The 56266-nt window shown below is 41.1% G+C and overlaps 2 protein-coding genes and 4 long non-coding RNA genes across 12 annotated transcripts; 4 read left to right on the top strand and 2 right to left on the bottom strand.

The window, feature by feature from the left end:
* The first annotated feature begins 4951 nt into the window (after positions 1–4951).
* LOC121602067 lies at positions 4952–5565 on the top strand. The gene is made up of 3 exons (XM_041930836.1): positions 4952–4991; positions 5087–5386; positions 5462–5565. Exons 1-3 carry the CDS (start codon positions 4984–4986, stop codon positions 5523–5525), a joined length of 372 nt encoding a protein of 123 aa, XP_041786770.1. The 5' UTR covers positions 4952–4983; the 3' UTR covers positions 5526–5565.
* Positions 5566–18711: 13146 nt separating this feature from the next.
* Positions 18712–19593, top strand: LOC121602065. Of its 2 annotated transcripts, none has more exons than XR_006006274.1 (3): positions 18712–18830; positions 18943–19349; positions 19415–19593. It is a non-coding gene; the product is annotated as an uncharacterized LOC121602065 (long non-coding RNA). The 2 variants fall into 2 exon arrangements; XR_006006275.1 differs by lacking the exon at positions 18712–18830 and adding an exon at positions 18867–18879.
* Positions 19594–21155: 1562 nt separating this feature from the next.
* On the top strand, positions 21156–22269 carry LOC121602064. The gene is made up of 2 exons (XR_006006273.1): positions 21156–21618; positions 21682–22269. It is a non-coding gene; the product is annotated as an uncharacterized LOC121602064 (long non-coding RNA).
* LOC121602063 lies at positions 22237–23172 on the bottom strand. The gene is made up of 2 exons (XR_006006272.1): positions 22482–23172; positions 22237–22416 (listed from the first exon to the last, which is right to left on the bottom strand). It is a non-coding gene; the product is annotated as an uncharacterized LOC121602063 (long non-coding RNA).
* Positions 23173–28231: 5059 nt separating this feature from the next.
* Positions 28232–41223, top strand: LOC121602062 (eukaryotic peptide chain release factor subunit 1). 4 transcript variants are annotated; one of them, XR_006006271.1, is made up of 9 exons: positions 28232–28396; positions 29264–29388; positions 29460–29859; positions 29940–30185; positions 30254–30409; positions 30470–30667; positions 30738–30885; positions 31162–31499; positions 40932–41223. XR_006006271.1 is itself a non-coding variant. In XM_041930835.1 (8 exons), the coding sequence occupies exons 2-8, from the start codon at positions 29303–29305 to the stop codon at positions 41012–41014; spliced, it is 1317 nt and encodes a 438-aa protein (XP_041786769.1). In that variant the 5' UTR covers positions 28234–28396; positions 29274–29302; the 3' UTR covers positions 41015–41223. The 4 variants fall into 4 exon arrangements, 3 of the variants coding, with proteins under 3 accessions (XP_041786769.1, XP_041786767.1, XP_041786768.1); XM_041930835.1 differs by lacking the exon at positions 31162–31499 and having other exon boundaries at positions 28234–28396; positions 29274–29388; XM_041930833.1 differs by lacking the exon at positions 31162–31499 and having other exon boundaries at positions 28234–28396.
* A 2117-nt stretch (positions 41224–43340) lies between these two features.
* LOC121602061 lies at positions 43341–45151 on the bottom strand. Of its 3 annotated transcripts, none has more exons than XR_006006269.1 (3): positions 44596–45151; positions 43457–43618; positions 43341–43380 (listed from the first exon to the last, which is right to left on the bottom strand). It is a non-coding gene; the product is annotated as an uncharacterized LOC121602061 (long non-coding RNA). The 3 variants fall into 3 exon arrangements; XR_006006270.1 differs by having other exon boundaries at positions 44992–45151; XR_006006268.1 differs by having other exon boundaries at positions 44869–45150.
* Between the last annotated feature and the right edge of the window lie 11115 nt (positions 45152–56266).

Here is a 56266-nt window from a genome sequence, read left to right as displayed (position 1 = left end):
AAGTGGTGTGGTGAACAACACAGACACAAAGACCAGCGGTAAGTGTATCCAGCGATTATCATGATAAAGAAACATTATTTTAATAGACTATGGCTCTTTTCACTGGCAGACAGTGCTGCAAAATGTCATGAGTATCACGAGATTTTCACCAACGAAAACAATGAACATATCCGTGGTAGCTTGATGCTCATTGTTGATAGTCAATAAAAGTGCGTCATGACATGCTCAACACGACATGTGAATTCTTGAGTCCAACGCGATACTCTGACTGACAAGCTTAGCATAATGCCCGCATAAGCATCATAATGACTATTGCTGGCTGTGTACAGTGCTACCAAATATCACTGTTTCAGTCACCAACGCTCATGACTGAAACGAAGCTCAAGTCGACTCACGTACACAAGTGCGATGATCAGCGCAAGATGAACATAGTCGTTGTGACGTGTGACCAGATTGGTGACATTGCAGCAAGCACCTCTTGGTCGGTCACTTTGACGTGACTTTGTTTGTCTGTGATCTATTTCGAAATGTCACTGATGCTATCACCAGCACTCGTGATTGAAATGAAATTCATTTCCGTTTACGTACACATGTGCGATGATCAGAGGTAAGACGCACATGATCGTTGTGGCGTCTGATCTGATTGGTGATATTTGGTAACCAACTCCTGGTCAATCAGTTTGTCGTGATTTTTTGGTATTTTATTATCGCGATAGACTTAGAACATACGTGGCGCGGGCGAGTGGTGTTTTATTAACCATGTGCATATGATTAGAAGCAGTAATCGGTTCTGCTAGCTGGTCAAATGATCCCGCATCCTACATATATTGCCAGACTCAGTTTGCTGATCCAAACGTTTATGTATGAACTCTCGTAAGCAGTGCACATGCAAGGATTACCGCTTCATAATGTATTTATTAATTACTCTAGAAAAACACTTTAGACCCACAAACAGCCGGCACCGGAATTTGAGGCAATTTGGAAGAAGGGAGGAAGAGTCAGTACGACTTTTAGCGGACATTGCCTAAGTTTCTTGTCCAGATGACCAATTTTACGCTGTTCGATGGTAAGGGGAATCCTATGTTAATGGTGATCTCCGGAGGCGGATACACAGGCTGTTGTTGGTGGCAGTGGATAGACGCTAAGTGTCAGCATGCCGTGCCCGTTAGAAAATCCGTACCCGTGCGCGGTGTCAATTGCGCCAAAGGTGGATTATGAAAGGTGCTGGAATTTGGTGACTTTGTCTAGAATTAGTGCTTTCGGATATGAAAATAGTAAAACCAGGATATAAAACAAAAACTATCTACCTTTTCATCCATCTATAAACATCTTTTTATATTTGCACTATGGAGAAACTAACAAATTACACGCCTCGTATGCTAAGAATATCACCGATTCGATTAAAATTATTACACTAACAACACAGTGAATGAGGAGGTGCCGCTGAAGTGAGTTCACATCCGAGGAGCTCTGCTTGATCGTTTTCTAGCCGAAATCGAACGCCGACGCAAGTACTGGAAAACTGCCTACTTTATCTTTTTGAGTCGACCGGATTCTTAGGCCGGTTCCTTGGCCAGACACTTTACTTCGTTTTGCCAAAATTCTCGATCGGGCCGACCATGTAAAAGGCAATCTCTGTCAGTTGGTCGAGTTTGCCGTTCATGAGCATGGTGTAAACCTTGATAATGTTCTCTTTGTTCACCAGCTTGCCGGCATAGCCCGTGAACAATTCTGTGACCTGAAACGCCTGCAATTCGAAACGCTAGAAACGGCGCATCATGCGCACAGCACATCATATTATGCGCGCATTACAACACAGCGCTTAAAGTACGCGACTGTGCGGAAAGTTTTACGTGGACGTGGAAAAATGGAGACCAAACCCAAGTGCTCAAAGAGCGGACAGGGCTCAAAAACTCAAAGCGCATAGCACGTTAAGAGCACAAAAAGCGCACCGTTCTCGTAGACCAAACTGTGCGAAAAGTGCTAGCACAATGCAATATGTGCAACACTACGAACAGCTCATTCATTGCCAGGATGGGAATTATTTCCTGGAGCGTCCTGTAGTTCTACAGGATCCGCTGCACGCCACGGTAAATGTTATAATGCTCAGTGTCGGTAATGTTTTGGGTCCATTTTACGCGATATCGAATCCAGTGGATTCACAGCCAAGTAGATGCTTATTTCGATGATAGCATGCAACAGCATGGTGACATCAAAGCGAGCAAATGTGGTAGTCAAAACTGGATCGGTCAGAGAATCAGCCGGCACGTCAAATGGCCTGCACCGTCGTAATCGTGGCAATGCACTCCTGTATACATCCAGCGTTGGTTAGTATCCGACAGCGAGCGGGTATCCTTTGAAACCGGCAACACTCGGAGAAACAGCTACATCACACGGTAGAAGCTGTTGAGACGCAATCGAACTAAGCTGGAAAAACTTCGCTCGAGCTTATTACATTCCGGGAGAATGTAGTGTATGCGTGAGGTTTTATTTTAAGAGTAATATGTATTAGTATATGTGAGTTAAAGTGTAACTTGTATTTGTAATAAAGTGGGGCAGTCTAGTCCAGTCCGTCGATACGTATAGATGTCACAATAAACCGTTCCTAAAAATAGCAAATAATAATATTTATCAATCAATCGAGTGAAAGAAAGAAGCAAAACTTACCATGAATTAAGTATGAGTGCTAAGTATGACACTAGCATCCAACGCTGGTGCATGGTTCCAAAATATGAAGCCGTTACTTCGATACCATTCTACGTGTGCTTCGACATGCTGATATGTTAAATGGTATGAAACACGAACCGTTTGCAATTTTATCTCCTAGCTTCGAATAACAAACCAAATCGTTTTCCGCTTGATATGCCTCTTGAAATGTTAATATTACAGGGTTTCACACTTTATCTCAAGACCGCGGGACCCCTTCCCGAATCTGTTTTAGCCAATGCCAAGAATGCGGTACAATGCTTGAAAACGTTGATGATACCTGAATTCATCGGATGCAATGCTGAATCTGCGGCACATTTCTCGAACACACTGTTCCGCGCCGAGGACATGCGGTCGAATATTTTTTTACACGTATAACCTTTGAGTACATCAGTGTATTACAAACACCCAATTATCCTTTTCGCGTTTTTACCAAAAAAAGACAATTTAATAAATTTAGTGAATGCATATTTGTTTAATTAAAATATTTACAAGTGTTAAGAAAGTAGTTTCAACTGTTTTAAATAATCTTTTTTGATAAAAACACGAAAAAAATAATTAGCTGTTTTCAGTACACTGATGTACACAAAGGTTATACGAGTAAAAAAATATTATATGCTATGCTGGCAAGCTGGTGAACAAAGAGAACATTATCAAGGTTTACACCATGCTCATGAACGGCAAACTCGACCAACTGACAGAGATTGCCTTTTACATGGTCGACCCGATCGAGAATTTTGGCAAAACGAAGTAAAGTGTCTGGCCAAGGAACCGGCCTAAGAATCCGGTCGACTCAAAAAGATAAAGTAGGCAGTTTTCCAGTACTTGCGTCGGCGTTCGATTTCGGCTAGAAAACGATCAAGCAGAGCTCCTCGGATGTGAACTCACTTCAGCGGCACCTCCTCATTCACTGTGTTGTTAGTGTAATAATTTTAATCGAATCGGTGATATTCTTAGCATACGAGGCGTGTAATTTGTTAGTTTCTCCATAGTGCAAATATAAAAAGATGTTTTATAGATGGATGAAAAGGTAGATAGTTTTTGTTTTATATCCTGGTTTTACTATTTTCATATCCGAAAGCACTAATTCTAGACAAAGTCACCAAACTCCAGCACCTTTCATAATCCACCTTTGGCGCAATTGACACCGCGCACGGGTACGGATTTTCTAACGGGCACGGCATGCTGACACTTAGCGTCTATCCACTGCCACCAACAACAGCCTGTGTATCCGCCTCCGGAGATCACCATTAACATAGGATTCCCCTTACCATCGAACAGCGTAAAATTGGTCATCTGGACAAGAAACTTAGGCAATGTCCGCTAAAAGTCGTACTGACTCTTCCTTCCCTTCTTCCAAATTGCCTCAAATTCCGGTGCCGGCTGTTTGTGGGTCTAAAGTGTTTTTCTAGAGTAATTAATAAATACATTATGAAGCGGTAATCCTAGCATGTGCACTGCTTACGAGAGTTCATACATAAACGTTTGGATCAGCAAACTGAGTCTGGCAATATATGTAGGATGCGGGATCATTTGACCAGCTAGCAGAACCGATTACTGCTTATAATCATATGCACATGGTTAATAAAACACCACTCGCCCGCGCCACGTATGTTCTAAGTCTATCGCGATAATAAAATACCAAAAAATCACGACAAACTGATTGACCAGGAGTTGGTTACCAAAATATCACCAATCAGATCAGACGCCACAACGACCATGTGCGTCTTACCTCTGATCATCGCACATGTGTACGTAAACGGAAATGAATTTCATTTCAATCATGAGTGCTGGTGATAGCATCAGTGACATTTCGAAATTGATCACAGACAAACAAGTCACGTCAAAGTGACCGACCAAGAGGTGCTTGCTGCAATGTCACCAATCTGGTCACACGTCACAACGACTATGTTCATCTTGCGCCTGATCATCGCACTTGTGTACGTGAGTCGACTTGAGCTTCGTTTCAGTCATGAGCGTTGGTGACTGAAACAGTGATATTTTACAGTGCTGCTCCTGGTCCAGAAAATTTCATTAAAAAGCGATTGATTAAAGTTAATTCCCAAATTGTCACCAATCATATTACTCGTTAGAACCACTTGAGAATTTCACTTGTGATAATCGCATTTGAGTACGTGACGCTGACAAGGTTTTTGTTTCACTCAGTTTTTTTTTGTGATATTGATGGTGACATTTTGCAGCACTGCTTGCAGATATAACGCAGAAACGATATGGGCCTGCCGCAGGTGTTTGCGACTGTGCGTTGCGTTGTGGTGTATGATTCGGTAAGTTGTAAGTGGAGCACGTAAGAAGAAGAAGATTGTTTGGCGAAGCTAGGGATTAGCATGCTAATCGTGGTGTTAATTCCTTTTTTTTGTAGCCAATTTTCCTCTATCCGGGAACGTGGGCTTACGAGGAACCGTTCAAGAAGATCCCCCGAAAGCTGTACGGCGACGAGGCGAGCTCTACCAACACAACACGCTAGAAGCCCAGCCGGCACCGGGTGCCCCGATTGCGCCGCCGGACGGTGTCGAGCGCGCTCGTTCACAACTTTCGGGGCAGGAATTCAACCCTTCGGATCATTATCCTCTGCCTCACAATACCTGCAGCAGCAACAGGACCGAACAGACCGCACTACTGATTGTGGTCAAATTTCCTGGCAGGAGAAAAAATCCCACAAGTGAGTTCCTTCTAGATTCACTATTGCTACATCTAAATCTGTTGTCTCTAAACCAAATGTGTTATCTTTCATCAGGTGTATCGAACAGGCTGCTGATGAATCTCGAAAAGGCGACAAACATTCATCCCCAGCGGCCTAAGATGTTCTTAGTGTTCAGTGGTGTGCGCGACCGTCAAAGTGTTAACATTAAAAATTTAAATAACAAGATAACACTATTATGGTGATGTCGTGTAGATGTGCGCAAGTGGGTTAAGATAACACTTAAGTACGCTTTAAGGCATAAAAAAAAGCGAAATGCGCGTGTGTGTGAAGGGGCGGGATAACCGCTAACCAAACTAAGCGGCCGCGTGGGGCCCCGTGGTCTTAAGGGGCTTCAAAAAATGGAACCCACCCCCCGCTCGTAAGTAAAATTGCTACCCAATCCTTCTCTAGTTTAAAACATTGCCCTGCTAGACGCTTCAACCAAACCTACATTTGTGTGACTACTTAGGGCCTCCAATTGTATGTGCAGGTTTAAGAAAAATAAATCTAGTTTATATTCTCATAAATCACTACGCATTTTTAAAGGGGGAATAACCATGATGACATATATTTAGTTTGTTAGAAGGTTCGTATGCACGTTCACTAGTTGATTTTGTCTGGATTTCGATTGCGCATGTCGCTTTGCCTCGTCTTGTGTTTTACAAACCCCAACAGCAAGGATGCTACTAGTCTATTGGACTACATTGGATTAACCTAGTGGATCTGTTAGCTTGTAGCGTACCATACCCGCCTGTCCGCGATGGGTAGGCCATGTCATACCCCTGGTACTGAACAATCCAGCCCATAGTCGTTCGCAACGACAGACAATAGGAAGCTGTTCATGGTGTATCAAAGAATGTGTAACAGATGCAGTGGCGGATGTAGGGTGTTGGGAGCCCTAAGCGTTAAAAGGAGTGGAGGCCCCCCGATTGGTGTCAAGCAAGGGGGGGGGGGAGGGGGGGGGGTTCATATTGTATGTTGTTGCATTAGGTTTTGAAGCAACCACACTTCAATGGTTTACTGACAGGGGTGGGGGGTGGGGGGTGCTCAGGATCCCTCTACTGGATCTTTATAGTTTATGAGTCCCTTCATCCGTGGGGCCCCTATCTAACACAGAAGTTCTTGTTGAGACTACTGTACACACTGTTCTATATGCTGGAATTACCATATACGGGGCCCCTACATTGACGGGGCCCCCCGCGGCCGCTCAGTCCGCGTACCGTTAAATCCGCCACTGAACAGATGTTAGATTATGGGTACCTGCGAGTGAGAGAGTCCGTTTCGAACGTTTTATTATCAGTTGCTAACACGTTCAAACTGATGTGCATCACGGTCTTGAGGGCTCACCGTTGAAAGAGGCGCTGTTAGCACGTGATGTCCTCAGTGAGGATCTTGATACGGAACCGAGAGTGGCCGTTCTCTCCCCCCTCCCACGTGTGTTTTTGTATGTGGCTTTCTTTTTCTTCTTCCCTAGGTATGTGGCTTAATAATCGTGTTTTAAAAGAAATAAACCAAAGAACTGTTGAACGACGTTTATGTGTCGTTTTGTCGCATATTTTGTATTATTGTTGTGGGGAGACGGCAGGTAAGGTATCTGGATGCATTTCAGATTTAAGGGTTGTAATAAAGGATACACAAAGTGTTGGGAAAAACTGAGCGCAGCACCGCTACTCAACCCTGTCGCCACGTGACAAGGGCTTGACGTACGCGTTCGGCTAAGCTCGGCGCTGCTCGACTAAGTTCGGGAATGAAGGGCTCGGGATCGGCCTCTTCATCTTTTATCCGCCGACCCGGACGGACGTAGCGCGTGCTCGTCCCGTTTTATCTTGTACAGTGCGTGTCTTGTAAACGCGTCTATTTTATGTAATATTTAATTGGTAAAATAAATAAGTAATAAGTTGCAAACCATAAAACAAAGGATGATAATATCATGCCCGTCATGGGATCAAGCCTCATATAGACCGTCCCCTCGTAGTAAGGACTGACCAGCCGGGTGTGTGGTACTAAAAAAACGCTAAAGCTTGCATTGGCTGGCATGACCTGGTAGATGGGTACGACAAATAGAAGAAGAAGAAAAAGGAAAATGGAAAGAAGCAGTTAGTAGAAGCATCGGGTGAAACCTTTGCTATTAAGAAGAGGGAAATGTCGTTGCATGTGGATGGAATGATGAGATTATGGGTGGTTCGGGTGATGAATGGTTGGGAGCGGAGATAAATGAATTGGCGAAGCCAGTTTACCTCTTTCCATGCGTTGTATGAGGAATCAATTAAAATAGTCAAATCGTATAGAATTGTGGGTAAATTTTCGAGAAAACCCGGAATGAAAAAAATTGCGACATTTTTTAACACATGAATACATTATCTCATACGGCCGATAAAACCAGCTTACATCGGGTCGAGATAAGTATTGGAGTATCACACATGATAAAAAAAATCCGGTACGGAACTATTCCTTAACTTTCGCTCGTTTGAAATTGGCTTCATAACCGTTGATCGCCATGGCGATGAAATGGTCACATGAGAAACGGCACGGAACGGCAACCACCAGCAAAGCGCAAATAATGCTTCAACACCAGAATTGATCGGCTCTCGCATCGTCAAGGTAACAGGTAAAACCAAATACACTACATATATATGAACCAATCGCCAATTCAGAGATACAACTACAACCCTACCATATACCAGTATCAGCTGATGATCTATAGCACACAAGCGAGCGGCGCGTGCAAATAAGAGGAAGGTGCCTGAAGGAGGAGAGGACAGGGGAAGGCACCGGGAGAGAGAGTGTGTGTGGTCAAATTTTTTGGCCATTTAAATTTTGTCCATCAACACCGTTGCATTTCGGAGCTTTTTTCTTGCCCGAAAGAGATAGCCATACACTTGACATACAGCTGTCTCGCTCATATGACACTTCCAAGGCTCGCAAGCTCTTTATTGCGAGGGCTCTGGAGCAGTGAACTTGTATGGCGTGCGAGCCCTCGCGCGCCCTCGCAAATCGCTGTCACTTGCACTGCGAGCATACTCCTCGCCTTGATGTACCATCAACACTAACACTAAGGGCGGTGGCAACGCTAATCGGATGCGATTTTATCGGACGAGATTTATATGGGATTTGACAGATAACGTCGGACGACGAAATCGCACGTCCGACGTTATCTGTCAAATCCCATATAAATCACGTCCGATAAAATCGCATCCGATGAGCGTTGCCACCGCCCTAACACTAACTCAGACCTGACACAAACCGCGTGGTTTTCTTTAAACAACGACGAAGTGCGGTACACAAACATTAAATCGACAAATACAGACATTTTGGTTACGAAGCTGCTTGCAAAGTGTTATCTCCTCGCCTGAGCGCGCTGTCAAAGGTTTGGATGGGTTGGTGCGTCAGACGGCCAATCGCTGTCAGCCGTCGTCCGTGCTTTTTCCCTCCATAGTGCTATCTCTTTCTCGCATGTGGACAACGCTCATGGGTTGCTGTGGCGCTTAAAAAAGCCGTTAACAAACATCGCGGCGATGAAGTTTGATTTTCACAAATCAAACCAAAAGAGCGCAATGAGTTCAAACACTGCAATGTAAAAATTGACAGAGAGAGATTGACTGTCAAACTGAGTGGATGTGCCTTCCTCGTGCTATTTCTGGAATTTCAACATTTGCAACAGTGGTGCTGCTGAGTTGTTCGTACTGGCTAGTGCGTGCCTTCGATTAATATAAAGTTGCACTGGAGTTCTTCTGTTAATTCAACATATTTGCCGAGAAAGTGTTTGGCTTCGTTTCTGCTCCTGTCACTCATCAGTTTGTGCTGTGTCATCGTTATGCAGTGCTCAACCTGCAATGCACCCACCGATAGTGCTAATTCGGTGTCCTGTGCCGGTGTTTGTGGTTCCAAGCATCACACCCATTGCACGGGGTTGTCTCGTGATTCTACTCGTGAGCTTGGGCGTAATAATCAGTTATTGTGGTTGTGCAAAACATGTCACGAGTTTCGCAATGGCACAAATTCACTTCTCACAAGTGAGATAGCAGCCCTACTCGAATTGGTGAAAGCAGATATTCTCACCACAATTGACTCATCTCTCTCTTCTCTTAGATCGGCTATCAAGAGCGATTTGCTTCCTGAGATCATCGCTCTCGTTGATAAGCGAGCGCTAGCACCCATATTAGCTAAGCCGTCTGTTAGCAACGCATCGCTTACGCACACATCCACTAATGTATCGTCGCTCAATGCCACAAATACATCCAGAACGACTAAAACAGCTTCCGCTCGCCGTACATTTACTAACTCAACGGAGCTCACTGCTGATATCCAAGCTGCGAACGATACCAACACTGTAGAAGATTCTGACAACTGTAACCACTACAATCATCGTACTAAGCCGACTAGTGATGTTAGTGCTGGAAACTACCGAACAAATACACAAGCATCTTCTGATCCTGTTTTGAACCAAAACACCACCAACACGGGCATAGCCGAGAAAGTATGGTTATACTTCACGAACATCAAATCGCATGTCTCCGCTGATGATATGCGTGTGTGGCTTAAAGCTGTGCTACCAACGGACGATATTAATGTTTACCGTCTCACGAAAAAGGGTGTGAACCTGGACTCGATGTCCTTCATATCGTTCAAAGTGAGTGTTCCTAAATCTCTTAAGGAGCTTGCGCTGCAGTCTACTATTTGGCCAGTTTCACTTACTGTTCGGGAGTTTGTTGCTCGTGGCCTACCAAAGCAACGTGTACATGAAAGGGCTCGATTTGACCCTTCTGAGCTTATTTCGCATCGTAAAAATAGTGAAAATTGCTCTTCAGCTGTGCCAAAAACTACCGCTCATCCGGATCATTTTTTGGAACATCGATCGCCACCCCCACAGCGCGGGATTCTATCACCATCCCAGTTGACCGAGATCCTAGAGGCTATTCAACTGGAGTTTCCTCCCACACCGCCACAGTTATCACCGGGGGTGGGGCTTCAATCACAATTCAATCTCAGCAACAGAACAGCTCACAATTAATAGACCCATTCGTGATATATTACCAAAATGTTCGAGGCCTTCGCACCAAATACAATGAATTGCGCCTTTCTGCGAATGAATCAGGGTTTGAAATGCTTGCCCTTACTGAAACCTGGTTAAATGAATCGATTCCATCCAACATGGTCCTTGATAGTGATGCCTACAACATATACCGCTGCGATCAAAGCAGGTTAAACAATGAACGTTCGCGTGGGGGTGGTGTGCTACTTGCATGTTCCGTTCGATATCCTTCTGTGGCACTTAACATTAATCAACCCACGCTTGAAGCTTTATGTATACGTGTTTCTTTTTCTAAGTTTCGTCTTTATGTGGGGATTGTTTATGTGCCACCGTATTTGAGCAGCGACCGCAACTATTTGGAATCCCTTTCTGCTTTCATCAGTGATGCATACATGCAAATGAAACCGAATGATCATCTTATCCTTCTGGGCGACTTCAACCAACCTGCGTTAGAGTGGTCGCTTTCTACCGTAGTAAGGCCAGATTCATCTTCAGCTATAAGACATTATGTGCCACATATTTCTTCGAATACATCCAGTTCCTGCTTTTTGGATATGTTAAACTTGCATGAACTCTATCAGCTGAACGGGGTGCATAACCATTTAAATCATTATTTGGACCTGGTGCTCTCCAACTCTGCTGCAGCAGCTTGTTGTTCTGTGTATCCTGCTTCGTCATTGCTCCTGCCCCAGGATGCCCATCATCCTGCCCTAGAAATTGCGTTACCGTCTTCTTTATTTAGGGCTAGTAGGGTTAGGAATGTATTACCTTCTGCTCCTAATTCATTGAGTGTTCGTTATAATTTTCGGCTCACAGACTATCGTAAACTTAATTCAATTCTATCTCGTTCCGACTGGTCTTTTTTTATCAATGTACATCGGTCGACGAGGCTGTCCAATCGTTTAATGCTTTGTTAACCTCTGCACTCCTTTCATGTACACCTATTTTTCGTTCCCCTCCTAATCCTCCCTGGTCAAATCGTACTCTTCGCAACCTGAAAAAGGATAGAATGAAATATCTTAGCAGGTATCGTCTGAACCGATCTGCATTCAACTTTCGTTTATTTAAGTACGCTGCCTCTGCGCATCGACTATACAACAGGGCTCGTTTTGAGGCATATTCGAGTAGACTGCAATCGCGTTTCCGTTCTGATCCAGCATCCTTCTGGCAATTTGTTAGGATACGAAGAGGGTGCAATTCGTTACCTAATGAAATGGTACTTGATTCTCGAACTGCCTCTATGCCTGTTGAGATCTGTGAGCTATTCTCTGCACATTTTTCCCAAATGTTTGAGCCACCGGTTAGTGACCCTAGCCTTATTGAGGGTGGGCTTCTCTACACGCCAGAGAACTTAATTAATCTCTCCGATATTTCGGTTAGCTCTGAAACAGTTGTACAGGTGTTATTTGGGTTGAAACGTTCTTTTACTCCTGGTCCAGATGGCATTCCTGCCTCTGTTTTAATAAACTGTAAGGACGTGCTTGCTCCACACCTTGCTAAAATTTTCAACCTTTCACTTTCTCTTGGGGTTTTTCCTGCTCTTTGGAAATCCTGTTGGCTTTTTCCGGTACACAAAAAGGGCTGCCGTAGCATTGTTTCTAATTATCGTGGGATAACCCAAACATGCGCCACAGCCAAAACTTTTGAGCTATGTATCCTTCCAACCATACTTCATAGTTGTAGTTCAGCTATTAGCCCTAAACAGCATGGGTTTATGCCTGGTAGGTCTACTTCAACTAATCTCATGTCTTTTGTTTCCAATATTTTTAGATCTTTTGAGGCCGGTACCCAACTTGATGCAATATACACCGACTTTCATGCTGCTTTTGATAGTTTACCACACTCTTTATTATTAGCTAAATTGTCTAAACTTGGTTTTGGTGATGGCATTATTAGCTGGCTGTCCTCATATTTAAGTAATCGATCATGCAGGGTTAAAACCGGGTCGTACTTATCTGAGGAGTTTTTTGTACGTCAGGTGTCCCTCAGGGTTGTGTGCTAAGTCCACTTCTGTTTTCTTTGTTCATCAATGATGTTTGTAATGTTTTACCTCCTGATAGTCATCTCCTTTATGCGGATGATATCAAAATCTTTTTACCTGTGTCTTCTTTTTCTGATTGTCTGAGACTTCAGCATTACCTCAATGCATTTCTTTCTTTCTGTTATTTCTTTCTCTCACTCTCTTTCTCCTATTTTATTTAACTATACTCTCTCTAGCGCTTCCCTCTCTCGTGTTATGTCCATCCGTGACCTTGGTATTATACTTGACTGTCGTCTTAACTTTAAACTGCAGCTTGATGAGGTGCTACTAAAAGCAAACCGAACCCTTGGGTTTATCTTACGTTTTACCTCTATTTTTAGAGATCAAAGCATCCTAGGAATCCTTTATTGTGCTTTGGTAAGGCCTATTCTTGAATATGCTAGTATCATCTGGAATCCTCCCACTATTGATGGCTGTTCGAGAATTGAAAGCATTCAGCGCCTCTTTACCAGGATTGCTTTTCGTCGTTTGTTCGGTGCTGCCTCACTACCTCCCTATGAAACGCGATTGCAGTTATTCAATCTTCACTCTTTAAGCTTCCGCCGCCAAGTGTTTCAGGCTTGTTTTATTGGTGGCTTATTACTTTCTGCTACTGATGCTCCTGATTTACTCTCGTCCATCTCGCTGTATGTTCCCTCTCGTTCTCTTCGTCCACGTGATCCTCTGTCAATTGAAACACGTCATACTCTTTATACTTTCAATGACCCTCTTCTGTCCTGTTTCAGATTGTTTAACCACTTTTACTATCTCTTTGATTTCGACTCCTCTCTTAACTCTTTCCGTAACCGTATTTTTTCTTCTAATTCCCTTTAATTATTCTCCTTAGTTTTCTATTACTCTCTTTTTTTTGTTAAGTTTATGATAGTCTCTACGCTACCCTTGTTTTTTTTCTTTTCTTTTTTGCTAGGTCAAGACTAGGTTAGTTAGGCTTAGTTTTTCATGAATTATTTTGTTTTTTTGTTAGTATTTAATTAGTTTTAAGTCTATTATATTTAGCCTTCATGGCAGATATAATTTTTTTGACCGTTTTTTTTGCTCCGCCGCTATAAATAGTTCGTCCATTTCGCCAACAGATGGCGCTAAACTTGCACGACCCAGCGCAGGAATCGCTGAAGTCCAGCGCGGGAGACCAGACCAAATCTGCGCTGGCCAGCGCAGATTTTGGTACATTTCCTGCGCTGGAAACTGCTCGAATTTGCGCAGCGGATACATTTCCTGCGCAGGAAACTGCTCGAATTTGCGCAGCGGAATATTTACAAGACCGTTTCAAACTGTTTCGTCGCTTCTCAGACCAAGTAAGCACGGAGGGCCTGAGGCGGAATCGATACTCGTTGCGCAAATTCGAGCAGTTTCCTGCGCAGGAAATGTACCAAATTCTACGCTGGCCAGCGCAGATTTTGACTGGTCTCCTGCGCGGGACTTCAGCGATTCCTGCGCAGGCCTGCGCAGGGTTAGCGCCATCTGTTGGTGAAATGGACGAACTATTTTTGACGGTGTAGTAAAAAAACGGTCAAAAAATTAAAAATATTGGCGCTCATCTTCTCGTCCGCTTCTTCTCCCTCCCTCACCCTGCCTTGCCTTACTTTCTCTTCAGCCCGTGCCTTCCGCTGCCAGCTGATTGGCTGTTGCGGTGGTGTATGCGTTGATACTCATATGCGCATTGCGGTTGTGTATTGTTATTGGTGGGTGTTAGCATTTATTAATTTGTGTGTGACCTTGAGACGATGCAGGAGAAGCTGGATTGGGCTTCAAAGTGTTATCGGTGTATTGATGGTTTATTTTATTTCGTGCCGTTGCTTATGAGACCATTCGATGCCCCTGTCAATTGAGGGTGAAGAAGCCTATTTAAAACAAGCGTAGGAGAACGTCTAACACAAATCTAATATTTTTTTTATTTGAACATGTTAGATCCTTCAACGACCTTCTAAGCATCATGTAGCACAGTGTATAGTGGAAATAAAATAACTTTTTTTAAATGTGCCGAAATCTGTCTCGAGTTTTCGGGTCGCGACACACACACAAACAGCGCGGGGAAAGTGGCCGTTCACTCTATCATGTCGCGATCCCCCACCCCGTCCGGCGCTTTGGATGAGGATGCGCTACAAGAAAGCTGAACCAGCCGTTCTATCGATAAGGTAGCCGTACTCGCTCGTGCGGGGAGGGGGGTGGTGGTCTGGTGGGGGAGGGGGGGAGTGTGTGTTTGCGTTCGCACTTTCGTGGGTGCGTGCTTGCGTTCGCGCTTTAATACATGCATGTGTGCGTGTGTGTGTGTGCTCGCGTGCGTCTGTGCTCGCGTGCGTGTGTGCTCGCGTGCGTGTGTGTGTGTGTGTGGTGTGTGTGTGTGTGTGTGTGTGTGTGTGTGTGTGTGTGTGTGTGTGTGTGTGTGTGTGTGTGTGTGTGTGTGTGTGTGTGTGTGTGTGTGTGGAAACCCCAAAACTATTTGATTCTGATGCGTAAATTTTCATCCGCTGCGGCTACAAAGTCCATGCATTTTTGATTTCGCTACCTGAGAGACAACACAACTATCGGATTGGCACCACGATCTTTGCGATCGGTTCTGCTGTTGGGGTGTTAAAAAGAAACACGATCGAAGCAAACGTGCATGTGATATGTTGCAAATTTCTTTCCAAATCTGCTAGCGGATGCAAGTGGAAACAACATTTTGAATTGAATCCATACAAAAGAGGATTCTGGATTTGTTTTTTACGGTGCGCGTATGGTGCTGGACCTGTTCGTCCAGAATCTGGCGGCTTTTTGGCTTAGAGTCGGTATCATGACGCCGATTGACCCGCAATGCCTTGGAATGGGTTCAGATTGGTAGGTTCATGTTTTGGTCGATTGCATTCCATTGATATGTCGCGCCACAGCGGGACACCCGGCAGCAACAAAGTCATGACAAACTCTTCCCCGGGTATGGACTGTTATGCTAAGTTCTTCTTATTATTATTAGTATTATTAATATTATTGTCATTATGGCCTACACGATCATGTCGGCCTTTTCAGGACTTGAGTACCACGTAGCCGAATAGTCAGCTCTTGCTACGGCGGACGGTTCATACGCGGTTAGAACCCACGATGCAGATGTGAGGAATGAGGTGCCGCGGGCCCGCTCCTATCCAGCGTGCAACTTGCATACTGCTACACTGGCTCCTGTCCGGTGCATACGCAGCAGACAGGAGGAAGGATGCACCTCCTCAACAAAAAAACACCGTCATGAACCAGCGGCGGATCTAACGGTAGACGGACTAGGTGGTCGCCGAAGATCTCTAGTCTGTAGTATGCAGTATGTTTACAAGTGGACAGAGTATTAGCGACAAGGGCCCCCAAAAAGATCCCAACTAATAAAATCGACATGCTTTCTCATTCTACCCAATAGATCAGTAAACCTGAGAGAGCAAGAAAGCATGTCAATTTTGTTGCTTGGGATGGTGGTTGGGTCCCCGTGGGGGAAGAACCATTGCCCCCCCCCCCCACCACCATCATGCCGGCAATAATTTTAGGGCCTGTGACCGATGATCGTAAAGGTTCCATGGCCTAAGCCCCCTCCTCTCTCCCTCCCTCCGCAGGCAATTTAGATATTATTATTATTATTATTATTATTATTATTATTATTATTAAATCTTTAACGGGCCGTATGGCCTAATTAAGATGTAACAGTTGAATTAAAAAAAACATAGCAAAAACAAGATTTGCATCGCAATTCACTGCGGCCACGGCAAAAGCCGGAGACGTTCCTTGAAGCACTGAGTTGAGATGTCGAAGTCGAAGCAATCCGAGACAGTGTTGAACACAGCCGACATGCGGAACATAGGGTCAGACCGACCAGCACTGGAACGGGGTTGAGCGAGCCGTAGAGTTTCTCTAGACCTAAGTGTTCGGGATGGTGCATAGATATCGACTCGATGCAACAAAGGCGATGAGTCGATTGAGCCATTTAGCAATCCAGCGATGAAAGAGCACTGTGCATTGCGTCTTCTAACCGAAAGAGGTTCAAGGCCTAGAAGACGGCACCGCGCAGCATACGGAGGAAGATTATTGCGATCCTGCAAGGGAAGTAGGCGTAGGGCATATCTCATGAGCTTACGTTGAATCGCCTCAAGTCGAGCAATTGAAGAAGCGGTAGTTGGGCTCCAGACTACGCACGAATATTCCAGAACCGAACGAACGATACAGTTGTACACAGCTTTGATGCACATGGGGTTGCGGAATTCATTAGTTGTCCGGATAACCACGCCAAGTAATTGATTTCCTTTGGCTACAACGTCATCGATATGCTGTTTAAAGTTCAAACTAGAGTCAAGCAGAACGCCCAGGTCTTTGGCATGTATACTGTTAAATCTCCCAACAGCTGTGTGCCAGTACCCCCTCCCCCCGGTCATCAGTTCCCATTTACAGGGGCCTCAACTCGTCTTTCAGCCTTTCATGAACACCTTTCTTCGATCGATCATAACATTCCGGAAGAAAACACATTTGGCAACAGTTTTGGCACACATACGCACACTCACACCCTTGCGCAGACGGCTCAGCATATCTGTGTAATCTACACCATACGAAAGCAAAGCTTATGGTAACAAAGTTATGCTTAATGCTTAACACGTTCAGTTCGATGGCAGGCCCCAGGGACTGCCAGTTAACTTTCCAGTATACCGGTTTCACAATCAGCTTGCGTTCTTGAAGCCGGCGGAACAGAATGTTGATGAAAATCAGCGCCGGGTTGAATGTGTTAATGCGGATTAGGGTTCTGCGCATTGCACAGCAAACCCTCCAGCGTGAGCTAGCGATACCGTAGTCAATTTTACATTGCAGCGTTTGAACTCATTGCGCTCTTTTGGTTTGATTTGTGAAAATTAAACTTCTTCGCCGCAATGTTTTTAACGGCTTTTTTAAGCGCCACAGCAACTCATAAGCATTGTTCACACGCGAGAAAGAGATAGCGCTATGGAGGGAAAACCCAAGTGCCACAAATCCACTAAACGACCACTAAACGGCTTCTAAACGACTCAAGTTCTCTACCTAAACGGAATATAGAAAGACTTCGTTTAGCAGACGCCAAACGACTCATGCATTCTAAAAATAGCAAAAAAGCTGGTGGCGCTATCTGTTGGTGGGATACCCCAACCAGTTGAGCTTCATCGCTTGGAGGAGAGCTTTCTCATTTCCTCTGTACTGTTGTATGGTTTCGCATTGAAGTTATGCATCGCTAGAACTAGAACGGCGATACGATTGTTTAAATACTAAACTCCAACGGAAACCACCAGCACTGAAGCAAGTGAGATTTGAGTAATGGTCGTTGGTGTTGATACCCACGTATCTAACCACACGACCATTTATATAGATTTTTGCTCAGAAAGTTAGAAGGCTATATAGGTCATAATAAAATGCAACTTGTCGAAACACATTGCAAGAAAAGGATAGCAATATGATGATGAGTTGTAATACGCCATCTATTGATCAAACCAATGAAGCTGTGGAGCTTTCATTTTTTTTCTATGGATATTCAATTTTCCAGTCGTTTAAGCTTAATCTGTGGCGCTTGGGAAAGCACGGACGACGGCTGACAGCGATTGGCCGTCTGACGCACCAACCCATCCAAACCTTCGACAGCGCGCTCAGTCGAGGGTATGAGGCGGAGCCAGGGACGGGTAGCTCGACTGGCTGCTTGACAAATTTTCCGTTGGAGAAAAAAAGGAAAGCATGATAAAATTCTCCGAACGCGTTGATTTCTTCCGTTGCTTTGCACAGCGGGGCATTGGAATTTGCGAAAGAAAACAAAAAGGGGATTTAGCAGTTTCTTCTCTGTATCAGTGTAGTAAGCGAATCATTATAGAGATGGCGCTAGTGTTTAATGAACAGTCTGCTCCCGAGTTACGCGGTTTCTGCATTCCCGACGAATCCGCGTAACTCGAATATCCGCGTGAGCCGAATTCCACGTTTTTTGACTAAAATACTATTGACTACTCGGAGTTTTTTTTAATCTAATTTAGTACTTTTATACACTTTATCATTTATTTGATATGATTCCTGCAGGAAGATTCTAATATTTTTGACTTTCAGTATGTATTCAGCGGTTTCCCAAATAACCAACATACCGAAAACGTCACCAATTTCCTGTACTAAAAATCCAGTTGCATCGAAAAAAGCCAAAAAACTGTCAGTTTGGTGGGTTAAACCCAAGGTTATTAGACTCTATACAGGTTACGACAGAGCGTTTGAGAGGGTCACCATTATGGATACCTTGTTTACAACTTTTCTGTCAAAATAGATGCCGACCAGCTGTTGCTTGGCACGAGCAACATAAATAAGTTTACAGAAGACGAAATTACTGCTACAATTATTCTTCATGCTAACTAGTTATATCATTTATAGAATATGACTTCTATGTTGGATGGTTAATGCTAAGTCAATTTTGCTTACATGCCCTGGATATCGTCGGATTGTCTCATCAGTTTCAATGTTCTACAGGTTTGGTATTGCTGTCCTAGCTTCAGTGGACGAGAGTTCATGCCGTCCAGCAGCAACAGTGTCCAAACTGGGTTATTGTGCTGTCCCAGATGCTGCCCCTCGTATGAGAAGTGGCCAGATCCCATGTCGCTTCGCGCATAACAGCTCGTCCTTTATTCGGATTGGAACGGACACGGAACAATTCAGTGAAAGAGTATCGATGTGATGACACCCTTTTGACGATGTTGGTCAGGGAACCTGTGATGATGTGGTGCAAAAAATGCTACCGGCATCACTTTCGTTCCGCTATTGCACTTGACCCGAACTAGGACCGCGACGGCACTGACGAACTTGCGGCAGCGGTGATGATGCGTATCCCTCCTTCGAAATTGCGGTGCTGAGATGATGATAAGGTAGAAGCTTGTGTGGTATGTCCTTACTAAAACACTGCTTAAGCTACACCCAAGGTGACATGCATTATCGTCCCCCACAGGAATAAGGCTGCAGCCAAAACGGAATGAATATTTGTTTTCTTTGAACTGGAACGGCAACAGTGGCAGCATGACGATCGTCTCGAACATGACGACTGCAACGAACCGACATGGAACCGCGGACAATAACTTAAATAACAACTATGCATAAGCACAAATATACTTATAGTTTATTTCCTAATTATAATTGTTACAACAGGACCGTTCAACATTTACTCCCGGCTCAGCCACTACTCTTCCTTCACAAGTGCTCTTCTCGGTGACCCTCATATTCATCTCTTTCTCCTTCTCTTTGTCATATAATTTGTATGAAAAGTGAAATAATGTGGATAGGGTTTATCTGCCTCTATCAAACATGAAAAATATTATGACGTCATACATGTCAATACTGCAATCACATCGTGTGTTAGCTTCCACGAGAAGATATATTCGTTTTTTGATTAGGCTAGCATGCAATGCTGTCTCTATTGAACCGTTAGTTCGGAGCCGTTGATTCGTCGACGGCTCTGGAACAGTGGACTCGCAGCCGGCTCCGCAGTTGTTGGAATGGAGCCGTGAGTGCAGAGCTGTTAGTCCGAACCGGTTGCGGAGCCCTTGGAGCGGAGCCGGCTACGGAGCCGTCGGAGCGTAGCTGGCTCCGGACCCGTTAGTCCGGAGCCGTTGGTGCGCTCCGAAACGCCCATCACTAGATCACAGGACTGTTCTTGGACGGAAAGAATCTCGTGTGATGAAATTCTACGAGAAATTAAAAATAAAATTATTTCTTTTTCATTTCACTAAATATGAATCAAATTACCACGTGCTGTTAGAGACTGGTTTGATGTTAATCTACGGTTAGAAACGTGTCGTTCGATATGATTTTTTTTATGTCCAGCCGCTGCATACATTTTCCGTCCAGCATATGCTCACTATCTGGCTACTTCATCCGCTTCTTTATCGGCTCTCCCTTATTGCTTATACACACATGATTTTGCAGCAAACTTAAGTTAATGTCCTGAGATCGTTTTCCGACGTAACGATTTTTCAACTCGTACATGTGGGTCTTAATACGATAACACACGAATATTCATAGCGGAATCCCTTCTCCACTTTCTACACAAGTCCAGTAGAAAGTACATAATTAAAATTAGATTTACAATAATTGAACAATTCAACCTAAAACATCGTACTATTGCACGATTGCAATCCAGTTGCAATCAGTCGAATTGTAAACAAACCAGTCCAATTGTAAACAAACCATTCCAATTTGTCTGTCAAAATTTTTTCATTCATTTTTTTATTGGAAATCGGCCAAAACAGGCTTTTGTCATAACCTGTATAGAGTCTAATAACCTTGGTCAATATGCTGAACATGATTTTAACACATCGATTACTTTACCTCATTCACTTACATCACAGTATAACTTCGGTAATATTATTAATAAATAAACGGTGCACTGACCAGCGAAATGAAAGAGTCCATTCGCTAGTAAACAAACACACACATCCACATCTTACACAAATATTTTTAACGACAAATGAACTTAAACACACAAGTTTTATGCTTCCTTTGCACAATTAAACACATTTTGGGTGATACATGTTGAGTAAATGAATTACCCGTGCATAAAAAAACTGACTTTAACAAACATTGAAGTGGCCGCTTCTGTAGATGTGTGGTTTAACCCAAGGTTATTAGACTCTATACAGGTTATGACAAAAGCCTGTTTTGGCCGATTTCCAATAAAAAAATGAATGAAAAATTTTGACAGACAAATTGGAATGGTTTGTTTACAATTGGACTGGTTTGTTTACAATTCGACTGATTGCAACTGGATTGCAATCGTGCAATAGTACGATGTTTTAGGTTGAATTGTTCAATTATTGTAAATCTAATTTTAATTATGTACTTTCTACTGGACTTGTGTAGAAAGTGGAGAAGGGATTCCGCTATGAATATTCGTGTGTTATCGTATTAAGACCCAACATGTACGAGTTGAAAAATCGTTACGTCGGAAAACGATCTCAGGACATTAACTTAAGTTTGCTGCAAAATCATGTGTGTATAAGCAATAAGGGAGAGCCGATAAAGAAGCGGATGAAGTAGCCAGATAGTGAGCATATGCTGGACGGAAAATGTATGCAGCGGCTGGACATAAAAAAAATCATATCGAACGACACGTTTCTAACCGTAGATTAACATCAAACCAGTCTCTAACAGCACGTGGTAATTTGATTCATATTTTAGTGAAATGAAAAAGAAATAATTTTATTTTTTAATTTCTCGTAGAATTTCATCACACGAGATTCTTTCCGTCCAAGAACAGTCCTGTGATCTAGTGATGGGCGTTTCGGAGCGCACCAACGGCTCCGGACTAACGGGTCCGGAGCCAGCTACGCTCCGACGGCTCCGTAGCCGGCTCCGCTCCAAGGGCTCCGCAACCGGTTCCGGACTAACAGCTCTGCACTCACGGCTCCATTCCAACAACTGCGGAGCCGGCTGCGAGTCCACTGTTCCAGAGCCGTCGACGAATCAACGGCTCCGAACTAACGGTTCAATAGAGACAGCATTGCATGCTAGCCTAATCAAAAACGAATATATCTTCTCGTGGAAGCTAACACACGATGTGATTGCAGTATTGACATGTATGACGTCATAATATTTTTCATGTTTGATAGAGGCAGATAAACCCTATCCACATTATTTCACTTTTCATACAAATTATATGACAAAGAGAAGGAGAAAGAGATGAATATGAGGGTCACCGAGAAGAGCACTTGTGAAGGAAGAGTAGTGGCTGAGCCGGGGAGTAAATGTTGAACGGTCCTGTTGTAACAATTATAATTAGGAAATAAACTATAAGTATATTTGTGCTTATGCATAGTTGTTATTTAAGTTATTGTCCGCGGTTCCATGTCGGTTCGTTGCAGTCGTCATGTTCGAGACGATCGTCTATGCTGCCACTGTTGCCGTTCCAGTTCAAAGAAAACAAATATTCATTCCGTTTTGGCTGCAGCCTTATTCCTGTGGGGGACGATAATGCATGTCACCTTGGGTGTAGCTTAAGCAGTGTTTTAGTAAGGACATACCACACAAGCTTCTACCTTATCATCATCTCAGCACCGCAATTTCGAAGGAGGGATACGCATCATCACCGCTGCCGCAAGTTCGTCAGTGCCGTCGCGGTCCTAGTTCGGGTCAAGTGCAATAGCGGAACGAAAGTGATGCCGGTAGCATTTTTTGCACCACATCATCACAGGTTCCCTGACCAACATCGTCAAAAGGGTGTCATCACATCGATACTCTTTCACTGAATTGTTCCGTGTCCGTTCCAATCCGAATAAAGGACGAGCTGTTATGCGCGAAGCGACATGGGATCTGGCCACTTCTCATACGAGGGGCAGCATCTGGGACAGCACAATAACCCAGTTTGGACACTGTTGCTGCTGGACGGCATGAACTCTCGTCCACTGAAGCTAGGACAGCAATACCAAACCTGTAGAACAATTGAAACTGATGAGACAATCCGACGATATCCAGGGCATGTAAGCAAAATTGACTTAGCATTAACCAATCCAACATAGAAGTCATATTCTATAAATGATATAACTAGTTAGCATGAAGAATAATTGTAGCAGTAATTTCGTCTTCTGTAAACTTATTTATGTTGCTCGTGCCAAGCAACAGCTGGTCGGCATCTATTTTGACAGAAAAGTTGTAAACAAGGTATCCATAATGGTGACCCTCTCAAACGCTCTGTCGTAACCTGTATAGAGTCTAATAACCTTGATATTGACCTTAGCCCGCACTTGATCCATCTTTTTCTCGTCAACATGTTTGGAAAAGGTGGGCCAAGCGTGGGCAAGGTCAATACACCTTATTAGAACTGACAGCTTCAGTTGTTCTAAAATTTGGTGGGTTAACGACTGAATGGACCACCGCTAACCCACGTGGGTTTGAAGTGGCTTTACAGTGGGTTAAGGCCGATTTGATTATTTCGGTTCAGTATGTTAGCAAAAATGCAATTTATACCGAACTTGAAGCAAATTGTACTGATTTTCCATTTAATATGTCGAATTTAGAAAACCGCGTATCTCCGAATCCGCGTAAGTCGAGAACCGTGTAACGGGAACTCAAACTCAGGACGGGAACTCAAATCACGGGAACAGACCCATATAACCAAGATACCGAAAACGCCACCAATTTCTTGTACTAAAAATCCAGTTCCATCAAACAAAGCTAAAAAACTATCAGTTTGGTGGGTTAAGCCACACGGCCACAGAAGCAGCCACCACTTCAATTTTGTTGAAGTCAGATTTTTATGCACGGGCAATTTATTTGCTCAACATGTTTCACCTGTGTTAAAAATGTTATTTATTTGTGCAAAGAAAGCAATTAAACGTGTGTGTTTAAGTTGGTTTGTTGTAAAACATTCATGTGTAATATGTGTATATGTGTGTTTGTTTACTTGCGAATGAACTCTTCCATTTCGCTGGTCAGTGCATAGTTTATAGACTAATAATATTGCTTAAGTTGAAGTGCAGTGATGTAAGTGAATAAATTTAATCAACCGAGGAGTTCAAATCCTGTCCAGCATATTGACCTAAACCAAACCTTGACCAAACTTTTCCTCAAAGCATTTTTGGAAAAGGTGGGTTAAGGGTGGACAAGATAAATACATCGGATCGGAACTGGAAGCTCCGATTGTTCTAAAATTTGGTGGGTTAACGACTGAATCGACCACCACAAACCCACGTGGGTTTGGAGTGGTTTTACAGTGGGTTAAGGACGATTTGGTTATTTGGGGACTGTATTTTCATTTGAAATAAGGAGACAACTTTTGAATCTCATTTTGTTCGAAGTGTCACGTCGGTTTGTTGGTGGTTCTACTGTACTTTGTTGTTGATAATATTACCCAAATAACCAAATCGGCCTTAACCCACTGTAAAGCCACTTCAAACCCACGTGGGTTAGCGGTGGTCCATTCAGTCGTTAACCCACCAAATTTTAGAACAACTGAAGCTGTCAGTTCTAATAAGGTGTATTGACCTTGCCCACGCTTGGCCCACCTTTTCCAAACATGTTGACGAGAAAAAGATGGATCAAGTGCGGGCTAAGGTCAATATGCTGAACATGATTTTAACACATCGATTACTTTACCTCATTCACTTACATCACAGTATAACTTCGGTAATATTATTAATAAATAAACGGTGCACTGACCAGCGAAATGAAAGAGTCCATTCGCTAGTAAACAAACACACACATCCACATCTTACACAAATATTTTTAACGACAAATGAACTTAAACACACAAGTTTTATGCTTCCTTTGCACAATTAAACACATTTTTGGGTGATACATGTTGAGTAAATGAATTACCCGTGCATAAAAAAAAACTGACTTTAACAAACATTGAAGTGGCCGCTTCTGTAGATGTGTGGTTTAACCCACCAAACTGACAGTTTTTTGGCTTTTTTCGATGCAACTGGATTTTTAGTACAGGAAATTGGTGACGTTTTCGGTATGTTGGTTATTTGGGTATTTAGTAGTCCAATTACACGCAAAACTGCGATCGAAACAATTTAACTTGAAAAATATCAATTTTCACCCGATATGGTTAAACCATTTTGACAGACGCATCACGACGTGCGTCGAAATAGAATTTTTTCTACATTAACGTTGCGTCGTGCGTCGTCAACGTATGCGTCTGTCAAAGTCCATACATTTTGGCCAAAACGCAATGCATTGCGTTGGAACAAGTACCGCTCTGATATGAAGTTTGTATGCAGGGATTTACAGATCTCCCACAATGCGCAAAAGCAGCAATAATCAACCTTCTAAATACATACCCCTTGCGCACGCCTGCAGTAGCAATTATCGCCAGAGTGACCAGAAATACCGATTTATCTGTATTCCTACCGATTTTTGATATGCCTACCGATTCACAGATGAGCCCCCTAAAACTACCGATTTTTCATTTATCCTACCGAAAATCACAGATTTTTTCGTAATACTGACCAAAAAGTCATATAACCATTTCCAAAATCACTTAATGTATTTAACTTTATATGGAAATCACTAGCAACCAGAACCAGAAGTTCGACAGAGACAACTAACAGGTTGGCTGATAAGTACCCGGTCTGACACATAGATGGCGCCGCTAGTATTAAATGCATATTATTTTTATATAGTACAGGCGGTCCCCGAGATACACGGTTGATGGGGACCGAAAAACGCCGCAAAATACCGCGTATCTCGAATTACCGCGTAAGTCGAATCTCGTGATTTCCCGCCAAAATATCACTAATTTTCGTGCAATTTTGCAAGTAGGGGGTCGTTTAAGCCACCAAATTAATTATTTGATATGTTTCTACTGAATTGAACAGTTTTAAACCTTATGAAATGGTATTTCACAATCGATCAATACGGTAATTATTTGGTATTTCACAGTGGATGTGTCAAATCAGTACAATTTGCTCAAAGAACTGTCAAATTTGGAAAACAGCGTATCTCCGAATCCGCGTATAAGAGGTACCGTGTATCTCGGGGACCGCCTGTACCAACCATCAAATGATTCGTGTCAAAATTTGATGTCTGTATGTCAATTAGTTTGTGAGACAGAGCGTCTTTTGTCAAGCAACTTTTGTTATTGTGAAAAAAAATGGAAAAAAGGAATTTCGTGTATTGATAAAATACTGTTTTCCGAAGGGAAAAAATACAGCGGAAGCAAAAACTTGGTTTGATAATGAGTTTCCGGACTCTGCCCCAGGGAAACCAACAATAATTGATTGGTATGCAAAACTCAAGCGTGGTGAAATGAGCACGGAGGAAGGTGAACGCAGTGGCCGCCCGAAAGAGGTGGTTACCGACGAAAACATCAAAACATCCACAAAATGATTTTGAATGACCGTAAAATGAAGTTGATCGAGGTAGCAGAGGCCTTAAATATATCAAAGGAACGTGTTGGTCATATCATTCATCAATATTTGGATATGCGGAAGCTCTGTGCAAAATGGGTGCCGCGCGAGCTCACATTTGACCAAAAACGCACCGTGCCACAAGTCATTGAGAACGATGGCAAAAATTCATAAATTGAGCTTCGAATTGCTTTCCCACCCACCGTATTCTCCAGATCTGGCCCCCAGCGACTTTTTCTTGTTTTCAGACCTCAAAAGGATGCTCGCAGGCAAAAAATTTGGCTGCAATGAAGAGGTGGTCGCCGAAACTGAGGCCTATTTTGAGGCAAAACCGAAGGAGTACTACCAAAATGGTATCAAAAAATTGGAAGGTCGTTATAATCGTTGTATCGCTCTTGAAGGGAACTATGTTGAATAATAAAAACGAATTTTGACAAAAAAAATGTGTTTTTCTTTGTTAGACCGGGGACTTATCAGCCAACCTGTTGTCTTGTCCTGTTAACCTGTTAACCTGTTAAGGCCCCCAAGCGAAATTTTTCGGGGATAATGAACACAAACTCATGCCATCTCTTTCTATTCATCAGCCCTACTCTCTCACACGCCTCGATGAACTTTTACACATCTCTTTGTTCATTTTACTATATTTGAAGGGTTTAAAAGTGATAGATAACAATTCATGTTCATGAAGTAGTTATGGTCAAATGTTAATGGTGTATGGTTTGTACCATGGTCGACCTGATTTCAATTCCATTTTTATTGTTTTTATTGATGATTTAAAGTTTATTTAATTTTTAAAACATCCAGCTCCAATAACTTCAAACCCATTTACTCATTGTTAGAAATGCGTGTTTAATAGTTAATCTGTTATTTTTATTGTTTTATTTATTTCTTTTAATTCATTTAGTATCAGTACTCCTTCATACAAACAAACCAGTAAGTAGCACGATAATGAATAATGATATGGTGGCGCAACTGGCAAAGTGATTCGAAGTAGAACTAGCGATGTGGTTGGTACCATCAAGGATGAAGCATGATCATGAATTGGAACATGAGTGGAGGGAGTGAATCCCGAATGTTCATTTCTATTTTTAGCTTTTTTTGCATGGGTTCATCTTTCACGTGTGTTCACTATCCCCGAAAATGATCTGTATTTCGTTGGTCTTTTCGGGGATAATTCGTTAACGAATTATCCCCGAAAAGACCAGCGAAAACCAGCGTGGTCGGGAGCTTGGACCGTGTCTGCACTTCATGAAATCGAACGCGCTGATAAAATTTTATATGCAATTTGACAGATAATGTAACCTGGTGCTTTAGCAGCAATAGAACACGACATCGAACATGAAAAATGTACAGGACTTCACATGTTCGATGTGGGGGTTATCACATCGAACATGTCCAATATATTTTTCATGTTCGATATCGCGTTCGATTGCTGCCAGAGCGTCCCAATCATTTGTTGGGTTAAATTCCCTAGTACAATTTTCAGATTGATTTTTCAGAAAGGCCTCATGTGGCCGCTATGATCCAAATCTAAACTATCTCCTTTAAATAAATGAAAGATGTTATTTTCTCGTGCTGCTGCCCTTCATGGGACAGATTAACTTCCATCTCCGACAACCCCCCCCCCCCCTCCGCTCAACACTTTCAAAACCTACCGAAAACTACCGAAAGAATCTTTAACTCCTACCGAAAACTACCGATAAAATTTTGAAGCGCCTACCGAAAACCAAAAAAATAATCTGGCCACTTTGAATTACCGCTACCTTTTCGGTTTGCTCAAGCTGGATGTCGTGTTCGATGGGTGCCAGAACACTGCTTTTATCTTGGCATATTCATACACCTTGGTGCTCTCAAAGGTGTTTTTGACCACCTTATTTGCTTTATTTATTTTGGTATTCCACCACCTAATCTGCTTGAAGCACCTAGGCTTGACCCGTTCTTCAAACACACAGCTATACGTAAAACACACGAGTTTCTTGGCCAACCACATGTGAGAGTAACCTGTATCGTCGTCTTCAACTAAATTATCAATATAGCACGCGATATATTTGTGTCCTTGGGATAACTTTGTTGCAAATCCTATCGTAAGTGAATCGTACATTAGACACTGATATCAGTGATTGTGCGAATTGTTTCTTTATTTTTTTTCATTTCAATTGCTGTTCCTTCCTCTTGTTTAAAGCCATGAGGCTTGTCCTTGTCCATGAGGCAATCACAAATTGACGTAAACCGATATGATAATGCCTACTAGATCCAGGAAATCTACCATATAAAAAAGTCACAAAATCTTAAGAGCATTGCGCTGCTATTTTGTTTGCACTTTCACATTGGCAGTCAGTGCTAAAACTTCCAACTGTGGACCATATGTTATTGAATCTAATATTGATTAGTTACTGTGATCAAGTGCAGTGAGTGTGTGGCTTGCTAAGTTGATTTTTTTAGCATTCATCAATCATGGAGAACATAAGAGCGCTCTGAGTGAGTTAAACATGCATGGTGTCAGTGAGATTAATTGTAGTTATGCTGATTTGACAGTTCACCAATACGTTGGTAATGTTTGTTAAAATGACATGACAGCAGCTGTCAGAAAATGGGAAAAATACAATCAAGCAAGGATGGAATAAAAGCCAGACTTTGCGAAGACATTTCAAATTTAATTTTACGTCATTTGTGCCACGAATGACATTTTCTTATACCGCGAGCATAAAGCAATTTATCTCGTTTGTGTCATATCTTTTTCAAAGCAAAAGTAGAACCCTCAAAATATAAGTTTAGTTCCTTAGACAACTCCCTCAACTCCTAGAAACTAGTGGTATTTAATGATTTCGATTGGAGATCTGCAATAAGATCTGCATAGTAACATTAGAAGCCCCACCATATCGTGACCATATATATTCATAAGCCGTAAATCATATATTTCCCTTTTGTGTGAACAAAATTTCTACAAATAGTCTCGAACAGGTTTTGCTATACAAGAGACTTCCAGCAACATGTCTTTCGATGAAACATCGGCCGATCGCAATGTGGAGATTTGGAAGATCAAAAAGCTCATTAAGAGCTTGGAAATGGCCAGAGGGTAAGGAAAATCTTTCAATCGAAGCTATTATTTGGCCTGTTCCATAGCAAGCGGTCCTTTTGTTATTGCAGTAATGGAACGAGTATGATTTCTTTAATCATACCTCCTAAGGATCAAATCAGTCGCGTAAGCAAGATGCTGGCCGATGAGTTTGGAACCGCATCAAATATTAAATCCCGTGTAAACCGTCTATCCGTTCTCGGCGCAATTACGTCTGTTCAACACAGATTAAAACTATACACCAAAGTGCCTCCAAATGGATTAGTCATTTACTGTGGTACAATCGTGACTGAAGAGGGGAAGGAAAAAAAGGTTAACATCGATTTTGAACCGTTCAAACCAATCAATACCTCCCTTTATTTATGTGATAACAAATTTCACACTGAAGCACTAACTGCACTTCTGGCCGATGACAATAAATTCGGCTTTATTGTTATGGATGGTAATGGAGCTCTGTTTGGCACGCTGCAGGTAAATTGTTTTTATAAATGTTGCTAATAAGTAAATTAGCATTTGAGCATTTGAAATAAATACCGGATTCATTATTGCAGGGAAACACTCGTGAGGTGCTTCATAAATTTACAGTCGACCTACCGAAAAAGCATGGGCGTGGTGGACAGTCGGCGTTGCGTTTTGCAAGATTGCGAATGGAAAAACGTCACAATTACGTACGAAAAGTTGCTGAGGTTGCAACACAATTGTTCATTACCAATGATAAACCCAACATTGCCGGACTGATTTTGGCCGGTAGTGCAGACTTTAAAACTGAACTTAGCCAGTCTGATATGTTCGATCCAGTAAGTATGTCAGTTTTTTTTCGTTTTTGTGTGAAACCAATGTTTGTTTTATTTATTATTTTTTGTAGAGATTGCAATCAAAAGTTATAAAACTTGTTGATGTGTCTTATGGAGGAGAGAATGGTTTTAATCAAGCTATTGAGCTAGCAGCTGAGTCTTTACAAAATGTTAAATTTATTCAAGAAAAAAAACTTATTGGTAGATATTTTGATGAAATATCTCAGGTAAGATTAAATTTTTAACTAAATTTTGATGTCTAGTAATGCATTGTACATACGTCGTAGGATACTGGCAAATACTGCTTTGGTGTGGAAGATACTCTCAAGGCCCTGGAGTTAGGATCTGTAGAGACACTTATATGCTGGGAAAATTTAGATATTCAGCGTTACGTTTTAAAGAATCATGCTAGCGCAACGTCTACGACAGTATTACACTTAACACCCGAGCAAGAAAAGGACAAATCTCATTTCACTGATAAAGAGGTTATAACATGTCTTTACTTCATTGAAATATAATTACATTTTATTTATTAATTGTTATTCTTGGTTTTAGAGTGGCGTTGAGATGGAATTAGTCGAATCGCAGCCTCTGCTTGAATGGTTAGCGAACAACTATAAGTGTTTTGGGGCTACGTTGGAAATTATTACGGATAAATCACAAGAAGGTAGTCAATTTGTACGTGGTTTCGGAGGAATAGGAGGTACGTAATAACGTGTATATATATATATATATATATATATATATATATATATATATATATATATATATATATATATATATATATATATATATATATATATATATATATATATATATATATATATATATCTATGTATTATTACTTATTATTGCTAACTTATTGCTACATAATCTTCTCTTCCCTTTTTCAACGCTTTCACACGGGTTTCGTATAATTATGGACTTGTACTAAAAATTTATGTTTGTTCGTTCCACTATTTTTATCGATTTTACTCAGGAATTCTCCGTTATAAAGTGGATTTCCAATCCTTACAAGCAGATGAACCATTGGATGATGTTGATTTAGATGATTATTAATTTGTTTTTCATTCATAGTCTATTGCAAGCATACACTATATGCTCATCATAATTGTACTACGAAGAATTAATTACAAAAGGATGTCCTTTATTTATTTGTCTTATATTTTTTTAACGTATCGACCAATTTGGTGATCGATGCCTTATATTGGCTTTATAGCTAAGTAATATGCCTACACGTTGGTTCTTGCTACGCGGTTTAACTCATAATTTGTGGTTCAAAATCGAAAATATTATATTACTGCCATTTGAGCTAAGGTATTTTTTTTATCTCAAAACTTATTAAATTTTTGCATTTTTTAGCTTGTAGTGTATTGAGATCATTGCAATGTGAATGGATTGCAATTGCTGTGTTTTTTTTTTAATTCTTCTCACACATAGTACAGTTTTTAGCGCATGTGTTATATGGTATTGTTACACAAAAAAATGTATAATTATGTTGTTTATTTTTCTATTCTTTTTGTTTCACATTCTCTTTATAATTTGGGTCTTACTGTTGTAAATTTCATTTTTTTACATTTGGGTAATAATTTCCTAATCTAAGTAATATTACCACAGGTAGCGCGGATTTTGATTTTCGCGCGGAATTTTTCGTTTGGCGCCGATTTCGCGCGATTTTACTGTTCATTTACGTGGATTTTGCGGATATGAGATAATAACCTATACAATTTATATCATTATGTTTCCTTCTGTGTCAAACACCTCAGAATTGAAATCGATAAACTTGTCGTTCTAAAAAAAAAATTTTTTAAATTTACATTAACACGTTGAACGAAACATAATCCCTATCTGGACGATGGATTTAATTCATCTCCAGCTTTGTATATGATACCAAACGTGATACAGAATGGACAGTTTTTAATTAACGTTTAAATTTACATTAATACGTTGAACGAAACATAATCCCTATCTGGACGATAGATTTAATTCATCTCCAGCTTTGTATATGATATCAAACGTGATACAGAATGGAAGTGTGAATGAGCGAAATGAGAAAGCTGATTTTTTAAATGCAATACGATGCAAAAATGACTAAATACATAACATTCAAAATCTGACGAAGCTTATGTTCTTCCAGCTGTATTCCGCTTTTTTTTGGCACAGCAACAGCTGATTTTCCTCTGGTGAAAATGTTCGCCCCGAAGTTGCTTAACTTCCTTCAGACTACCTTGTCATGATAAGCAATGATTTTCCGAAAACCTTGAGCGTTTTGCGCAGCGAAAACAGCTTGCTAAATCGTGAAAGAGGATTCCTACTCGTTGATACAGTGTCAATCTTAGCCAGTGCTACAAAATGTCACTGTTGATGGTTAAACAATTCTGATTGAAACAAAATCCATATAAGCATCACGTACTCAATTGTGATGAACAGAGGTGATACTCAAACAGTTGGTGTGACCAATACATGCTTCGTGACATTTTAACAACCAACGTTTGGACAGTCGCTTTGTCATGGCTTGTTTTTACTGTGAGCAGTTCTGCAAAATATCACTGACATGGTAATGACAAATTCCGACTGAAACAAAATCATATCAGCGTCACGAGCTCTACTGCGAAGATCAGAGGAGAGACTCAAGCAGTGGGTGCAACCATCACATGCTTGGTGATTTGCTTGGGGATTTTTTGCAACCAACTCTTGGTCAATAGCTTGGTCGTGACTTTTTCGGTCGGTGATCATCGCGAAGGTCATTTCATGAGGTAATAGTTTCAATAGAGTAAAGAATAAAAATTTTCTTTTTTTTACTTTGAATTTGACGAATTTAAATCAACGTTTTGCAGCGAGCGTGGAGAAAATTATTTTCTAATGAAGAGTCGTATCGGCAAATCGATAGAAAAATACGAAAATACGACCAGAACGGAGACAAAATATAAGTTTTGGATGGCGTTAAGGAATTTGAGATTTGCATGTCTCGAGAACGGGTGGACCGATCGGGATGCAATTTGATAAGTGAGTCAGGACCAACGAATAGTGATGGGCGTTTCGGAGCGCACCAACGGCTCCGGAGCCGGCTCCGGACTAACGGCTCCGGAGCCGGCTCCGATTTTTTCTCGGAGCCGACTCCGCACCAGCGGCTCCGGAGCTGGCTCCGCACACACGGTTCCGCATCCACGGCTCCGCACCAACGGCTCCGTAGCCGGCTCCGGACTAACAGCTCTGCACTCACGGCTCCGTTCCAACGGCTGCGGAGCGTAATATAAAAACGAATATATATTCTCGCACGTGTGGAAGCTAACACACGATATGATTGCAGTATTGACATGCATGACGTTGTGTAGCATTTGTTAGTCTCGTCTTTCTTAACAATATTCAAAACTAATCGATGGTTTTTTTGGATAAATTCTTTTAAACATGACCTATTCCGCTATTTACGGATTTCCTCGATTGAAACTTCGGAGCGGAGCCGGCTTCGGAGCCGTTGGTGCGTCTTCGGAGCCGTTGGTGCGGAGCCGGCTCCGGAGCCGGCTCCGAAATTGTCTGGATCCGGTCGGAGCCGGCTCCGGCTTCGGAGCCGTTTTTCCCATCACTACCAACGAATTCTACAAAAAGCTTGTTATTCCGATTCCGATGATACCAGCTAACTCCAAACGAAGACTTCGGTCTGCCCCGACAACTCCGGACGACTTCGGACTGTTCCAACTAAGACAATCAACATGCTTTCATCTTCTACCCAACGAAGCAGGAAAAGCCAGGGCATTTCGATTTCGTTGCATGGGACCACTCGCAAGCGGGTCATGACCGTCGCGATCATCACCGCCAGACAAAATATCACGACCTAGTGATTGACCAAAAATTCGTTGAAAAAATATCACCCTTCCGGTCTCATTAGCTGTTTGATAGTGCCCGATCACATTAGTTTTGTTGATGTTATTAGTTATATTTTTCAGCACAGGTTTGGAAAGCTTGGTCGGCGTGTTAATTGAGAGGCCTTTCAGCTCAGCTTTGTCAGTCAGAGTATCAGGCTTGGCGCAAGCACTCAAATGTCATCTTCGGCATATCATGAAGCGCTTTTAATGATTATTATCGAAAAGCAGCGTGATGGCTTTGTTTTCGGTAGTCACCATCGCATGATGCTCGCTACATTTTGCAGCACTGTCCTTAGCCCATACACAATGCTTTCAAGTTTGAAATGCCTTGAAATGTTTAGGCAATGAGGTGCCCTAGTTTTCGAAGGAAGTTTACTACTACTCCTTATAATGAGTTTTTCGTATAGCCAGCAAATCTAAATGCTAAACAAATACCTCTCATAACCAGCAAAATGTCGCATACTGAGTAAACTCATTTGTGTTTCTGGAGCGTTTTTCGGTGCGGATGTGAAATCAAGATCATGAGCGATAAGCATGGAGCATTTCTTTGATTCTAATTATCGCTCAGGCAAATAAGAGCTTTGATCCAGTAGAACAGTGGTCTCCAACCTGTGTTCCCCGGACCACTTGTGGTCCGTGGCATTAACAGATGAGGTCCGCGAAAGAATTGATATTTTTAATTTGAAAAGCTTATTACAATACATATCGTGCTATTTTTCCCCACAATCAATATTACATTTTCAACAGGCATCTCTAGAATAAGATTAAAAGCACATTTTTGGTCAAAAACTTTCAACTAAGCCTACGTCTTAAAAATGTACGTCTTAAATATATATGGGCCGCGGCAAATCTATTTTCAAAGCCAAGTGGTCCGTGATCCTAAAAAGGTTGGAGAGCACTGCAGTAGATGAGCTCTAACTGGAGTGCTTTCGCTCACTGAAGTGTTTCTTAGTTAAAAACACTTAAACGTCAAATCATGAAACATCCGGAGTCATCACAAATGTCCATTTTTCACACAATATTTATTTGCCCACGTTTGCTATTGCTTTACTATCTCGCAAATTGCTATTACAGAATATTCGAGTAGTATATCGATACGTTCATCGAGTTGTAGTTTTGTTCAGATAAAGTATTGTTAGGAAGTATTCGTTGACATATTCGGAAATTTGGTATCATTCCCCAATCTTTTAATGCATACATTACTTGAAACCAGCATATTTTTTTAGAAAACCGTTACTTTGCCTACTGATGAGAATGATCCAAGCTGCGGCCATGGGTTACGAAAATGATAGATCTACAGTATAACCGAACATAAACGCATACAGTCTGAATTCACCGGTTTAACTTCGATTCACTGCCAACTATTGAATACAGTCAGTCCAAAAAGTATTCGTCTAGCTGAATATTTTGCAGAAAAAGGCGAATTATGGCCGCAATAGGCATGGGGTGGTAAAAGTAATCATGGGGATTGATAAAGGGAACATCAATATACATGTTTTGCTAAAAATAAGCATTAAAATAGTGCAATAGTAACCAAAATACGTAAAAAAGTAAAAAAAGTCGTTTGATGGGCGCGCAAAAAGTATTCGTCTATTAGACTTTTGGCATAATATGCGTATGAAAACAGTGGTTATTATGGAATAATAAAATGTCCTGATCATGTTTTTTATTGCATTTATGACTATTGGTGACTACTTGCACAACGCAAGAACTCATTTAAACCTTTAAAAAGACGTATTTATGATCCACGCATCCTACAAGACTTGTTCCAATTATTCTCTGGTAGAAATATTGCATTTACGGACTATGTGTCAAAGTTCAATTGAAAAAATGACAACATATATCATATTGAGAGACTACTAATTCATTTTCATCAGTTTGGTTTCAGCTGGTTTGGCGTTTCGGGCAAATAACAATGCCCTGTATGTTCGTCAGCTCGACTGTGCTTGAAACATGTGATACATTTTAAGTAAATTTTCTCAGAACTGGGACTCAAAGTACTTAAAAACTGTATAATATGTTTTCCCATCTCGTCTCCTATCATTTTAATTAATTTTTCTAGCTCACCTTACCTCAGTGAGCCCTAGTATCATGACTCCATGATGCTACCGTTACACGAGATTTTGATGTTGCTTCTTAGTAGACTGTTTTCGCTATGTTAGACGTCGGCCGTATGACCTTGGGGATTTACTTACTTACTTATCCGGCGCTACAACCGCTTTGCGGTCTTGGCCTGCCTCAGGAGAGTCCGAAACCGCTCACGGTCTCGCGCCTTCGTCTGCCAGTCCGTTATCCCGGCCTTAATGGCGGACGCCTCCACGCCATCTTACCACCTCAATTTGGGCCTACCACGCCTCCTCTGTCCTTGTGGACGGCCTAAAAAGACTTTACGGGCTGGGTCGTCCGTTTCCATGCGTATAACATGGCCAGCCCACCGGAGCCTGGCGAGCTTTATACGCTGTACGACAGTAAGGTCGCCGTACATCTCGTATAGCTCGTCATTATAACGGCTCCTCCATTGTCCTTCCACACATACGGGGCCAAGTATCCTTCTGAGCATCTTCCTCTCGAACGCGGCTAAGAGGGTTTCGTCAGATTTGGACAGTGTCCATGTCTCAGAGGCGTATGTGAGTACTGGTACTATATAGGTACTATATAGTCCCAGCTTCGTCCGTCGCGACAGGTTCTTTGAGGTGAACTGCTTTTTCAGGCTGTAGAATGACCGGTTGGCAGCCAGCATCCTTGCGCGCAACTCAGCTTCCATGCTGTTGTCGTTGCTGACCTTTGACCCAAGATAGGTGAATTGTGGGACGACTTCAAAAGTGCGTTCACCTATCTGCACGTCACGCCTACGTAGATTCTGATTATTTGTTGGCGGGCCCGCTGATGTTGCCACCATCAGTTTGGTCTTTGCCTCGTTTATCTGCAATCCGAGGTTCTCTGCCGTCTGCTCGATCCCTTGGTAGGCTTCTGCTACATAGGAGAGCCGCAGACCAATGATGTCTATATCATCAGCGTATGCCAGGATCTGGGTTGACTTATAGAAGATGGTTCCCGTAGTCTCCACCCTCGAGTCACGATTGGGGATTTAAACATGTGTTAATATGTTAGTAAAGCCTAACTTGAAATAAATTCCTGAATTATTTCATGCACCTTAACAGATTTGGCCACTTTCTACGTATGGTATTATTCAAATAAAACATGTTTGTTACAACTCACTCATTCAAGTCATTACATGACCAGCTACGATGAAATGCAGCATGACCCAGCAACCAAATATGACCCATCTCTTTTCCTGATCTTATTGGCCATCAGAAAATGCACTGATTCCTTGGTAAAATTTAATTTTTTGGACATTAAACCACTTCTTTCGTTAGATTAACCGTCAAGAATGGCTGCTTACATGGCAGTTTGGCACTCTATTAGTGTCAGAAAAATGGCCAAACTCTGATCAAATGATGAAACGAGGCCTCCCACACATTTTGTAACCTTCAAAAATTGGTAGGATAGGTTATGCACAGGATTAAGATACGATTTTCGCCATCATGCTCCATTCATTTAACTTCCCCGCCTATAGTGCCTCTCTGGCCGCTTGAAGTGCAATTGAAACAACAGAAATGCATTATTTTAGAAGGAAGTCACCAATAGATTGATAATAATAAATTTAATTCACGTCTACGTAGTGTTTGTCCAGCGTAAATAATTAAAAAGCTAGATGGACGAATACTTTTTGCGCGCCCATCAAACGACTTTTTTTAGTTTTGTATGTATTTTGGTTACTATTGCACTATTTTAATGCTTATTTTTTAGCAAATCATGTGTATTGATGGCCCCTTTACCAAACCCCATGATTACTTTTACCATTCCATGCCTATTGCGGCCATAATTCGCCTTTTTCTGCAAAATATTCAGCTAGACGAATACTTCTTGGACTGACTGTATGTGCTTTTTAGTTGGTACGTTTTTCCATACACAAAATTTATGAATATTTTCTCGGCAAGCCATGAAAGTTTTGTAAAATTTTCAAAACCCGGCTTTCCCATACAAACGCATGCTTTTTAATTAAACTGTCATCCAACTATCGAGCGTTCAACTAGAAAGCATGCCAACTAAAAGGCGTTCAAGTATTCATTTCTGACTGTACTTCCGAACAATTTTACATCTTGCTGAAAGAGTGTATTATATGCCTGAACAAAACTACAACTCGTTGAACATCTCTTCATAATCCTCGACCCCTGTATTTGTATAAACATAAATGAAAAAAGTAATATGTTCGTTCAAGTAAAAGCCACTGAAAACAATAAATTCATCGAATATTGTTCGCTAACTGGAGTTTGTTTACATCTCAGTTCGCGGTCATCTACTGTACTAAGTAATCGCTTAATATAAAACTATTGCAGGAGAAGTGTCGTAATAATTGTATGTGTCACAAGTGCGTTGTATATGTATACGAGTGTTGAAAATGCATTTTCCCTGTATCTATTTGTTCATGCAGGCGAGAGATTTCGCTACTTATTTTATTGCTTCCACTTGGTTGACCGGCACCCACATTCTGATGACAGCTCCACAGTAGGATTGCAACATTCCCCTAATCGATTGCAAAACTCCCCTAAGTGATTGCAAACATCCACAGCTTGCTTGCAACATTCTCCTACCGATTTGCAACATTCCCCTAAGTGATTGAACTATTCCCTTATATGATTCGAAACCCCTTTATTTTTGAAGTGACAGTTAACAAACAGTTAACTATGCTCTTGCTTTCAAAAATTCAATGGTAGCGGCACACGATTCGATCGTAGTGGAATGCAATTCAACCGTACTGGCACGCGATTCAACCATGGGTGCACGCATTCGATTGTAGTGGCATGCGATTCGAAGCAAGCGGTTTGCGATTCGAACGTATCTGAAAACATGTGTATCTGAGTCCACTTGAAAGCCAATTGATCTCCACCATTGGTTACACTTGACAATTCCTTTTTGTAGTTTGAGTCTTGTTTCGTATGGGGAAGAGTCTGAGGAAATACGATTATATGTCATCTGCGTTTATTAAAGGGAGTGAGTAATGTTTTGGAGGATTTATTGGAACATCGATCCGATACTTATAAGGAAAAGTAAGGGGGACGAGGAATAAGTATTATTGGGAATTGTGATACAGGGTTTTACAAGTCAGAATAGAATGTCAGAAAAACAATTTCAGAAGCTCAAGATGCAGTTTAGCTGTCAAAAGTTGTTGTTTTACCGCATCGATGCTATTTTCAATAGCGCAATTTGATTTTTAAATCACTTAAGTTGATTTTTTAGAGGCCTCTCGCATCGTTTTGCGAATTAAATCACGTATTTTGAGATTATTTGTATACAAATCATTTATTTAGAGCGTTTATAGCGTTATATTTATGAAATATTACGTATTTATTGTAAAAATAATATTTTCTGTGTAAAAAGCTACGAGCACTTGCGTATGTAAACATGTACAATGTTTATGAAGCCTTTTGCACAGAAAATCGCAATTTTTACCATAAATACGTAATATTTCATAAATATAATGCTTAAACGCATAACAGCATTGATCTCAATCATATAATCTCAAAATACATGTTTGAATTTGCAAAACGATGCAAAAGGCCTCTAAAAAAAACAACTTGAGCGATTTAAAAATCAAATTGCGCTTGTGAAAAATAGCATCGGTGCAGTGAAACAACAACTTTTGACAGCTAAACTGAATCTTGTGCTTCTGAAATTGTTTTGCTGACATTCGATTCTGACTTGTAAAACCCTGTAAGTTACTATGTATGTTGAGTGACGATAATCGTTTTGCAATGTCGTATGTATGTAATTTGAAAATGACATTGAACATAGCTTATTAACGTGCTGATAACACCAAACATTTTAAGAGATTATTGTTTGAAATTCCGTTCACCAAAATCATTTATGTTACTTCCAGGATGATATGAATTTGCATGATGTACAATTTTTTACTAGTTTATGTTCAAATTGTATAACTTTATTTTATATTTTTATTGTATCGCAATAGGGTAAATGTACCTATAGTGGTGCTAGTACCAATAGTGGTGGTATTGCACTAAAATGTGGTTCATATGGCAAATTAAAAGTAATTAAGTTATTTACGTTAGTGTGAAATGTTCTTTAGCCCTTTACAAAGGGTTTTAAAGTTAAATGGGGCCATTCCGTTACTGAGTGACCGAAAAATCCATTATTTTGTGAAATGTGTCAACATTTTTCCAAAATCCTCAGGATTTTATAACTATACTCATATTTTTGTTAACATTCTAAATGACCACATAACAAAGCAATTATTAGTTTTTTAACATAATTGTTATCAAATGATATTATTTTATTCAAATTCATTTTATTCAAATTTATACATTTTATACGATCAAATTACGCAAGAAACCAATATTATGGCAGTAATCCTTGCTATTCATACGAAAACAGCATCGAAACTAAATTTAATTGATATTATACACTGTTTTGAAGGCATCTTTGTTTACCACCACTATAGGAACTCAATACGACCATAGGAACCATACCACCATTATAGGTACAACGTAGCAGTCACAAAAATATGTATTTTTTCGTAAATTTGATGTGTTTCCTGGTGAAAATGGTTGTGATTGCGAAGATAAAACATATTTCAATTGCTATGTGTTAAAATATTCAGAAATTGTCCTTCCTGACACTTTAAATCCATTAAAACACATCGGTACCACTACAAATTGCACCACTATTGGTACATTTACCCTATTTAGTGTTAGAAAATATATTTAGTTTAATTGTTTAGATTTATATTTTTTTATATTCTTTCCAAACAAAATTAATAGATCGGTTGTTTATTGATAATGTGTAATTTGCTTGTCACTTTTTACAGGAATACTTCGTTATAAGGTAGACTTTCAAAGCATGCAGCTGGATGAATTGGATAATGATTGTTTCGACCTGGAAGACTATTAAACAACAACAAGCTGTTTTAAAAGTGCATGATTGACTATACATGCTAATGGAATAATAGTGATGTACACGTCTTAATATCCATCTTAAAAATATATGAAGCAAAGGATAAACTTGTAAGATCCCGTTCGAAATTGGAGAGATATAAAAACTTCCATAAATACACCATTCTCCCAGAAAGCGAGAAAATGAAAAAAATATCAGTTAAACGATTCATGCAGGCACGAAGTATAACTGTTTTATTTTATTTCGCTAGTCGATGCCTGTGGAAACAAGCAAAGAAAGTAACGTTGAGAATAATATTAATTTTTGATGAACTCATTAAAAGTTCTCAAAAATTTTCATGGGTTTAGGGTACAGTGTTTTAGTATGTTCGATTTTGGATACGGTCACCATGTTGTATGATGATCGTACGTACACGTCACAACTGGACGTCGAGTATCGCGGTAGGTCAGTATCTTCGTTTATATGTATCGAGGTAGCATCCCAACGGTCAAAAGCCGAAGATTTTATATTGACCTTTCGCTTTTTCTATCTGTCTCTCGCTCTGATTTGAGTGATTTTCCCTTCGTGAGTATCCACGAGCTCCCTCGTGTGGTTGTTCCCAACAAACAAAGCCGAAGTCGCTCGAACCTTTTACTCTGTGCCAGAGCGCATGCATTCTGTATCAAGTTCTACAGCTGCAAACACAGCGCGTGTAGATGTGTGTGTGCGCGGAGCGAATGTATCGATGAAGATGGGAAGCAGCGGGGTTTTCTCATTCAGTTGACGGGACCCGAACAATTCCCCATGGTTTGGTCAGTCCAATGCCAACGCTGCTGAGGGAAGGGTGTGTTACTTTTCCACGCGGTGGGACTCATGCTCATGATGATGAAAAACTGTATGTTCTTTGCAATATTTGCTTACTATGTTATTGATTTCACCATTTTCTAAAATTTACACTACTTTTCAAATATTTTATGAAAATACACGTGAAAGTTTCTATAGATAATATTTTCAGAAGAAACGGCGCAAAAAAGCCGCATTGCTAAGATTGATGATATTATCAATTTAAAAAAAGTTTCTGAACCCGTCATGAAAAAAAACAAAAATACGAAAACCTTTTTCTAAGTATATTTTGAGTTGCTGAATCTAGCTCTCGAAGATCGTTTTTGGATAGCATGAATAGTTTCAAAGATATTTATCAAAAACCTGTTGATTTCTTCTAACACACATATTTGAAATGTTCAGCAGTAAGCGGGTATCTCTTCATTGCGCGGATGCTTGCGCCTGTGATACTAGACAACAATCAAAAGAAGGAAAAGATCCATTCTTATTGCATTAATAATCTCGCCAAGCGCGATGTAATAAATGGTTGAATTGTTTGATCGGCAGGTTTTAAACATTTCTTCCATCACAAACGCTGGATCCAAGACCCAGCGGTAAGTACCCTTTAATCCATATACAAAAATAGCTCTCCATCCAGTTCACAGGCAAACAGACAGCAAAGAGGATTCCACAAAGCACAAGCGGCTCAGCCTTAACCCGCCCACCCCACTTGCCCCCCAAGGCGAACACGAAAAAAAGGCACGCCCCAAAATCAAACTGCGCAGTGTGTATGCGTGTGTTATTTTACTTTTTTCTCATTCGAAACCCGAACCAACTTCGGCTTTTTACACGAAGAAAGATTCGAGCCATCGCTTCCGCTCAACGTCGAGCAAGGGTTCGAGCGATAAGCTCCCTCGAACCCATCTCGAACCTTATTTCCTTCGAGCGACTTCGGATTTGTCTGTTGGGAAGGCTCACTTAGTCGCGCGCATAAAGCAAAATGTGCGCGAAGGCGAAAAAACCCGAAAGCGCTTCGTGTGGCCCTCTCTCGTGTTTCTAGTTTTATTCTCTCTCGCATGTCATCACTCTCTCCCAGTTTTTCGGATTGAAATGAGAATTCACTCTCTTGATTTGGTTGCGGCAGTCTAGCTGCTTCACACTCTTTATTCTCTTCTTTTTGCAGTTCCCACAGGGGATTCACACATGTGTTCTCACATACTTTCAAACACACACACGGTGGTTGGAAGCCTGGCGCGGCTGTTTCCAATTCTTTTCTTTTTCCTCTTCACACCGCGCTGGAGCCCGTGGTGGTGCGCGTGTTCAGCCTGCTTGGTTCAGGAAAGATGTCATCAGATTTTACGCGCCTCAACCGCGGTGTTGTATGAAGGCTGTTGATGAAAGTACACAATCAATAGACACACTTTGTTAAAAAAATTACACTTGATTTAAAGATGTGACAAACTTACCTTTGTGCTCGAGGATCAATTGAACCTTGAACGCCTGTGCACACAGTGTCGCAATTTGAAGAGGTTTGGAGAACAGCTAGCGGTAGCAGCACACATCTGAAACATGTAAAGTGCAATGTTTTAATTAGAATAAATGTCACATAACACTAGACACTTAGAAAAGGACACTTACCGAAACAATTAGATGATAACAATTTGTCCTCCGATAAAGCAGAAAGAACACCGCGGATGGCGCAGTATGGAAAGTGTTTCACGCAGGAAAAATAATTCACGCAGCACACAAACACACACTCTCACGTCCACGGTTCAGATCACACTGAAGTCGCTCTTTGGCCTGGATGGAAAAGAGCAAACACCCTGATGAGTGCGATGGAAGAAAATGACGTGTGTTCAACAGGGATGGGTAGAATCAAACACACGAAGTGTGCAGGAGAATTCTCTTCGTGTGGCAAGAGAGAATTGACTAACACCCTGATGAGTGAGAACGCAACAAACGTTGTGGAATGTAGAAACGGGATAGGAATAGTAAGCGAAGGCAGTTTGTGGACATGAGGGGGTTGAAACTGGGAGAAAAAAGCTTCGGTTGCTACTTGGGAAAGTCAGCTTCAATCTCAGCGGATCTCTGAGTGCTGGTGACCGTTGGGATAACACTTTGTTCGAAGCGGACTTATCGACACTAGATCGTCCAGGCGATCATAAAAACCCTGAATGGGTTTCCCTTACTGGAAATGTTGGAGTCTAGAAGCCTTACCTTATAACTACTATAACTAAAGGAATGAGATATAACTAAACTCTTTAAATGAGAAGTCGATAGATGTTGAATGGGCATAGACCTATCTTGACAGTCCGATCAAATCTGAATTGGTTTATTTATATTCAAAAGATGTTATAGGTTTCGTACACTTGGTTTTGGAATGTGTGTTTGTCCTAATTAAATGTTATTGTTCTTCTTCTGTTTGGCGTACCGTCCTACGCGGGCATGCTGGCCTATATAGGCTTTCGAGACTTATTTCATTACCACACAGCCGGATAGTCAATCCTTGCTACGGAGGGACGGTCCATTCTAGGCTTGAACCAATGACGGGCATGTTATTGAGTCGTTCGAATTTACGACTGTACCACGGGACCGCTTCTGTTATTGCTATTGGTAACAATTTTAAATTGAATTGCTGTGAGGTGTTTGTCGGTGTGTGCGTATGCTACGCTTTTAGCGATAAGTTGCTATGCGTTTTCTGTTTGTCTACTTTTCTGCAGTAACGCTTGATTTGCTTATTATGCGTGTTATAGGTGTTTTCAAGAAGTGTGTCACACTTGTTTTTATATGAACGGTGGGGCCTGAATTCTTCCGGTTGCTTTGTTATAGTATGATTTGATTTGCTAAGTGTGTTATATGAATGTGTTAAAGTGGTGTGATTTGGCTTTCCGAAGTGTGTTACAATGTGTCTATAGCTGATAGTGTGTATTATAATACGTTCGGCGTATTCGAGTACCGGGCGGGGATAACACTGCTGTACAATGTTTTGATGTAGATTGGATCTTTTAAATCTTGTGTTACTCGGAACATCATGCCAAGCATCTGATTACCTCGAGTAATCAAATCCTCCGTTTGCTGATCAAAGGATAGCTTTCAGTCAAGTATGACACCGAGATCCCTCATAGCATTAGTGCGCTCTATTATTAAACCGTTTACTGTGTGTTATGTCTTACACTTTTGCATTTATTCATTACACTAATAGATGTACATAATAAATAAAACGTATTTGACACAAATGATTAACACTCTAAAGTGATACACGTGCGGTGGCCGCGCACCAGTCGCACCGAACGCCCCTGCCGAGAGCTCCTGCTCGATTGGTCTTCATGCACCCTCTCTGTTCGGCGCTTGGCACACATTAAGCCTTGCCAGCTTATTGTGTGCGACAGTGTGCGTGTACATACTGTCGTCCTCCTGGGGTTTGACCAGTGGCAGCACAACTGCCACGGCAAGTTCAGGGGTCGACACTAGTGTTGGGAATTTCGTTAAAAAAAGGAACGGAACGGAACTCGTTCATTTTAAAAAAAGAACGGAACGTGAACCTAGGGTGCAAAAGAACCTACCCAGAGCTTAGAAGCCAAACTGTCATCCGCGGGGAGGGGGGGGGGGGCGTTGTTACTTGATACAGGATGTGAAAAGGCGTTCCTTATATCGTCATTCTGAAATCACCAAATCTAGATGGGTTCAACCTATGTCCAGTAAGCTGTACCAGCAGTGCTAATATAAAGCATGCATTTATTATCTAGCATTTTTTAAACTTTTTAGATGCGACGACCATTTTCGATCAAAGCCTTCCTGTACCACTAATAGGCTTGGCTATCAGTAACTTATTAATTGCCCATAGCAGGATAATCATCCCAGCGTATGGGGGCACGATCCATTCGAAGCTTTTACCCATGCCGATGTTATTGAGTGGTCCGAGTTGACGATTGTATCACGAGATTGACTAATTATTTGAATTTCACTTACTACTTAACCTTTAAGTTGGCAACCGGATACCCGGGTATTTTTTTCAGCTTCGAACTGCAATAACTTTTGATTCATTGCTTTTATTGACCTGAAATTTTCCGTAGCCTCCCAACTTTTAATTTATGATTTTTTGGTGCATAAGTTGTAATTTTAAACAGCCTGTAAGTATTTTATTTTGATTTTTTTTAACTTTACCACGTAAGTTGGCAACCAGCATACCCGGGTATTCCATACATTTTGAATGGAGAATGACGTTTCTCTTCTTCCTCTTTTCGTATTGTGCTTATTTTCGAGTCGAATTCAAGCGATTCCAAATTTCTATTTGACCGTTATTTTTATCAAAAAATGAAAAAGAAAACTTAATGAATAAATGAAATAGAAGAGAATATATGGTCAGCATTACTTGCTTACAGCATTAAAATATAGAAAGCATTGTTTACCTATGAAAATCGTTAATATTTTGCATCAAAACGTGTGGAATACCCGGGTATGCCGGTTGCCAACTTACGTGTTTAAATCTGGTTGCCAACTCTACGGTTAAAACAAATAGTTTTTTTTTACATAAATCGTTAACAACATCACGGCACTCAAACGGTTGTCGAATGGAACAGAATGCTTGGAATCGAATGGCTAAATATTGGAATCATGCCGAGTACCAAGATCAAGCAGATATCGTGGCATAAAAAATAAATACATTTTATTTTTAGTTGTTCATACTCATATATTATAATACATCTTTTGAAACCCGTTCTGCCATATGAGTACAGATTTAAATTTTATAATAATTATTTGTCTGGTTAAGATAAGCTTAATTATAACAGAAAGTATAATAGATGTTACAAATTGCACCATAATACCAAATGCAACACCATTTTTGGTTTCGCTTATCACGATTTTTATAAACGATACGCGACGAAGTGCGATGAATATTCCTGTGAGCAGGGGAGAGTGCACAGGCAACACATACTGTGTGCGAGAAAGAGTGAACAGTTATCTTGCATGCAGCAAGCAACAGCCGGACAAAGCCGGTTTTTACAAAGAACGGAACGCACGAACGATAGCACTTTGCTAACAATATTGAAGCGGCAAAGACCGGAACGCAGTGAACGGAAAGAACGAATTGAACGGAACGGAATGAACGGAAAGAACGGAATGAACGGAAAGAACGAAATGAACGGAACGGAATGAACGGAATGAACGGAACGGAACGGAATAAACGGAAAGAACGGAATGAACGGAACGGAACGATTTTGTATAAAGGATCGGAACGGAACGGCCTACATAAAGAACGGAACTTTTTTACTAGGTTCGGACCGGAACGGCCAACACTAGTCGGCACGACTGCCCACAACACTGTGTAGCTGTTGTCCAGATTTCTCGTGATCGTGTGAAAGAAATGATTCAACATTTTTCAATGCAAAGCCTCAGGCAGTTGCGATTGCACCATTGCACATTGGACAAACGCCTGTATAAAAATCGAAAAACCAACTTTGTCGCAGGTTAACACAACACCATAAACATTTTCTTAAAATAGATACTTACTCTTAGTTGAAACCAAAATATTTTACATTTTTATCTTAAACTTACTGAGCTATAGACCATCAAAGTACAAACTTTGTGTTTTTTGTCCCAAATTTGAGCTATTTTTCGATTGAACATAAACCATAATTTTAGTACATAATGGTTAGATTTTCATAATTAATGTTTCGTTGGAAAGGTTTTTTGTCATACTTTGATGTTATATATGAATATTTGGCACAAACTTGTTTTTGAAGTTCATAAATGATTGAAAACCAAACATCACTGCTGATTTTTTGTATATTTTCATTTTGGAGAGTGATTTTTTTTTTATGATTCGACTCGATTTCACTCGTGTTACATTTTTCCTTTTGTTTGTTTTGTTTTGTTTTTTGAATACAGTTTTGTCATCCACGCGACCGACCAGAGTGCATTATTTTAACAAAGAATATTTTCAACTGCTGTAAAATAAAAAAATGCTTTAAGATTAACCAATATCTACCCAAGCTCCCGACCACGCTGGTTTTCGCTGGTCTTTTCGGGGATAATTCGTTAACGAATTATCCCCGAAAAGACCAACGAAATACAGATCATTTCGGGGATAGTGAACACACGTGAAAGATGAACCCATGCAAAAAAGAGCTAAAAATAGAAATGAACATTCGGATTCACTCCCTCCACTCATGATCATGCTTCATCCTTGATGCTACCAACCACATCGCTAGTTCTACTTCGAATCACTTTGCCAGTTGCGCCACCATATTATTATTCATTATCGTGCTATTTACTGGTTTGTTTGTATGAAGGGGTACTGATACTAAAAGAATTAAAAGAAATAAATAAAACAATAAAAATAACAGATTAACTATTAAACACGCATTTCTAACAATGAGTAAATGGGTTTGAAGTTATTGGAGCTGGATGTTTTAAAAATTAAATAAAACTTTAAATCATAAAAAAAACAAAAAAAAATGGAATTGAACTCAGGTCGACCATGGTACAAACATTACACCATTAACATTTGACCATAACTAGTTCATGAACATGAATTGTTATCTATCACTTTTAAACCCTTCAAATATAGTACAATGAGCAAAGAGATGTGTAAAAGTTCATCGATGCGTGTGAGAGAGTAGGGCTGATGAATAGAAAGAGATGGCATGAGTTTGTGTTCATTATCCCCGAAAAATTTCGCTTGGGTAGGATATTAAATTCAAAAACACAAGTAATATATAGTTTATGAGAAATATTCAAGAAAAAATCTAAAAACCTTGAAACTTTAAATTGGAGTAATATTTAAAATAAGTAGAAAATAAAAAATATGTAAAATATCTTTAATTAAGTTAAATATTTGAACAATATATTTTTTTTATCAAATCTATGTATGTGGCAATCTTAATCATAATTGCATTTAGTTGAAAAACACTCTTATTAGGACAATGATACAGGTTAATAAATACATTTACATTTTTTATGTTAACAAAACATGTACACATTGATTATGATTTCAATATCATAATTTTACCCATAGGTGGCTAAGCATATTTTTAAAGTTGCTATAACACTAATGAATATCAAAAGTAGTAAGGTACAAGTCATAATACTTTTTTATTCTAATGAATTATCAATGAATCTAAACCTTATGAATGATTGCTGAAGGTTTAGATTATTAAACATTATTATCTATCAATTTGCTCATCCACGACGGTTAAACCAGGCGTTCAAAAATGCTGCTTGGGTTTGAGATAAACAGGCGTTACGCGTAACGCTAGCGTAACGTAGAGGGCTGCCCAAGCTCCCGACCACGCTGGTTTTCGCTGGTCTTTTCGGGGATAATTCGTTAACGAATTATCCCCGAAAAGACCAACGAAATACAGATCATTTTCGGGGATAGTGAACACACGTGAAAGATGAACCCATGCAAAAAGAGCTAAAAATAGAAATGAACATTCGGGATTCACTCCCTTCACTCATGTTCCAATTCATGCTCATGCTTCATCCTTGATGCTACCAATCACATTGCTAGTTCTACTTCGAATCACTTTGCCAGTTGCGCCACCATATTATTATTCATTATCGTGCTATTTACTGGTTTGGTTGTATGAAGGGGTACTGATACTAAATAAATTAAAAGAAATAAATTAAACAATAAAAATAACAGATTAACTATCAAACACGCATTTCTAACAATGAGTAAATCGGTTTGAGGTTATTGGAGCTGGATGTTTTAAAATTAAATAAAACTTTAAATCATCAATAAAAACAATAAAAATGGAATTGAACTCAGGTCGACCATGGTACAAACCATACACCATTAACATTTGACCATAACTACTTCATGAACATGAATTGTTATCTATCACTTTTAAACCCTTCAAATATAGTACAATGAACAAAGAGATGTGTAAAAGTTCATCGATACGTGTGAGAGAGTAGGGCTGATGAATAGAAAAGGATGGCATGAGTTTGTGTTCATTATTCCCTAAAAATTTCGCTTGGGCAAGGTGTTGAATACAAATTAAGACATGTAAAAAGAAAATTTAGACCAAGTACTTTAAATTTTAATAAAATTTTAGCTGAAGACGCAATTCAAAACATTAATACTTGTCTGATTGATCTCCAAGAAGTTTCAAGAAAGGAATTTTATTTTGAAGTAATTGCAGAAACAAAAAGATTGACTAAAGACATCCAAATACAGGCGGTCCCCGAGATACACGGTTGATGGGGACCGAAAAACGCCGCAAAATACCGCGTATCTCGAATTACCGCGTAAGTCGAATCTCGTGATTTCCCGCCAAAATATCACTAATTTTCGTGCAATTTGCAAGTAGGGGGTCGTTTAAGCCACCAAATTAATTATTTGATATGTTTCTACTGAATTGAACAGTTTTAAACCTTATGAAATGGTATTTCACAATCGATCAATACGGTAATTATTTGGTATTTCACAGTGGATGTGTCAAATCAGTACAATTTGCTCAAAGAACTGTCAAATTTGGAAAACAGCGTATCTCCGAATCCGCGTATAAGAGGTACCGTGTATCTCGGGACCGCCTGTACAATCCAAAATACAATCCAAATACAAATACAATTAACACATTAGAAGAGCTGATAGACAATGTGAAATCAAGGTGCGAGGAAAAAATCAATCCCGAAAATGTTATAAACCAACTAAAGTGGGTTAAAAACCATAACACTACCACTCTCTGCAGTGAAGTAGGAACCTTAACAACTAAGCTAAAAGGACCATATTTGGATCAAAATATACCAAAAAATATAGCTAATGACATGATTATGAAAATAGGGAAAAGTACATTGGACCTTATCGCCAGCGAAAGTCGATAAAATTTATCCGATCGGTTAATATGCTCGAATCCACCGGTGGATAATTTCTCCACTGGTGGATAACTCTTTCCGATGCGAGTAGCCATTGGTTTTGCCTATCTGTCAATCACACTTTTGTTTCGAGGTGTTGTTTTGCGAAATGAATAAAATAGTAAATTTTGATTATTTACGTATCATCTAGTGAAGAATCTACACCAGAAGTGGTCTTAGACAGTACCGACTGTAGGCCTGTTCAAACGATCCGGGTAAAGTGTAATACGGGTTGTTGGCTGAACAAGTCTAGATGAAACAAAATCGTATGAACTGGAGGACGAGGTTTGAATCCTTTCTGAACTAGACGCCTTCGCTGAACCTTGTCCTGTGCCATGTACAGTAACGGACAATAAGATAGGACCGTAATTTTTCATCGCACCGTGCACTTGTTTAACCACGTTACTGTGTGTGTGTGTGTGTGTGTGTGTGTGTGTGTGTGTGTGTGTGAGTGCGCGGGTTTGTATCTGAAAAACGTAGCATGCCATGATGTCATATTGCGTTGAAAGTATTCTGATAATGTGTGTTATCATGTGAAATAGCGTGCGTACACACTTGGATAAAAGCTAAAGTTTGCATCGACAGCAGCGCTTGTTCCTTGGACGAAAACGCAGGTGTGCTGATTGATGAATGTGCATGCGACAGCGATGCGAAATGGACACGCGCACAATAGCAAAGAACTCGGCATTCCCACACAGGTGTTTCTCCAGTGCTCGCCTTTGAAAGGCCTGCGTGCATCTCTGCGTTGAAGCTCGTGTGTGCATAGGAAACTTTGTGCGTGCATTGAGCTGGCGCGCAGTTGTTCTTTTCATTGGGCGTTTCGTTTCATGAGCGCGGCAGTATTCTGTTCTCGATTTAAATGGGTAAACGCTGACTCGCTTACTCATAGATAGTTTTTATCCATACACTTTTTTCGCTGCTCTACAACGATGTAATTCATCACGTGTAGAAGCAGAACGCAGGCTGAGCACGGGATCAGCCGTGTCCAACTTTTAACCAGCGCGTTCTTGACGGTCCAAGCAAGCAATGTTAGTAACAATGGGTCGAGGTAAACATTGTACCGATTAACAGCACCATATGATAAAGCGAATGGCTGCTGCTGGCATTAAGCGCAAAACGATCGAGTTCATAATGGAACGATCGCGCACTTTTGTGGCAACCGCGCTTCGGACAACCGAAACGTGCTTAGACAACCGAAACGCGCTTGGACAACCGAAACACGCAAGTCAACCGGACGTCCTCAGAAGACCACGGCGAAAGAAGACCGTAAAATAGTTAATATTTCGAAAAAACACTGATCGCGAGGGCAGTGGTCCTGCTTATTACATCAAAAACCTAACCCAAAACACAAAAAAATACTACCAACAAATCTATCCGAAACGACATACTTGTGAAACAAACACACACACCAATACACATTCAAACATACATACACACACATGCACATGCACTCACACACACACACACACACACACACACACACACACACACACACACACACACACACACACACACACAACACACCACACACACACATATACACAACACACACACACACACACACACACCACACACACACCATATATATATATATATATAATATATATATATATTATTATATATATATATATACTATATATATATATATATATAATATATATAATATATTTAGATATATATATATATATATATAGATATATATACTATTTATATATATATATATATATATATATTATAATATATATATATAATATATATATATATATATAATATTATAATATATAATATATTATATATATATATGATATAATATATATATATATGCACACACACACCACCACACACACACACACACCAACACACACACACATGCACACACACACACATGCACACACCACACATGCACACACACACATGCACACACCACTGCACACACAAATACAAACACATACAAACCACAAAACCTGGCCCAACGGGTACATGCTGCGTTGAAAAAACCGGGGTCCTATCTTCTGTCCGATACTGTACCATGTGCGCTCATCAACTGCAGCCACCGCGAACGTTGGATCCGTGAACGTCCGTATTTTACGCTCTCGTGCAAAAAATTTTGAAACAACGCGGTACAATTATTCCATGCAATAAGGAGTGTCCGAAGCCGCTCACGGTCTCTCACCCTCGCCAGTCTTACACGCCCCTCCGCAATGGCGCATTTAACGGTAAGCGGACTGAGTGGCCGCGGGAGGCCCCGTGGATATCAAGTCCAGCATATAGGGTGTGTACAGTACTCTCATCGCGGGCCTCCGTGAGCGATAGAGGGCCATGGACGAAGGGGCTCAAAGACTACAGGGGGCCCATATATGAGGGATCCCGACCAACACCCCGACTCCAAAAAAAAAAAAAAAAAATTAAAGTGTATTTGATTCAAAACCAAGTAAATAAATCACCCCTCGCTCCTCCGCTCAACATTGGGTCGTTTGTTTCCATGCGTTTGACATGGCCTGTCCACTGAAGGTTGGCGAGCTTGATATGACAATGAGTGTGATTCCACACATACGATGATGATTTCGTCAGATTTGATATAAAAAATAAATAACTACGTTAAAATTGAAATCTATTCGATTCAGTATAGATGCTATTCAAGTTTACATGTTCGTTTAAATCGATGAACAAAAAATTCATTGGGCGACGCGTTTGTCACGAGGCGTGGAACTTAGCGACGTGAGAGTCAATCCGAACATTCCCGGGCTGTATCCATCCATAAGCGACCCCGAGTTTTTGGGGATAGTGCGGAAGGTACAAGTAAGCACAACACCTTCGATAGGTGCAAGACAACGCAAACGATTCGACCTGAACTCGCTCCAACGGATATGAGTAGCTTATACTTTTTGTACTTGGTGATCCTACTGGTCTTTTCAATCTCTTTGCATTTACTGTCGGAATCGATTCTAACATGCCATAAGGCCATAGCATAACGTTGGTAAAAGAGAAGGATTAGCAGAAAAGGATTTCATTGGTTGGTTTCTTATATCCAGTGGCGGATTAAGGGTATCGGGGGCCCTAGGCGGAAAGACGAGTTGAGGCCCCCTGTAAAGGTAAATGTTGTTAGGGCGGGGGTAGCGGCACTAAACTTGCAGTTGGGAGATTGAACAGTAAACTTGAAATGCCGTCGGGAGCCCCTTTCGATCATCAGTCACAGGTTCTAAAATTTTTGCTCACGGGGAGAGGGGGGGGGGGGTGGAAATGATTCGCCAGCCTCGGGGCCCCAACGGCCATCCGGGGCCCTTGTAGTAGTACTCTGTCCATACGGCATACTATAGAATGGCGATCTACGGGGCCCCTAAATCGGCGGGGCCCCAGGCGACCGCCTAGTCCGCCTACCGTTAGATCCGCCACTGACCTACTCATCAGTCCTTGGCCTGGGCAGAATCCTGGGCCCCATATTTTATGAGTCCCTTCATTCATGGGGGCCCCTAACTAGCACAGAAGATCTTGCTGAGAACTGTACACATTGTTCTATATGCTAGAATTACCTTACCCGGGGCCCCTACATTGACGGGGCCCCCCGCGGCCGCTCAGTCCGCGCACCGTTAAATCCGCCACTGCTTCGGGTCGACCCGAACTCGTTGCACCCGCGGGTCGGATTTGATTTCGATTCCGCTGGCTCGTACCCGACCCCGGGTCGGGGCGTGAAATGAATCGTATGACCCAACACTAGGTTCTATTAAAGGTTTAAATGAATTACTGGAACAGTAGATATAGCTCTCTCGCAACCATTACATCCGCAGGTTCCGCAACCATTACATCGACTGAAATGGTTTTTTTCTATGAAGTTTTCAACTGCATATCCCACTGCTCGACTTTTTACCCACGTTGCTATGGCGGCAAACACCATTCCACTCCACTGCAAACCGATCGTTAGCGAAGATTCTGATTGATAAAAAGCAATTGGATAACATTGGAATTTTGCTAATCGATCGACTCAATTATCCGCTCCAATGAAACAGAGAACAATTCAGCACAGATTTTGTCCATCAACGCTATCATCAAACGTACAATAGAGATTATGCGAAGTCAAAGCAACAACAAATATGGTTTAAACAGAAATCAGACCATATATCCAAACAGAAAAAATGGTATGTCATTCAACAGAAAAGATTTTTTTGGTCAAGCCAGGCAGCCACAGAACGACTGCATGTAATAATTTCACCAGTGTAAATTTTGATCACAATTATAGTACTCTATTCATAGATACTGGAGCAGCCATCTCATTACTCAAAATAAGCAAAATTAATTCGCAACAAATTGCAATACAATACAATAAACTCATAGGAATTACAAATGATTAATAAAAAACATTAGGAACTGTAGACTGCATTATGTCTTTCAATAATGCATTGATCAAGCATAAATTCCATCTAGTACCAGATAGTGTAGATATTCAAACAAGCGGAATATTAGAAAGAGATTTTCTTAAGAAATACAATGTGTGATTGATTATACGTAGGAACAATTAGTATGCTCGATAAATGGCAAAATAGTCAAAGAACGAATTGAGGATTCCAGAAATGAAAATACTATTATCCCAGCAGAAGTGAAGTTATTCATAAAATTTCAATTACAGGCATGAAAAAGATTTTTAGTACAAGCACAAGAAATTCAACCTGGAATATATTGTGGTAATACATTATTTCAAAAACCAATCCCTACATCAACATCCTAAATACTACTGAAAATAATGTTACCTCCAGTAATTCATTTAAACCTTTAATAGAACCTAGTGTTGGGTCATACGATTCATTTCACGCCCCGACCGTGGGTCGGGTGCGAGCCAGCCGGAATCGAAATCAAATCCGACCCGCGGGTGCAACGAGTTCGGGTCGACCCGAAAGATGAGAGGTGCGAAAAGCATAAGTGACTCCGACCCGTGGGTGCTGCGAGGTTGGGTCGGGTCGGGCCACGGTAGGTTCAGTTTGACCCGAGGGGCAGCGAGTTCGGGTCGACCCGACTGATGAGTAGGTCAGTGGGGATCTAACGGTAGGCGGACTAGGCGGTCTCCTGGGGCCCCGCCGATTTAGGGGGCCCGTAGATCGCCATTCTATAGTATGCCGTATGGACAGAGTACTAGCGACAAGGGCCCCGGATGGCCGTTGGGGCCCCGAGGCTGGCGCGAAAAAACCCCCCCCCCCCCCCCACAAAAAAATTTTAGGACCTGTGATGATGATCGAAGGGGCCCCCGACGGCATTTCAAGTGTACTATATAATTTACCAACAGCAACTTCAGTGCCGCTATCTCCCCTCCCCCTGCCCAACAACATTTATCATTTACAAGGGGGCCTCAACTAGTCTTTCCGCCTAGGGCCCCGATACCCTTAATCCGCCACTGAGTAGGTGCAAGAAAGCATAAGCGACTCCGACCCGTTGGTGCAACGAGTTCGGGTCGGGTCGGGCCACGGTAGGTTCAGTTTGACCCGCGGGTGCAGCGAGTTCGGGTCGACCCGAAAGATGAGTAGGTGCGAAAAAAGCATAAGCGACTCCGACCCGTTGGTGCAACGAGTTCGGGTCGGGTCGGGCCACGGTAGGTTCAGT

Source organism: Anopheles merus, unplaced genomic scaffold (genome assembly GCF_017562075.2).
Source record: "Anopheles merus strain MAF unplaced genomic scaffold, AmerM5.1 LNR4000283, whole genome shotgun sequence".
Taxonomy (NCBI): domain Eukaryota; kingdom Metazoa; phylum Arthropoda; class Insecta; order Diptera; family Culicidae; genus Anopheles; species Anopheles merus.
Note: the sequence above shows the minus strand (reverse complement) of the source record. Positions and strands in the feature narration are given on the sequence as shown.

What these genes read in the sequence shown, in the direction of transcription:
- LOC121602067 (XM_041930836.1), top strand. An exon ending in CAGGAGAAAAAATCCCACAA is followed by an intron (nt 5,387 to 5,461) that starts GTGAGTTCCTTC and finishes ATCTTTCATCAG; the next exon opens with GTGTATCGAACAGGCTGCTG.
- LOC121602062 (XM_041930835.1), top strand. Translation starts at nt 29,303, where the DNA reads ATGTCTTTCGATGAAACATCGGCCGATCGCAATGTGGAGATTTGGAAG. An exon ending in AGCTTGGAAATGGCCAGAGG is followed by an intron (nt 29,389 to 29,459) that starts GTAAGGAAAATC and finishes TTGTTATTGCAG; the next exon opens with TAATGGAACGAGTATGATTT. An exon ending in CTCTGTTTGGCACGCTGCAG is followed by an intron (nt 29,860 to 29,939) that starts GTAAATTGTTTT and finishes TCATTATTGCAG; the next exon opens with GGAAACACTCGTGAGGTGCT.